The sequence below is a fragment of the Heterodontus francisci genome, chromosome 19 (assembly GCF_036365525.1).
Source record: "Heterodontus francisci isolate sHetFra1 chromosome 19, sHetFra1.hap1, whole genome shotgun sequence".
In the NCBI taxonomy this organism is placed as follows: domain Eukaryota; kingdom Metazoa; phylum Chordata; class Chondrichthyes; order Heterodontiformes; family Heterodontidae; genus Heterodontus; species Heterodontus francisci.
Genome location: NC_090389.1, coordinates 29,660,578 through 29,732,666, shown reverse-complemented (window position 1 = coordinate 29,732,666; position 72,089 = coordinate 29,660,578). Strand labels below are relative to the sequence as shown.

The 72,089-nt window shown below is 41.9% G+C and overlaps 1 protein-coding gene across 1 annotated transcript; it reads right to left on the bottom strand.

The window, feature by feature from the left end:
• Window positions 1–14,217: 14,217 nt before the first annotated feature.
• LOC137380333 (protein NEDD1-like) lies at window positions 14,218–60,933 on the bottom strand. The gene is made up of 7 exons (XM_068052264.1): window positions 60,798–60,933; window positions 54,315–54,409; window positions 45,478–45,594; window positions 38,907–39,047; window positions 27,672–27,901; window positions 23,119–23,228; window positions 14,218–14,378 (listed from the first exon to the last, which is right to left on the bottom strand). Exons 1-7 carry the CDS (start codon window positions 60,931–60,933, stop codon window positions 14,218–14,220), a joined length of 990 nt encoding a protein of 329 aa, XP_067908365.1.
• Window positions 60,934–72,089: the final 11,156 nt, after the last annotated feature.

Here is a 72,089-nt window from a genome sequence, read left to right as displayed (position 1 = left end):
GCTAGAAGCCAGCCGAATCACCAAATGCTCTTTTTTTCTATGGACTTTAACTCAACCAATCTACTTTTCCCCACTCTATAAACTAATTGTGTGTAAGTAAACGTTTTGCATGCGTGTGTGCGCTAAAGTTGGCACGTTGTTTATTGTTTTCATTAGTTTGGTTTCGGTACAATAATGTTAACGTCTTTCCTCATCAAACTCAAGAAAGCCTGTCCAATTACTTATTTGTTATGATCATAACTAGAACCAAACACTTACTGAATTGGCCAGTACATCCACTTTAAGAAAGTATTCAATCTGTTGTGGTTAAACAAGAGGAGGGGAAACAGCGAAGCCCTTCAACCCCTCCTCACTTGACTAACAAATGTTTAAATATTTGCCATTATATATAGATTAGAGATTGCAAGGAAGACTGAATAGAAATCTAACTTAATGAATAAAAAGATTTTTCCATCACAATACATTTTTTAAAAATCCTTCATTAAAAAGTGTGCACAGAAGTAAGAGATCAAACAGTGATATCTGTAACTTTCTTTCTCGGAAGAAAATGCGTGTACCCTCATTATTTTAAGAAAAAAAAAATTAAAACTGAAACAGCTGCCAAAAACTGACTAGTCATATTACAATGCAATATTAGCAGGTGTTGTTGCTCACTGATTGTTTAAACCTCAGTACAGGGCACTGATCTCTCGGGTGATTAGCAGAGTATCTGCGTTCGTAGCTTGCCAAGTGTTTCATCATTTTCATTTGCTCTGCTCTCCTTCAATCACAAACAGTACACTAATCCTCTGGCACCAATTTATTCACCAAACCTTGTTTTGCTTTCATGAACACTTCCTTCAATACCATTAACATTCTAAATGTGTAAGAATGAGCGTATCAGAAGACCTCTGCAGCTATCACCTGATTAATTTTGTGCTGGCAGTTTCTCTTTAGCCACATATGTTCTTTCACAATTTGAGATTAGGAGCGAGTGCTTGAAAAATCTGTGTTTCAATCTCATGATGACTGATCCAATTCATTAAACTTGTAGATCACAAAGGCCAGCAAACATCATGGAAGCCAGGAAAGTATTATGATCATATATGTACATGTCACAGAGGGACAAACAAAAACAAGTGAGGCATTCAGAGCTCTTAAGAAGTGCATACAAAGAGGCATAGATCCAAAAGGTGACCAGAAACAAGGGAGAAGCATCGGAGAAGAAAAACCAGTACTGGGCAAGATGGTTGAAAATTTTAGAAAATGAAAAATAGTCCAGTTTTGTGTTTACTTTTCCACAATAGTTTTAAGTTAAGTTGTGCATTTTATTTATTTACTTTCAAGGGTAGCAGTTAACAGATTTCTGCTTAACGCACTTGGAATTTTTTTTCCCCCCCAGGGCTGTGATGGGGGGGAAAAAAAAAAGAGGTGGTGAAATATGCCAGATGCTGTTGGGTATTGTCAAGAGGTTACTTTTCTTTGAATGTGAAATTTGTGCCTATGGAAAAACTTTGGAATTTATAGATGTCAAATATTTTCCCACTCAGTGTACCTGCTAAACACACAACATTTAATTGGATACAAGATCAACATGTTATACTTGCTATATATTTTCCTCAGTTTGTCAATTTTACCAAAAATAAACGCACAGGATAGATACAAGGATCCATACTATTTCAGATCATAGGAATCACATCATTATATATTTTCATAATTTACTTGCAGATATGCTGGGTACTTTTAACAACGGCTTATATTTATTGAGTACCTATAACATAATAAAATGTCCCAAGGTGCTTAACAGAGGCATGATAAAACAAAGTGTCATATAGGGAGATATTAAGTCAGATGACCAAAACCTTGCTCAAAGAGGTAGGTACTAAGGAGTGTCATAAAGGACAAGAGAGGAAGAGAAGCGGAGACGTGTAGGGAGAAAATTCTGGAGTTTAGGGCCTAGGTAACTGAAGCCACGGGCACCAATGGTGGGGCGATTAAAATCAGGGATGCACAAGATGCCAGAATTAGAGGAGCGCAGATACCTAGGAGGGTTGTGGGGCTGGAGGAGACTACAGAGATAAGGAGGGACAAGGACAGGGAGAGATTTGTAAACAAGGCTGAGAATTTTAAAATCAAGACTTGGTTTGACCAGGAGCCAATGTTGGTCAGTGAGCACAGGGGTGATATGGGAACAGGACTTGATGGGAATTAAGACACAGACAGCAGAGTTTTGGATGACCTCTAGTTTACAGAGGATAGAATGTGAAAGACCAGCCAGAAGAATGTTGGCGTAATCAAGTCTAGATGTAACGAACGTATGAAGAAGGTTTTCAGAAGCAGATCAGAAGAGACAGGGTAAAGTCATGTGACAGGACAGAGGTGGAAATAGGTGGTTTTGGTGATGGCGTGAACAACTTAAAATAGGTTTTTGGAACTGCTTGTTGGGAGAGATTTCTGTTGACTTTGAAAAGGACAGAATAGACATTGTATGGACATTGATGTGCGAGAAGAAAATGGAGTTAAGACTACCTTTAACTTCAATCTTTGTCATTAAATAATTGGTTGGACATCTCAGGTTTGTGATGTACACTAAAATACACTGCACTACATGTGGTATCTCAAATGGCTGAAAAATAAGCTGTGTTTCTCAAAAGCCAACTGGATGCACAGGATGTTGAAATCATCATTTAAAGCAGAGACAGGGTGTTACTGCCAATCAACATGGTACACAAGACTGCTCCTGCCAGTGTCTGTTGTAATTTTGATTGACAGTTCAATAGACAAAGGCGAGTAGCTCTCACTAGTTCACAGCAGTTCCACCACTCGTGTAGGATTCAGCGAGAAGTTATGTAAAAAAGCACCTCAAACAAGATTCGAGTTATTTGTGTTCAATAATCAAAAATAGTTTTAAAATAAAGATAGCTTTTTTTTAAAAAAAATATAGAAGTTTATTGATTTATCCTTGCTTACTTTTTCAAAATACATAATATTTAGCCTGATGCATTTGCCTGTCCACATGGCATTTTATACCACTTGAGAGAGATTTGGAGCACACAGTAGGTAGGTCATATTACTTTTAATCCATGCCCAGACAGTAGAACGGTTCATTGGTTGTTTGTCATACTATTTCATTTCACATACAAGTAAAAAACAATCAGCTCAGAGGAACAGGCTTAACTATGGATGCTATCTTTTACATTGAACACAATTATTGGGAAGAATTTTGAATATTTACAATACTAAATACTCAAGACTACTTTTTCGCTAAAGTAAGCAAACCAAAGAACACATCCGACTGTTCTCTAGAAATGTAAATGTGTTGGCTTGCATTCTCCAAGTAGATAACCCAGTGACTGATGAGTGATTTTTCACAATTACATTGTTAGAATACAATTTTAATTCCATCTTTATACATTGCAAGTACATTGATTATTATGCACCAGTATCAGTATAGTCAGTGCTAAGTGAAATGGAAATAAGTGCAACTTACCAATCGTTTCCTGTTTTGAATTACAATTGTGTAGATTCTGCACTTGGTCACATTTCTCTGCTGTTAAACAGGTACCTTCATAGAACTAAAAAAAAAAATTTTCTTTAAACTTAGTTAGAAAGGACATAAAATGCCTCTACTTCCCCAAGACATATTAAGCAAGGCTCCATAAAACTGCAATGGTGGGAGATTTCAAATGGTTAATGAATCATTAACAAGGAGGCATAAATTTAGGAATAGACTGAAAAGCATTATGTGAAAGTTAGATTTCTGCTCATGCCAAAGTTTATTAGAATGTAGAATACATTGCTGCACTGTAGTCAGGTCAATTACAGCATTTGAGAATAAAAGTTGAAAAGGAAAAATATTAAATGATACAGGGACAGTGCAGGAAACACGAGATTAGAGAGTCAGTAACATTTCTATGATTCTTTAAATCACCAACTATTGATGCATGTCCGTTCCATTTTTTTTTTTCAAAAGATTGATTTTGGAATGTGGGTAATACTGATGACCTCATTTATTGCCCATCTGCAAAGGTGGTGATAACCCTGTGCCTTGAACCACTACTTCCTTTGAGGTGACGATGCTCCCATAATGGTGTTAGCTAGCGAATTCCAGGATATTGGCTCAGCAAACATGAACAAACAGCATATGTGTCCAGTCAGGATAATGTGCAACTTGGAGGGAAACTCAAAGTGATAGCGTTGCCATAACATTGTTACTTTTGTCCTTCTTGGTGACAGGAAGGGAAATGCTGTTAGTTCATGGCTTCCTCAGTTTATTGTAACACCATCTATACAAGCCAAAGAACCAAACATCTCTCTCATCCAACTCATCAATTGCTATTTTCAAACCAAGAATTTATTAATTTTGCCATTGTTTACAATGTAAATAAAATTCAGCACCACTGACTTCTCTTCATAAGTAAACAATCTAAAACTCAGTTTTTGGTGCCTCATCCGAATCTTAAAATTTGACAACCATAACTAGACATAATAGACCAGATGGGGTTTCAGTCGTGTTTACAGTCCTCATGTTCTGCTAGTATTACAGTTCCCCTCTAAGCAAGCAAGCATAGTAGTTTTGCTTTTATGCTCAGAAATTTTCCTTCTTCAGATTTATGACAAGTATAGAGATGGCTTAACATACCAGAACATTTTATCTTATTAAAATCTTGATTTCCAGCAAGCTGAAAATGAGATTCGGAAACATTTACCCCCTAGGCTATTAAACTGTAAAAGGGAGTGGACAACATTTTGAAGACAGCAAGGATTAAATCAGTGGAATAAGCCCACATAGCAAACAAATCAGGCCAGTGGGAACGAACCTTCCAATGCATGGCATTATGGAATTGGGTGGGGAGGGAAACACCTACTTGGGCGGACAACAAAATCGTACTTTGCTCTTCAAATCAGCCAAGACAACAGTTTCTAGTTATATAGCGGCTCAACATAGTACAGAACATATATAGCATATTTAACATAGTAAAGTGTCCAAAGGAGTTTCTAAACAAACAAAATGCGACATGCAGCCACACAAGGAGATATTATGACAGGTAACCAAAAGGCTTGTTTCAAAACAATGTGAGAGGGGCAGAAAGGTTTATAGAATCCGAAGAGTATAGCACAGAAGGAGGCCATTCAGCCCACAGATTATATTGAATTTTTCAAAGATTGCTCCAGTTAGTCCCACTCCCCTATTTCCCCATATCCCTGTAATTTTTTCTCCTTCAAGTATTTATCCAACTCCATTTTAAAAGCGACCATTGAATCTGTTTCCACCCCATCAGGCAGCACATTTCAAATCCTAATCAGTTATTACATTAACAAAATTCATGTCACCATTGGTGCTTTTGCCAATCATCTTAAATCTGTGCTTTTTGGTGATCACCACTTCAGCCACTAGCAAATTTCTCCTTATTTACTTGATCTAAACCAGGGTTGTCTAACATTTTCGGGCGGAGGGCTGCATTACGATTTTTGCTCGGCCCATGGGCCGGTGAGCAAATTTCAAAAGATAAAGGTATTAAAAATGTTTCTTACTAATAAAAACAACAAATGGGCATTTTTGTGAAGCTTTAAATGAGAACTCTAATTTACTGACTTACTTTCTTGTCACTATATTGAAAACTGATTCAGTGACATACCTGGCATTGTTTTTGCTTGCAAAAGTATTCAATCTCTGCCCGCACACTTGATGTAGTGATGGAGAGTATTCTGGATAGATGTCCACCTGTCAGGAGAGACCTTGATCTCTCTCTCTCTCCTCCCTCTTTCCGTGCTGTGTGTGTGTGTGTGTGTGTGTGTGTGTGTGTGTGTGTGTGTCATTCTCCCTTCCAGCTCCCCGCTAGGACTAGGGGACACAGATTGCAAGTTTTGTGCAGGGGAATATGAAGAAGGACTTTTTTATGTAGCGGGTGGTAATGACCTGGAACTCACTGTCCACAAGGGTGATGGTAGTGGAGACAAAAAAATGACTTCAAGAGGAAGCTGGATGGCTACCTGAGAGAAACAGACTTACAGGGCTACGGGGATCGAGCCAGGGAGTGGGACTGACTGCACAGCTTTGCAGAGAGCTGGCATGGACTAGATGGGCTGAATGGCCTCCTTCTGTGCTAAGTAAATGACTATGACTCTCTCTCTCCCCTCTGTATGTCCCTCTCTTTCCTTTCTTTCTCTGTCCCTCTCTCCCCACCTCCGTGTCTTCCGTGTGCCCTGCTCCATGATCCCCACTCCCTGTTCAGTGTTCCCCGCAGCAACCATTCCCACAACTGGATACTTACCATGCCTGTATTATTTAAGTCAGGGCAAGTGGAGGCGGGAACCTGCCTAGTGTGCAGGATACAGGACATTTACGGAATCGTGCGAAAGCAACAGGGATGGCTCATCCCAGGGCACCTGTGCCGCATTCTGTCAATCAGTGCTAATGCTGCCTGGGCAGCCCCCGTCAGTCACAAGGAATGACCAATCACAGAGAGGGTCCCCTCGTCAGTCAGACACAGGTCCCGCCTACACCCACCGCCTGACATCCATGGGAGTTGCAATCAGAGCTGAGCCACAGGCAGTTTGGAAGGCCAGATGGAAACCATCGGTGGGCCGGATTCTGGACAGTGGGCCATATGTTGGACAATCCTGATCTAAACCCCTCATGATTTTAAATACCTCCATCAAACCTTCTCTCAGCCTTTTCTGCTGTAAGAAGAACCATCCATCCCAGCTTATCCACATAACTGTAATCCTTCATCCCTGGAACCATTCTAGTAAAACTCCTCTGTGCCCTTTCAAAGCCGTCATGTGCTTCCTAAAGTGTAGTGCCCAGAATTCGACACAATCCTCCAGCTGGGGCTGAACTAATGTTTTACAAAGGTTTAGCATAATTTCCTGGCTTCTGTATTCTATTCTTCTATAAGGCCCAGGATCCCATAAGCTTTAATACCTGTTTTGCTAATCTGTCCTGCCACCTTCAAAGATGCGTGCACAAACATCCCCCAGTCTCTCTGTTCTTACGCTACTTTAAAATTGTCCTGAGCCTGTATTGTCTCTCCTCATTATTCCCCCCAAAATGCATCACCTCACACTGTCATGCGTTTAGGGAGGGAATTACAGAGCTTTGGACCTAAGCAGCTGAAGGCACATCTGTCAATGGTGCAGCAATTAAATTGGGGTTTCCAGAAGAGCAGCTCTCTATTATCACACTTCAGCAGAAAACACTTAAGTGTTTTGGTCAGTATTCCACAATACTGACCCTCACCACATCAAAAGATCTACCATATTTAGTAAATTCTGTAATGTAGTTACCATTACTATTGACTTAATTTATGCAAAGTTTAACCCTCCTACAACAGTTAGATTCCTGCAGGTTACTAAGTTAATTTCCACCCCAACTTCTGCCTGCCCCCCGCATTCTAGTAGGGATTAATACTTTGCAAATAAAAATCACAACACTGTAGTTGCTTCAAAACCCAAATCAGTGGTTTCAGCAGTTCTGATTCTCCATCACAGATGAATATCCATCTTACCAACTGTGGCGTTTTGGTTACATGTTCCACAGCTAACATTGCAAGGTTAGCTAGCTTCTTAACATAAGATGCACTTTTGGTCTGGGGAGAGCAATTTGAGGCACAGTAGATAGGAGTCAAGCTGAATTCATCATTGGTTGAAATATCTGTATGGCTCATATCTGAACAGAAAAATTAAAAATGGTGAAACAAAAGTATATCTTTACAGCAACCCAGCAACAAAAAACTGTTACTGGAAAGTTCCAAAACAGTTTGACAAAAGCTTATTTATACTCAAGTCACCCATATAAGCAACCAATTTTGTCAGCTAAAATGTCCCATTCTATGCTATATATGGGGTGGTTGCCCAATGACTTCTGCATGCGTATTTTTTTTTATAAATTGGATTTGCTCTCAACCTTAAGCTGTTCGCCAACCATATAGGTCAGTATGTTCATAAGAATTGCAAAACATTGGCAACCTGCAGCTTATGGTCAATACATAATGTACTACATTAATCAGTTGTCCTGCTCACTTAAATAAAAAAATTGCCCAAGTGCGATTCTCTCACTAATGATACCTTCAGGTGATGGAACTCTTCAACTGACTGCCACCTAGATGGAACATAGCTGCAGAGTTTGCAGGTAGAACAGTAGTGTCATTGAGGTCCTAAAAATTATGGACCAACTAAGAGGGTACAATGTGGGCTGGTTGTAAGCGTGACCAATTCTTGGAAGTTTAATTCAGCCTTTTCATTAAGCCGGTTTTGCTTGTCTCTGCACATTTTCCAAGTACGGGGATATAAAAATGGACTGGGACAGTTCTTGGTCCATGTGGTAATTTATAGTAATGCATCTCAATCTCAAGATTTCTAAACCCTTGCCACGACCAGTGGCAATCCAATGTTGTGTAGCAAAAGTTAAAACAGAAAATGCTGGAAATACTCAGAAGGTCTGGCAGCATCTGCAGAGAGAGAAACAGAGCAAACATTTCTGGTCGATGACCTTTCATCAGTACTGGGCAAACTTAGAGATGCAATAGGTTTTAAACAAGTTAAAAAGTGGGGAGGGGAGGGAAAAGAATAAAAGGTAAAGTCTGTGATAGGGTGGAAAACAGGAGAGATTAAATGACAAAAGGGTTGATGGTGGTGCAAGGCCAATGGGACAAATTAACAAAAGGTGTGTCCAGAGGAGTTGTAAATGACAGAATCATAAACAGCTGTTGTCCATAAGCAAAATCCCCACAGACTTTCCCTTTTATTTTTTTCCCCACCCTCCCCCATTTGACTTGTTTAAAACCTATTTATATCTCTAACTTTTCCCAGTTCTGATGAAAGGTCATCAACCTGAAACATTGACTGTTTCTCTCTCTCTCTCTCTCTCCACAGATGCTGCCAGAGCTGAATATTTTCAGCATTTTCAGTTTTTATTTCAGATTTCTAGTATCCACAGTATTTTGCTCATGTAGCAAGTGACTGAAATAAGCATATTCCATTCTTTTGAGCACCTGATTCAATTCTGGGTCTTACCCCTACATGCCCACAGACTAGTGCAAGTATCTTTAAATTTTATTCTCATCATGATTCTGGCTTGCTGTTCCACCCCTCCCATTAAATTTTAGAAACACAGTCTGTAACCTAGCAATTATAATTGGTGACACAAGCAAATGAACACTTAACCTGTTCATGCAACAGTCCTCAGCCTTCTGTCTTAACACAATTGTTAACCTGTTTACTTTAAAATATTTGAACATTCAAGCTATAATAGCAAACAGAGGAATGTTATATGAACCTGTAAAGCATTTCTCCTTTGAAAATCAGCAACAGTAAACTTTAGAATAAAAGCAAAATACTGCGGATGCTGGAAATCTGAAATAAAAACAGAAAGTGCCTCATGTGGTAACCATTTAAAAATACTGGTGTGTGTGAAGTAAGATTAGGGTAAAATGTGAATCCCTCTGATTTGAAGTGATGCATCCAGCGCAAAGCAAACATCACTGTAGATGTTGAGATCACATTTTGGACAGGTAGGTCTTAATGAACCTGTGACCAACTCAGCTGGTACTGGCAAATTAAGAAACTAATGATGTAGATCACAAAATAATACTAGCAATTCATGGCAACTATTGCTTACCTGATCTGATGGGTGAAAAGATTTCCCCAAAGCTGTTTCTTGCAAGAAATATTACGTTTCTAATTTGTGGAGAAGGTTTGCTTGGATTGACACTGCAAACCTGCAAAGACGCTGAAAATGAAATGCCAACAATAGATTCACAATTTCTTTCAATACATTACAAAACGTAAATCAATACAAATGTAGAGGTCATGAAGGCAAGCTGAAAACTAACTAGTTGGTCCCAGAAAGGGACTGGAATGGAGGTTGTGGTGAGTGGGTGGAGCAGGGGGCAGTAAGAAAGAAGAGACAATATTTGGGGAGAAAAAATATTAAAGATTTAATCCAATTGTTGATCATCAAGGATGAAATGGTCAAATGTTAATGCTCATTAAGAATAGTTATTAATAATTGCCTCCTCATTCTTTGAATGTTCAGTCAACAAACGTAAAAACAGAATACCACCACCCCACTTGGAATGATATCTGGTATGTTAAGTGAGAGCCCAGATCCAACACTCTGCTGCACAAAAAGGGGTCACCCTCGACTGTACCATTGTTTCCTCATTTGGAGGCACCCACAATGAGTATTCAAGCAACACAGAGACCAAACAGCTTCAAATTATCAAATTTATCAAAATAAACAAGGCAAGCTTTATATGTGGAGGCTCAACATCTTTCAAAGAATAAGAACAAAACTACGCTAAAAAGGAGCACTCAATCATCTGTTTAACCCTCACAAATAAACAAAACACATATCCAAGCAGAACAACCAGCAGTTGGAGTGATATTCATTTTCAGGCCAGTTTGTGGAATATAAAAGCATAAGACAATAATGAAAGAATTCACACTAGCTCAGGTCACTTCCTTGCAGTTGGTTTCAACAAATAACCATATGATAGCACAAGGATTCGTTTCTGCATGAATTGAATGTCCTGTCCTCCTGGAGAGGAAAAGATACACCATTTTATAGCAATCTTTAATGAACCAATATATTTTAGTAGTCTTTAGGAAAGCATGTCAAATATAATTGGTAGAAAAATTTAGCTTTTTCATTGTCCTTCTCCCACCCCCACACCATCCCAGGACAAACCCATCTTTGCTGCTATTACACCGCTTATTGTGAGCTTAGCCACAGAGGCATTTCGAGCAGGGAGTGGATAATCTGCCTGCTCTGTTACTTGAAATGTCATCAACTTAACTGGAGAGTTGGGTCGGAAGGAAAGAAATCATGCTGTGAAACAAATAATTCCTGACCCAAATTTTACTGCACTTACATGAGTCGCTGGGGAAGGTACTGACATCCTTGTTACTGGTATCAGTTATCACAGATACACTGGAGTCTCCTCCCTTCATATTGCTCCAAGCAGTGGGCCAAGCAGCCTGTGGGGGAAAAAATATGGTTTTATGGAAAATTTACATTGAGAATTAAAAGATTTCTGCAAACTTAGTGCTTTGCATTATCCAGTACATACATCAAACAGCTTAAAAGAACACTATCAAAAAAAATCTAATACCGCAGATACGGTCATGGAATGCTGTGTACTTTCGAAGCACATTATAACAATCAGCAATAACCAACATCCCATAACTGCCTGCCACTCAAGGGCAAGGAGCAAACCTTTTGGATTTGGTTTGATCCGTTAGTAAAATGCAAATATGTCAAACAAGGGGTAGAATGGTAGCTGCCAAGTTGTGAGAAGGGGTGGGGAGTTTGGGTGCAAGCAAGGCATTAAATCCCTGAAAATTGCTGCCGTGTCAGAAACTCGACTCACTTCTAGGTTTTACCCAGGCATGTGAGAAACCCCTGTGAAGGTATCGCGTCTGTAATTTCAATATGTAAATAGCCAATTAATTGTGCCTTTTACCCAGCATTCTGTTGCAACAGTCAGTGCATGGGTTTCCTGAGCTGTGGGGAACTCACCAGGGTCAACAGGGCAAGAGTACAGCAGAGACTCATTGATCAATGAATCTTATGGTTGGTAAACCTTTAAAAGAGAAACTGCACAGCTGCTTCCCTGCCTATGTGAAGGGCTTGTTCTCAGAGCACCTTTTCACTGTTTTACAGGCAATTTCTAATTTTTTGGCAGTCATTTCTCTACCTTGAACTTTGCTTACTTGGATCTGTACTTCCTGCTATCAGCCTTCACTACAGCATGGGACCAGATTATACAGCTCTGGCATGGACCTCTGATGAAAAACAAGAGGACCAGTAGCAGCAACAGTGCCAGTAGTAATAGCAACAGCAGCAGTTGCCTTTTCTGCAGCCACATGGCATTCCACAGGGCAGAGGGGATGGACACAGAGTTCCAGCTTGAAGGGCATGCTACCCCAGCATAGGGTATAAAGATAAAGGATCAGCTTCGACATGACAGAGCGACGGTTTCCCAAAGGGCTCAGACTTTACAAAAAGTCACTGCTAACATCTGCAGCCTCCTGGAACAAGACCTCCTTCCAGGAGGGCCAGGTGAGCACACATTGCCAGTGGCCATCAAGGTCACCACAGCCCTGAATTTCTTTGCCTTTGACTCCTTCCAGTGATCTGCTGGCAACATCTGCAGGATTTCACAACCTGATGCCCACAAGTGTATCACTCAGGTGACCGATGTCTTGTTTGCCAAGGCCGCCACTTATGTCCACTTTGACATTGATGAGGTCAGTCAGACACAGAGGTATTTCTCATTTGCTGCAGTGGCTGAATTCTCAGGTACATGGAGTCATAGACTGCACATATGGTAATCAAGGTGTCCTCAAATCATCCAGGAGTATTTACCAACCAGAAGGGATACCATTTCATCAATGTTCATCTGGTATGTGAACATTGGAAGGTTTTCATGCATGTTTGAGCAAGATATCCTGGAAGCTGCCATGATGCCTTCACTCTGCACTACTCACATCTCGCACAGGTTTTCGTACCTCCACAGAGTGAAAGGGTGGCTCCTTGGAGACAAGAGCTACTCTCTGAGGACCTGGTTGATGAGTCCTACCACTGAGGGAAGGTACAACAGGAGCCACATGACCAAAAGGGCAATCACTGAGCAAGCCATCAGGTTGCTGAAAATGCAATTCAGGTGCCTGGGCAGATCTGGGGGCATCTACAGTATGCACCACCAAGGGTGTCCAGAAAGATAGTCGTCTGCTGTGCCTTGTACAACATTGCTCTGCAGAGGGAACTGGAGCTGCAGTAGGAGGAACATGCTGACCACTCCATCCTCAGACGAGAATGAGGAACAGCCGGATATGTCCAGGGTACTTGTGGCTGCTCACCTAGTCAGAGAAGCTGGCATCAAACTCATCCAGGAACAATTCAGATAATCTAAGTGAGTGAAGCCATGTGGCACACCAATGTTAAACCCACTGGCACACCGACCAACCACCCTCCCCCCACCCCCCAACAACACATCATTCCTAGCCAAAAATCTCTCCTGTACATTCACAACCTTCCACTCGTTATACCATTCTCTTGAAGGAGAATGTCCATTTGGAATTCAGGAGGAAACAATGGAAGTGGCAGGACAATGGAGAGTTCAAATAAAGTGATTGATTCATTGAAATGTTCATATCTATAACAATGTTGACTTTGTTATAACACCCAAGTGAATTCCCTTGTGCAACTAAGAAGTCTACTTCAACTTTCTATGACTCCTGCATGGTGCATCCTGTTATGGCTTCAATGGAGCTAGAGGCAGGCTGCTCATTCCCCGACTTTGATAGATGAGATTCCCACGGCAGACATCCTCTGGGCTTTGTAGCCCATGAATCCTTGCCAAAGACTGCCTCATGTGCAGGTTCAATCATTGGAGCACGAAGAAGCATGTGGGGCTCTGTCAGGGGTGGATCAAGAGGGGGGGGGGGGGGGGGGGGAAGCAAGGGATGAGAAGTGCCTTGAGCAGAGTCTCCACTTCCATGTACCCTTTCTCCATCTTCCTTCTCATGGCCCACCCACAGCTCCCAAGAGCAACCAAGGTGATACTTTGCTCCATCCTCTTTAAAGTGACTGACAGAGTGCGGGGTATTGGTCAGGGCCAGCATGCACTCTGCTGCTTGCCGAATCCGATTCTCCATGCAGGTGAACATCAGTGCAAATGCCTGAGATATCATGGCACTCATGGTAGGGATGGACTCCTCCAAACTCTCTCCAAGGGTATGCAGTGCCTCTAGAAATGCTGACAGTACAACACACATTTTATGTTGCTGCTCCAGAAGCGTCTTTTTGTGGGCGACCCCTGAAGGCTCAACATTTGCACCCAGATGAGCAGAGCTGGAGTGGGTTTCACCTCTGACAGACTCTCCACTTCTTTTCCTGTCCCCAGTACCTGCTCACATGTGATGTGTGCATTACCACATGACAACCTAGTCATCGCTACTGGAGTTCCCACCAAGGTGTGTATTTCTGTGCTGGTGGAGGTTGTGCATGCATTGCGTGTCTGAGACCTGCTCGGAGGATTCCTCAGCCTCCTCCGACTCCAGCATCTGTGTCATCCTTGAAGGACAGAAGATGGAAGACATGAATTAGAACTGACATGGGAAAAGGATTTAAACTCAACACTGGGCAGGTGTTTACATTTCAGTTAGTGATAACAACAATTCAACATGATTGTTATATGCTAGGTGGCAGCATCCTATCTAATTCTGTCACTAGGTATTTGCGAGATCCCTAAGCTCTTGTTCATCAATACCCATCAACTCTGGCACCCTGTCTATCTTCAAGGCCTTCCCCTCCTTAGCAGTTAGGTGGCTATGACTTGTGGACCACTCCCAGTTCTCTGCTTCTTCCTGGAGTTCTGTGCTCTCTTCTCCTGCAAGGACAGAAAGCAAAAAGAGTAGCTGTAAGAAATGAAATGTTTAGAGAGAATGGAGGGATAATATTTGTGAAAGGTGACTGTGAGGGATGGGTGTGAAGTCACAATAAGACGGGGAGGAGTGTGAATGTTGGCTGTTCCGATGGGAATGTGAGGCGGTGCCTCGAGAGAGAGAGGGGAATGAGTGGAGCTGCAAGTTGTTTTGGTCTGAGTGGTACTCTGCAGGAGCATGCTGCAGAAGTCAGAGAATGGGGATTGACACCTGAAAGTGGAATGTCAGTCACCTTTCCTGTCCTTATGGAGACAATTGAACCACTTGCAGCACTGAATCCAGGTTCTTCTAGGTACCACACTCATGCTGCCATGACTTCCAGCTGTGCCTGCTTGTTTTGCAAGGCTGGCCTCTTCCTCTTGTCCACTGGAAACAGCACTTCTTTGTGAGTCCTCACAGCCTCCAGCAAAGAGTCAGAACAAGTGGGGGTGGGGCAGGCAGTCTTCCCATGTCTCGCTTCCATCATTTTCCTTCCTGAAGCCTTAAGAAACAATGTAAGAAGCAGTCAGTCTTCTGTCCCCTGCCGGGGTCCCTTTAAATAGAAATCCTGCCATTGACAGGTGCAGATCATCACCACGCCTGCACACTTGTGATTGGTCAGGAAACCGGGAGGTGGGATGCTAATGCTGTGGCTGAGTTGAACAGCAATGGCAAAAGTTGCTGCTGCAACACTTGTGTTCCTATCCTGTTGCTGGGCCCCCCAATGCGAGGGGTTGGTTCCATAAAAATTCTGCTTAAGAACATCTTTAAAATAAGATATGGACCATGAAATTGGGCTCCATAGTGCCACTAGTGTCAGTGCTATGGAAGCATCTAATTCAAAAAAAATGACAGCTGGTACGCTACGGACCACTTCCAGCATAGCCTGTGCGGTATACCCTGACTGAGAGGGGGCATGCCATGCGTGTGCGGAAACATGCAGATTGGGCAGTCTCTTGATGTCAAAAAGCCTCCACGTTGATTTGGCACACAGGCTGGAATCTTATGCTCTTTCCTGCCCCCCCATGAGCAGCACAAGATGTTGGTGGAATGATAGGTAGATGTCATGTGAAGATGATCTTGACCACCCGTGTGGAGGTGACTGAAACTTTTCCAACGTTGCAGCCAAATGCTAGGGGGTCAGACTCAGCATGGATCTCCTTGACCACCTGCTCCCATTCCCTTCTCAAGGAGTGCACTTTGAGGGTCTTGTGGCCTCCTACAGGAACATGGTGTCTTTCCTCCTTTCCATCTCCATCACAAATGCCTCCAGCACTGCATCAGAAATTTGGGAGCCCTCTCCCTTGCCTGTTGCTCCACTTGCTGTGGTTTTCCTTCCAGCCAAGCACACCTGAAACAGTGTTCAGCAACTACTGCTCCACGAGTGCAGCTCCCGTTTAACAGGGACAGGGTACCTTTAAGAGATTCAGGCTAGCTGTGTGTTGCACAAGCCATGCATACTGCTGAGTCCCCTGTTGAGCATGCAGTCAGTCAGAAGCGCATTCTGAAACTATTTAAATAAGGAGGCAACACAAGGTTTGTGTGCTGCCTGTCTCAATGAGACGGAGCACGGGGTAATCACACATGCTCTGTGTCCAAAAATGGGCGGTATCCTATTTTTCCCCCTTATCTTCCACAAATGGCAATTTCTGCTAGATCAATTAATTTTAAACCTGATATTGATAGCTTTTGTCAGCCAAATGTATAAAGGGATATGGAGCAAAGGTGTGTATATATAGTGTTAGGCTGCAAATCAGCCATGATCTTGTTAAATGGCCTCAAGGGTCTAAATGGCCTATTCCTGTTCCAGACAAAAAAGTAGATTGTAATTCATATTAACCATCCATTCTAAAGGTATTTTTGAAAGTGATTCAACAGAACTATTGGGTATTATTAGTTATCAAAATTGTCTCCTGTTCTAAGTTGCCCAATCATGTTCTATCAAACTGGAAACATTGATTTGTCACAATCAATGTACTGGACAAAATCTATACTGCCAAAAATAAATTTAGAAATGTCAGAAAGAGGTTACACTCTTTTCTGAGAAATATTCCCAAGGAAAAGATGTTCGCACCAGTTGGAGAATTACGTTAAATAAGCCACAATGGAACAAATACTGGGGATCTGTAATAAACTAGATACCTTAAAAAAGCTGAACACAGAAGATATGCTTACAACACTCCCTAATCATGATGTTTCCAGATATAGTGTGCAGGAATGAGCATTCAAAAAAGTAATTTGCATTTATATAGCAGTCAGAATCTCAGTATGTGCCAAATCACGACAGAAAATTACACTTTTGAAGTGTAGTCAATGTTATAATGTAGGCAAATACAGCAGCCAATTTGCTCACAGTAAAGTTAACCAATGATCTGGCCAGTTATTTCATGTGATTCAAGGGGATAAATAGAGTGGTCGAAGATGTCAGACCACAAGGACCAAGTCTCCCTCTCCTCTCCCCCACCCTGTGCTCCACAGAACAATTATTTTCTGGATGATGTCTGGCCAAAGCAACAGCAAAAGAAGCATAAGGAGACAATGGCCTGTGCACGCACATAGTTCAAGTTACCCCTCACTGCGATACAGGTATTAGCTTATGCCTCGACTTCGTCCACATCTCAGATTGAGCATTCAATAGCTCTTAATGATAGCTGAATTTGGCAGTTTCATTATTTTGTGCAGAAACCACTTTCTATCTAAACACAAGGCAGAAGAGATATATCGATCAAACCAATTCCTCACTTGGCAGAAATCAGGAGCAGAATTTAATCCCCATTCTATTTTCTATACTAGTAAGGATTAAAGATCTACAAAGTGTTCCATAACACAGCAGGGGCTTGCACTATTCTAAATGGTAACTCAAGGCATTGAGCTCAAGGGATTTTTGTGGCATTATCTTCTGATGTAGTGCAGTACCTTTCGGTGTGGAAGAAGAATGCCAAGGCCAATTCTGAAGGTCAAATAATCAATCTCAGTATAACTAGTCTGTTTTCACACTGAAAGATGAGCACATTATCTCCTTCTATCCTTATTTATGATATTCACTAAAAGATAGTGACAAGTAGAAAAATGCTCTCTTTCAATATAAACAAGAAACAGATGCAATTCAAAAAGGATCCTCTGAACAGTTCACCATTTTCACAATTTTATGCCTGAAAGTGGCAATATATAGCAAGTTCCACAGATGAAAATTTAGACTAAAACAAGTTTATATTAAAATAACCTGCCTTGAGTACACCAAGGGTTAAGTGATTAATCAGACCACATACCCATGCAACTACTTCCCCCTCAAAAGGATTTTAACATTTAGAACACCAAAACTGAATCATGTCAGATATATTTTCAAGCTCGTTACTTCTCACGAAGCAAACATTTCATGCCTTGAAGTTTTTTTTTCTTTTCGATGATGGATGTTCAGAGAGTGGAATGTTCTCATCCTCACCAAGTTTAGATAACACTGTAAATATCATCAGAAGCTACAGTCCAATGCAAGGAGGCTCAGCTGCACTTTTCTGAACTCCATTACTCTGTCTGACAATTCGAAACAGCGGCTTTTACTCAAGATTTGTTTGCAGCAATTAGTTTCTCCAGGGACCCTCTTGATTTGAGTACTGAACATAACACATTGTAGATGTTTGTTCTTTTCTCCCATGGCTAGTACACAATACATTTCAAAGGCCAACAAGAAATAGCTGACATCATCAAGGTATTCATGTAGCACTGCACTTCCAGTGACAGACATGCTTGTCAGAAACATTAGGTTTCCTTTGCAACAGCAATGCGGAAACCAGTCTGACTTTTTGACAGAAATGAAAACTTCAACACAGTCCAAGGTTGATAAATTTTCATTACTGGCTTATGCTATGTTACCAGATTTCAGTGGGGTTAGCAGCAGTTGCAATTAGGGGAAAAAAAGCCAGAATCCTTGTTCAAATGGCATCCAGTGACCCCTGCTGAAAGGTGCACATGGGATCACTCATTGCTGAGATTGTCTCCCCCATGCACCATGATAAACCACTCTGCAAACACTCAATGTGCACACCTTCAAAAAACTCAGGTGAGGTACTGGAGGATACTCAACAGCCATAATGAGAAACCACTTTCAGGAGGTCAAGATAGAAAGCAAGCAGGGTTGTATACATGCCACACGTAGGCAATTTGCAATACCCACTGGAAAAACCACACCTCTAACTCCACTTTAAGGCAACAGTACTTGATAAAAGCACAGGGGCAAATGAAGGAACTCTACTACTAACCTAAAATAAAAGCAAAATACTGCGGATGCTGGAAATCTGAAATAAAAACAAGAAATGCTGGAACCACTCAGCAGGTCTGGCAGCATCTGTGAAAAGAGAAGCAGAGTTAACATTTCGGGTCAGTGACCCTTCTTCGGTACTGACCTACTGACTCTACTACTAACCTACCCTGATCTGATATATGCCTTAAAGCACTGTCGCTTCAGATTACCTGAGCACTAATGGACGGTGTCTGAGAACAATCATGATTTTTGACAGATTCCTCATCAAATTCCATTCCTGTGCCAAGGACAACTTACAGTTCAACTATCACCTAACACAAACATCCACTGCCCAACTGAACAAGTCAACATTCTTCTTCTTGTGCCCAGCAACAGCAATTGTGCTGATTTTTGCAAAGTAAAGCAAACAACAGTGCTGCTGTCTTCTACATTGTGTGCACACGAGGCACATAATTTAACCACAAGTCACACAAACAGACGAACAGAATAGGACAATCACAAATTCATTCTTACTCTGGGTTCATCACCAGCACAGCTAATAAGCTAAATTCAGACAGTAAAAGGAGATGGGGAGCACCCAAGTTCCTCATATACTTCTTATGAAGTTTGGGAAGTAGCCTCAAAATAGCAATGCCATGAGGAAAGTTTTATGTATGCAAAATTATTTGCAAGGGAAACAAAAACATCCATCATACAAGTTCCCAGATCCCTGGGCACATTTTCATCCATTAAAGTCAAAATTTGATGCGTTTCTCTACTTGATCAGGCCTCAAGTCAAACCAATAAGCAAAATAAAGGATCAATTTTTTTTCATAACGACACTAAGTAAGATTAATGTTTTATATTGCTTAGGCAGGTCTTCTGGTCACTAAAGTCGGATTTAATTATGATGTTAAGACTCTTGATTGGCAGGCAAACAAGTAGTGAAACAAGCTTCACGTATCAACAGTTATTCCGCCAATCAGTTTTAACATTTTGCGTGAAGAATACATAAACACAGTAAGCCATGAACACACCAGCTGATTCACTGCATTGTCAGCTTATAGACAAGACGGCATTGGGTTCAGAGCCAATGATTTGATAGGCGATTTATCATTCAAATAATGGATTAAGAACTGCAAAGGAGCCACAAGACAGCCATCACTACAACTTCTTCACTGCAGGATCAATATAATGAACTCTTAAGAGAAAATAAAGGCATGAATGTCTAGCATTCTAAGTCCTCATTATAATATTCCCTTTGAGAGTTATCAGACCATGCAAAAATGAAAAGCTCATTATAATGAAGTATTTGAGTTGCAGATTATAAATTTACATTGTGCACTGTAATATTAATCCTATACTTTCTGAAAATAACATAGTACTTGCTTTTGCTTGTTGTCACTATTGAATCTATAGGAATCATGCAGCATGTGTCTAAATTCCATAATCCCACCCTCAGCATACACTGCAGAATATAGCCACCCACATTAGCTAAAATATAATTCAGATGGTGGATTTTAAACATAAATAGAAACTAAGGGGACTGGAACAGGTGGTAAGGCGGGAAAATATGGTCTGAAATTTAAAAAAACAGAAAATGCTGAAAATACTTAGCAGGTCTGGCAACATCTGTGAAGAGAGCAACACAGTTAATGCTCCAGGTCTATGACCCTTCATGACAACTGACATCAAGGATGAGGATTTTAAAATCAAGGTATTGTTTAACCAGGAGCCAGTGTAGGTCAGACAGCACAGGAGTGATGGATTAGGTCATGGACAGCAGAGTTTTGAATGGCCTGAAGTTTACTCAGAGTAGAATGTGGGAGGCTGGCCAGGCGTGCATTGGAATTGTCAAATCTAGAAGTAACAAAGCATGGATGAGGGTTTCAGCAGCAAATGAGCGAGCCATGAATGGGTTGGGCAACGTTACAGAGATGGAAATAGGTAGTTTAGCGATGGCACAGATATATGGTTGGTAGCTCATTTCAGCGTCAAATATGATACCAAGGTTGCAAACAGTCAGACAACAGCTTTGGCCTTCCCAATATTTAATTGGAGTAAATTGCTACTCACCCAGTGCTGAATGTCAGCCAAGAGTTGACAATTTAGTTGATGGGTCGAGCGCGTTGGTGGTGGTTAGGTAGAGCTGGATGTTATCAGCATCCATGTAGAAAATGATGCTGTCATTGAGGGGCAGCATGTAGATGAGGAATAGAAGAGGGCTAAGGACAACTCCTTACGGGACACCAAAGATAACAGTGCAGGAGTGGGAAGAGAAGCTATTGCAGGTGATTCTCTACTTATGATTAGATAGATGAAAATGGAACCAGGTGAACTGGGTGCAGTCCCAACCAGCTGCATGACAGTGGAGAGGCATTAGAGGAGGATGCTGTGGTCAACTGTGTCAAACCATTATAGTTATGGCTGAAATCAGCACCTGAGCACAGAACAGGATTGCAATTGTGGCCATAAGTTGGTACACTACAAGGTATATTTGACTGCTGAGTTCCTATTGTATTTTATCTATATGGATTTTTCTTGTCTTTTTGAAGTCAATTCTATCCAGTGCCATTGTTGTATCTCATATGGCATGAATAATAAAAGGACGGATAAGGGAAAGATATCAGAAAAAAGAATTCAATAGCTCTGCCGCAAGTCAGGAATGAGAGATTACTTAACTGTTGTGCGCCTTTTTCGTTATACCTACTGAGCGTAGCTTAGATCAAATGGAAACTGTGTGCTGATTAAGGCACGAAAATGTTGCAATGACGCTATAGACAGGAGCTAAATAAATTGAAATTTCTCCCCAAAGTGAACCTCTCAAAGTCTGTAGAAGAAGTTTGACGTGAGGAGCAAACAATCTTTAGCTTGCGAAAACCTAAGTGACATAACGGTGTAAATTCTACAGCTTTACAATATGACAGTATTCTGTATTGTCTGTCCGTAACATTATGATGACAAGTTCCATCTCTTTGCTACCATGACAATGAAACTACTCCTATGGTATATAAAAGATGCAGCTGAAGAAAAATGGAACTGACCTGAAGCTTCCCTCTGACTGCCTGAAGTTTAATACACCGTACAGCACTGCTGTGAGCCTTTGAAGATTTTACTGGAAATTCCATGTATCGGAGGTCATACAGGCTGACCTTTCCCTGAGAGCATCCAATCACCAGAGTGGTCCCATCTGGCAGGAGCTCAACAGCAGTTAGCGGAGAGTCTGCTCGAATTCTGTGCAATATGCTAGAAAAATAATAAATTCAATAAGGGGGGTTGGGGTGGTGGGGGAAGCTCGTAAAAATCCTGACATGACAACTTAAAGGCTGAAATCAATCAAAAATATAGATCTGCATAAGGACAATTGATTTGTCAGTTTTTTGGTGTTTAAATTTTCTGAATCTCAAGGTAGCTAAAATTCTCCAAGATGATCACTCACAAACATCACTATCACTGGTATCAATAAAGCGAATGTCTACAGACTTACATAGTCGAGAAGGATGGCCAGATGGGTGGGATATGCAGCAGTTTAAATGTAAAACAACATATTTTGGAATAGGAAAAATAAATACACCTTAATGGAGTACAATAGCACACAGACCTTGGTATACAAAAACAAAGGTCAAAAGGCACCAATAGAGAAGGCCACAATAAAAGGTTTTGAATCTAGAGGCATAATTAAAAATATCATGATATTAAATTTACATACGACATCAGTTAGACTGTAGTTGGACAATCATGGAGTTTTGAACACCCCATTACAGAAAGAATACAAAAGCAATGGAAACTGCTCTGTTTAGATTCATTAACATATCAGGAATGAAAGACTACAGCAATTTAAGACTTGTAGTTCACGCTTATTTTACCAGAGCTGAGGTGATTTGATAGAGGCCTTCAAGATTAATGAAACTGTACAAAGCACACAAATATAAAGGATAATTACAAAAAGAATTGAAGTGGAGAACAGAAAATAATCAGAATGCAGAATTCTCTGCCACAAAATATTGAAGTAGATTCCAAAAATTGATTAAAAGGGAATAAGATAGTTGCTTGAAAAACAGGAATACTAAAATATGAGAAGCAAGCGGGAGAATGAGGTAGAGAAAAATAATTGCGTCGCTACAAAAGCAAACTATTGCAGAGGCTGGAAATCTGAAATTAAAACAGAAAATGCTGAAAATACTCAGGAGGTCAGGCAGCACCTGTGGAGAAAAAATGGAGTTAACACTTCAGGTCAATGACTTTTCATCAAAACTGGAAAAAGTTGGAATTGTAACAGGTTTTAAGCATGTCCAGAGGCAGGGAAAGGGTGGAATGATCCTGTCGGTTTTTTTTTTCTCCGGGAAATATGTGGTATGCCTTTAATACAGCAAAGGAGCTGTACTGCTTTAAGAACCAGCAAGCCTTAAGAGTTAGAGAAAGTGCATTTTGGTTGCCATTAGATACAAGCATACGGAGAGGGAACCAACCAGCTTCAAAGAATGCATCCAGGTTACCCGGCAACTGCCATTCAGGGACCAAGGAGCGGATATACAATGTTGTAATTATTTTTTCAACTGGCTTTTTAGTTGAAGACAGTCTGTTGACAGGACACAGACAGGGAGCTGGTGTTAGCACCTGAAAGAACAGCTCTCAGCCATTTAAACTGAAGGAAGAGAATTTAGTCTGTTTATTTATTATCTCTTAAAATTCCCCCCAAAAAATGTCAAGCCAAAACAGAGATCTCTGATAATTTAAACTGAAGGAAGGGAAGTTAGACTATGACAATCTTTTATCCTTCAAAAACTCTAAAGTCGGATTGATTCTATTGAAAGTGCAAGTTGTTAATTGTTGAAATTCGCTGGACAAGGAAAACATCACTTACTGCTGGTATTAGACTGCGGACTGCTCTACTGTGGAAGAACCTTTCTCCCCCATCGGACTGCTGTGAGGACTTCAAGCAACATTGGACTGTAAATTTGCAAGGACTCTAATTTTTACTATTTTAAATGTTGTTTATATCTTCATTGTGTTTAAGAATTTAGTTTTTCTGATTAAACAGTTAATTTGCTGATTTAAAGACACCTGGGGTTTGGTTAGGCTCATTTGGAGGTTAATAGATGGTACAATTTGGCTGGGTCTTTAATTTGGAAAGTTTAAAATGATATGTTAGGCCATCTGTGGAGGGATGGGATTGAATTAACAGTGCATTTTTCCCACCACAATTGGAATTGTATATTTTGATTAGGAGCATTGATTGGAGTGGTTGGTTGTAACAGTGGGGGGGGGGGGGGGAAAAAGAGAACAAAAAGGGAAAGGCTGCGATAGAGTGGAAGGCAGAAGAGGTTAAATGGCAAAAGGGATGATGCTACAAAGGCAAATGGCCATGGTAAAGTAAAGAAACAAAAGATGGGTTTAGGAGGAGGTGTAAATGGCTATAGCAGAATCATTACCAATAACTGCTGTCCAAAAAAAATGGGGGCAGTGATTATGATCTGAAATTGCTAAACTCATTGTTGAGCCCGGGAAGCTATAAAGTGCCTAATCAAAAGATGAGGTGCTGTTCCTCAAGCTACCATTAAGCTTCATTGGACCAGAGTTTTCTTTTATTTGTTCATGGGATGCTAGCATTGCTGGCAAGGCCAGCATTTATTGTCCATCCCCAACTGCCCTTGAGAAGGTGGTGGTGAGTGCCTTCTTGAGCTGCTGCAATCCATGTGTTTGAGGTCAAGAATAGAGAGGTTAAAGTGGGAGTGTGGCGGAAAAGTAAAATGACAGATGACCAAAAGCTCAATGAAGTTCCACAAAGTGATCACCCAATCTATCTTTGGTCTCCCCAATAGAGAGGATACACATTGTGAGCAGCGAATACATTATACTAAATTGAAAAGGAGTACAAGAAAATTATTTCACCTGGAAGCGAAGTTGATGAAATTTTCCAGTTCGTGGTAAAAGCAGGAAATATCATGGATACAGTCATCAATGCACCAGAAAAAAGGAGACCAGAGTGGGACTGCAACATTGAATATCCTACAAAAAGGTAGGCATAACTCAGACCCACATGGAATCCCATAGCAACACCTTTTATTTGGAGAAAATGAGTTGCGTCAAAGGAGTTATTGTTCAATTCAAGAACAAGTTAAGCCAGGTGGCAGGTGGGAAGTGGTTGGGGCTCCATTCAAAGAAGAAAGGGAGAGCACTCAGGGTGCCCTGTTGGGGATGGAGGTTATAGTGGGATAGGATGTCCGCAGTGAGCAGGAGACAGGGATAGGAAACTGGAAACTGTTTTAAAATGGCAGAGGCCACCGGAGGAGTTGCAGATGTACATGGGAAGAAAGGGGAGAAGAAATAGAGTTGAGATAGGAAGAACAAGCTCAAACAATAGGTCTACCAGGGCAGTCCTGTTTGTGGATCCCGGGGACGAGGTAGATATAAGCTGCATGTGTTTGGGGGACTATAAAGGTTATAAGCTGTGGAGGAAAGATCTCCAAAGATGAGCTCTGTGATAGTTTCCCAGACTGAGGCTTAATGTTCGATGGTGAGGTTATGGTAGTGGGGGAGGTAGGAGGAGGTGCCAGAGAGTTGGCATTTAGCCTCCGCCAAGTACAAGTTGGTTCTCCAAACCACAAAAGTTAAACCCTTGTCAGCAGGTTTAATGACAATGTTTGGTGTGGACCCGAGAGAAAAGAGTGCTGCAAGTTCAGAGGGAGGTAGGTCAGAGTGAATGAGCAGAGTAGAAAAATTGAGATGGCTGATGTTATGCCAACAGTTAAATGACAAGATCTAGAGAGGGCAAATAGACCAGAGAGAGGGATCCAGATGGGACGCAAATTCTGAAGACAGGGTCCACGATGCAAAGGAAAGATGCCAAGTTCGCAATTCTTTGAGGCGAGCATAAAATTGAATGCAGTCGAGGCCTTTGCTGAGGTCTGATTGTTCAGGATCAGAGAGGAGGTGGTCAGAGGGGGATAGTGGAAAGGAGGATCCAGAGGGGCTTTGGTATCCAAGGGTTATGAAGCTTGCAATCCTTGCTATCTGAAAAGGAAGTAATTTTTTTTTGTTAAAGCTTCAAATCAAATGGAATTATGGGCCAGGAGAGCTTTAAGATAGTGAGTCAGCGTTACCGAAGAGAGGTTGTGTGTGCGCATTTGGTAGTGCATAGCATGGAGCGTAGATCTCAGGAAGCAAGAACAGTGGTTCAAGGGACACTGAATATTTCAGAGATATCTGTAATTATGGATGGACCTGAAATATGAAGGGTGGAATTTAAGTTGGAATCCACATGAAATAAGTTGAAGCCGGAGGGGAAAAAAAAGGATCTTTTTTTTGGTTATTATGCTTATTTTCCCTCATTTAGTTTTTGAATTACAAAAGGCTAAATATTGCCATAGATCTTTGCAGTCCTCCTACAAAATAAAATGGGGAGTATAAAGAGGAATAAAAAACATCTTTTCCTACAACCTCACTCCTGGCTCTGCCATTCCAAAAAGCAGCAAATTTGTTTTTTTGCACAGCACATTTCCAAACTGAGGAATGATATTATCTGACCATGAGGCACAGTGCTGGAGTATCTATTTCTGTTACACACGGTCAACTGATTCTGCCAAGAACCAGCCAAGAAAAAAAAAGAGATGTAACGTCAGGCACCAGGACACCCAAATTTGTAGAATATCTGTGCATTTAACATTGCTAAATAATTTTCTTGTGACACGTACTAAATGAATGAGGCAGGCATTATCTGTCATTGTCTAGCACACCTAATTATATTCCCACATCTAGGTGAGAGAGGAGAGAGAAATAAAGGGAAAGAGCACCTCTGACTGTGCTCTGCTGTCTTAAAAAAACACACACACACACAGGTCTCCACAGACTCAGTTTGCAAGCTTAGGTGTCAACCAGAGCAACACTGGAGGCTAATTTTGGTCTACAGACATGTACTACCAGATTGAGATAATCCAAGATGTCGGAAGCTCAACAGCACAACACAACCTGCCACCCATTTCATCTTTTCTGCAGTCTCCTCTGTGCAATAAAAGGTCCAATGTGAAATGAGCTTGAAGGAATGAAGACAGATTGACCTCTGCAGACATCATTTGGTAAATTTTATTTAGACGAATCTCTGGCCTAAATTTATGTATATAATCGCACCAGTGAAATACATGATGGGCATCTGTAAAAACAATAACTGGAGTCCCTGGCATATGCAACACCTTACACATGCTGTGCCCTGTTAGACATCAAGCAAAACTTATGCTGACTCACAGCACAAAGAAAAGATCTTACTAACCTGAGGTGTCACAAGGCACAGCATGAGCTAGTGCTGTAACAATGCACCACTAGAAGTGGAGATCTCACACAGGCTTTGGCCAGTTCCTGATTTATTTAGGATCCAGAACACAATACTACTTTAATATGTGTTCATTTAGCAACCTAACTGTCAAGCCACTGAAGAATGGCAAACAAAGCCACATTCGCGCAGCAGGGTCAAGACAGCTGTTATAGTTTATGCAGTTGCATATTAAAGAAATCACACATGCTAGATGCTAGTTTAAAGAACTGACAAGGCCCATTAAGACTACCAGGGTGAATAACATTTTCTTCGAGCCACACTACTGAGCATTTTCATTTAAATCCAAGACAATTAGGAGATTAAGCAATAAGTGCTAATATTCTAGGAATGGACAAGATGTATTACCGAACTCTGACAGTAATAACAAATTGGATTAACTTAAGTAGATATGGAGCCTTCAACTGAGGTTGCTAACCAACTGGTGCTAATGAACGATGGAGCGCTGACCAGAAATTACTTAACATAAATAGAATAAGATCTATTCTCAGTCAGTCATTCACCCAAGGAGGACGTTTCAGTTTCAACTCAACTTCATCTCAGTTGAGTTCTCTTAGGTTGCTGGATTCAGCAACTGATGCTCAGATCATCGTATTACTGTTGAAACAAAATAACTTTTAAAAGAATGTCAAGTTAATGGCTTGGTTTTGTAATTAGAGGCATCTATGGATTTACTGCTGGAAATTTAATACTTACGATTTACTCCGAATATCAAAAGTTGATATTTGCTTATCAAGACCAACTGTGATGAATAACGGTTCAATCACTGGTGAGAAACAAAGTGCTGTTGCAGGGGCTTTGTGGACACAGTCAAAGCTATGTTGCCGCTGAAGGGAGTTCAGGTCCCACAATGTAACAGTGCCATCATCTCCAGCACTTCCCAATAGAGACCGTTGGAAGACAGAGATCTGCAGGTCACGGAGGGGCTGAAATTAAATCACAGAGCAGTTTATAAATGAATATCAATTTCACCATTTCTGTATGATGAGAATATATCTAGATCAATCATAATTTACCCACTCAGCCTCACCAGAGAACCAATTAACTGACAGGTGACTGGGACATATTCCAAAGGATGCTTCATCCCCTCCAGTCTTAATTATCAAATGGCATGGATTTCAGTATCTTCTAATCGATTTATCACCTCAAAAATAAACGATTTCACAACCTGCATTGGAGTTTCAAGAAATCGGTTTCCATGCCAACCGTTCATCCGTGCAGAGTGTGCACGGCATGTCGATAGCATTTTATTTCATCTGTGCAGCATGAGAAACATTAAACAAAATAAAGTTTTAAAATATGTATTTTTTCTATCACCTGGAATTTCTACTGTTGCTCTTCTGATCTGCTATAACTGCAGCAAAAGTTTGGTGGAAATCGCAGAGAAACAGCTTTTGCTGACATTTCTCAGCATTGCTGCTAAAGTTCCACTGAACTTAGGGGTTCTTCTGAATTGTGCAACATAATTTTCTTTTGTAATTTCAATATTTGCCCCCGACCTTTACTTGGAAAAGGGTAATTTTTTCCCAAAAGCCTGTGTCTTTTCCCATGCTTTCTCATAAAACGACTTGCATTTATATAGCAGCTTTCATGATCTCAGGACATCCCAAAGTGCTTTACAGCCAATACAGTAATTTTTGAAGTGTAGTCACTGCTCTAACATAGGAAACATGGCAGCCAATTTACACACAGCAAGCTCCCACAAACAGCATGTGATATTGACTAGATAATCTGTTTTACTGATGCTGGATACCAGGGATAACTCTCTTGCTCTTCGAGATAATGACACAGGATCTTTTATATCCAGCTGAAGAGTGCAGACAGGACCGGAGTTTAACATCTCATCCAACAGTGAAACACTCCCTCAGTACTACACTGGACTGTCAGCCTAGACTTTTGTCCTCAAGTCTCTGGAGTGGAACTTGAACCTACAATGTTCTGGCTCTGAAGAGTGCGATACCCACTGAACCATAGCTGAAACTAACATGACGTGACAGTGCACGATGAGTACACAGACGAGAAAACAGGGTTCAAATGAAATCAAACTACAGATAATGGTTTCCATCTGAATTTTGTGCGTGATTTTCAACATAATCACTATTACTACATCTCAGCATATCTTTTTTTTTGGCTTTCTGGCTTCGCCACTCTCCTGAAAACAACTCATGCTAGTTACGATTCAACAATTCAGTGGCTCACGATCAACTCACTAAAGAGGCCACTTTTCATCTGAGAGACTGGACAACAAGACCTCAAATTTATGTTGCCACCACTGTGATCAGTGGCAGCTGTAAACAATAAGGCAGCCTGCACACGCGGGCTTTACTCCGCAGAGACGCCATGATATTAAGCGCAATGGCTCATTTACATGGCTAGGGCGGACTGCTGATGGGGAGGGGGCGGGCGATCAGTCCCCAGCAACTGCATTAGGTGCCACTGCGCAGGCATCAAAGCCATTTTTAAAGGGTTTCCAGCCCTACAGTAGAATTTAAATTCTAAAAGGACATTTGTTGGAAAAGATAAAATTTACTGATCTAGAACCTCTCCCTCCACCCCCTCAACAACCGTACATTTAATTCCTTGCCCTCTTCCCCCCCACCCCCCCCCCCACAGAATACTTACCTTGTGTACCTGACCTCCCCCACCCCCCCAACCCTCAAAGTTTATAAACTTTTACCTTCAACCTCTCCCCACCATCTCCTCCACTAATCATATTAGTCTGACCCCCTCTGCCCCCCCCCCACCCCTGTGCTAAAATACTTACCTGCTCCCCCCTCCCCACCAGTGTCCCGCATTAGATCCCCAAATGGAGATACGAAGGCGCAGGAGCGCCAGCCACCGGCACCAATATCAGAAGGGCGTGGACAGCGGGAGTGGATCGGATATTTATTCAGTCATTAACATTTATTTAAATATTCAGATTTGCCTTCCACCATCGAGCTGTAGAGGGGGCCGCCAAGAGGCCTCACCGCCACCGGCAATATGGGGCTGGGCCTTCCAGACATCAGACCCGTGGTGGGCCTCTACCCGAGGCATTTTCCTGCACGCCCCCCCCCCCCCACAACTCCCGACGTCTGGGGATCTGTAAAATTTGCCACGTGTCAGCAGGGTATTCAACTGGTAGAGTGAGGGGTTTTTAGACTCGGGGTTGGGGGGGGGGGGGGGGGGTGCGCAGTGTGCACACAAGAGTTGACTATTGAAGCAGGAAAACAGCTAGATCTCTGGTGAATTTGTTCCCAAACTAGCCTGGGACAAGAATCTTGTAAAAAAATTGGTTTGTCATATTAGAGGCAGTTGATTATTGGCATTAAATTGTAAATGGGAGATGCAACCTCACAACAGCAGGCATCGAACATGCATCATTACAGATAAATAATCTGCAATCCCAACAAAAGGTTGAACTTAATACACTGAAAAACTGCCTCAAATGAGAAAAGGTTATTTGCAATTTCTTTTTGAATCTTCAAACCTGTTTATTAGTAATTATTGTTATGAGAGTAAAATATGCTTTAAGGACCTATAGCTGAATTATGGTCATTAATTCATCTGGAAGCTTGAAGAGATGCTGAACTTTGTGGGTTTTTTTTTTTAAAAGAGGTCACCAAAAGACTTTCTGGACTTGGCTTGTAAACAAGCCCTTACTGGAAGGCACCTGTTTTCAGATAAAATACCAACAGGAAGCTTGTTGTGTTGACATAAGGAGGATGTTTGCAGGGAGGTGGCAGATCAAGATTTATAGTGGTCAGGAGGCTTGCCTCTTGTGACATTGTTTTGGTTTCGCTTTGGACAGCGAGTTGGAAGGTAAATTGCTTGGAAGACAGTTAGTTTTTGCCTGCCAAAGAAACCCAGCTCATCTCTTTCTCTTGGAAAGAAACCCTGCATATCCAGTGCAGCAGTCTCCTCTTTTCTCCTGTATTCTAAGAAACCCTGTGTATCCATTGTGTGGGAACTGAAACCCCTGTTACCTCATTTCTGCTCTAAGGCCTATTTGAAACTTATGCTGCTGCATTTCTTGGAGAGCCTACCAAACTGATCTTCAACATTGCCTGGAAAGAACTGTTCTAGGAACTTCCCAGTGACAGCTGTCTATATGCATTTGGGACGCCAAACTAAAACAAAGGACATCTTTCCATATCTTCTTTCTTCAAGAATTAGCAAGTACTTAACCTGTGTTTTTTTGTCTTTTTTTTGTAATAGAGTTCTAAAATATTTTTCCAGTTAACTGGTGTATATCAGAGTGTGAGGAGCTATGGTAGAAAGGGAACTTTAATATTTCAATCTGTGTGTTTATGTTTTACTTCAATACAGGTTAAGACCTGTTTTATAATAAACTGATAACTTAGTTGTTTATTAAAGAAACCCAATTGGTGGGTTTTATTCTGGGATAAAAATAGAGTCTATGATTGACCGTATCAGTAAGTGGGAAAAAATTTAAATATACGTTGTGACCCATGGAGAAGTGGAACAGTGCACTCCTCCCGCCTTGGTCATAACATACAACTGGGGGCTCATCTGGGATAAACTCAACGCCAATGACAGACAATTGTAAGCGAGGTAATAATAATTGAAAAAGGAAAAATAAAAAGAATCAAGTTTCTTGAATAAGAGAGTAAAGTCTACACCAACAGAATGTCTTGAACAGTTGCTGTGACTTTTCTGGGGAAGGAGGATGTATCCCTGAGTGATTTGAAGAACTTAACCAAAGTTAAGCTAATAGCATTGGCAGCAAAATTGGGGCGAGAGTTAAAACCAAGAGCTAAGAAAGCTGACATAACTGAAGTAATAGCACATCATTTGCAGCTGGAAGAAAGCAAACCAGAGGGTAGTGCAGTTGAATTCGCTAAAATTCAGTTACTGATGAAGCAGCTCGAGCTTGAACAGAAAGAGGAGGAAAACGAATTGAAAAAACAAACTTGAAAAAGAATTGACAATGTTGAGAGAGCGCGCGAGAGGCTCTCTTCTTCCAAGTTCAGTTGCAATCTGCAGTCTCTGTCTTCAAACTGTCCCGTGAGCACAGCTCAAAACTCCAAGTCGGCCAGCAGGTTAATCATATGACTAACCCCTTATTTGGGAACATTTGCTCCTGTGGTTTGAGGATGTCAAAGCTCTCAGTGGTGGTGCTGGTGGCAGTGGTGTAGTGCTGTCTCTTACACCGACAAGATGTGGATCACCATTGCCCAGACCAATCTCTGTTAACTGAATCAGTGTCTTTTCATAGGCGACTGTCTCTTAGAATGCAAATTATTTTCAGCCACTGCTGATCTCTTTAAACAAGTCATCTCTCCACTCCAGCACCAGTTTAAAACTAATGTTCATGTGACAAAATTAATATGCCTCATTCTTAGCAGGTGGGGGTCTTCATAACACCTCCCCATCCAGCAGAAAGAAATGCGATTTTTATAAGAGCCTTTCATTAAAAGGGACAAGAGAGATGAGTCGGTGCAGGAAAAAACATGCATCTCTCATTCATTCAGGAATCCTAAAAATTGTTACAGCCTGTCTTTTCTTGGTAGCAGTGCTGATTTAAACTGCTCTTTTTGGCATCCTAATAAATATGTGGTTTTTTGGGGAAGTTTTGCAGTTTGCACATTTCCCAGACTGCCTAGGGTGTCTTTGTTCCTGTTGAGGTCTGCAGAGGGAGGGTTAGATTTAATTAGCCCCAAGGTTGGAGTTCATGGGTAGCGGCAATGGGCAGTTCCACTCTGAACTCTCTTTCAGTGCTTTGATGAGTCATGCAAGGGCTTTTCACCTTAGGAGATGGTTGGTTCCCCTTTTTCCTGACTGTGGGGTGGGGGGAGAATTCTTTGCTCAACCTTCCTTTGTCCTCTGGGACACTCCCGCTTGCAAGTATTTGCCCAGATTCTACTGCACTCACCTGCGGCACTATGACTAGGTGATGCATCATCCTTAGTTTCTCTGTCCTCGAGGACTTTCTTTGTCTCTGCAGGTTCTTGTAAATGCTATTACCAACTCTGGTGGGGTGCTTCTAGTGTCTGCATTTACATAGGAAGATGTGGGGTCTCATTTTTAAAACATTTCGGGGTTGGCTCTCCAGACAGTATTGGTTTTCATCTAGGATTCCTCCCAGACTTCCGTTAACCTGCCCTCTGTCTCTTTTTCCCCTTTCCTTTCTAACCAGCCTTGTGCCTGTCTGGCCCCTTTAGTTTTCGGCAGGGGTCCCTTACAGTTCACCAGCCCTCTGCTGGAGGGCCCTCCAAACACCGATACAGGACTTAAGGGTGCAGATTTCACTGTAGGTTGGGGTTTCCCCTCAACCTAGCACATGTGGCAACTCCTACAGTACTCCACCACATCTTTGTGGAGTTTTGACCAAACTGCTGTCTTATGCGAGCTTTGGTTTTTCGTATACCAACATGTACAGCCACTGTAGTCTCTTGGGACATTGTTAATATCTCTCTCCAGTACCACTGCGGCACCACTAACTGGTGAACCACTATCCACTGCTTGCTCTCAGGCCTTACAGGAGAACGCCACATCCTCATCAGTACCTCATTCTTTAAAAAGTAGCAATCAGGGACCCTCTCCGCCTAAATTTCAGACTGGGCAGCCTCTAACTCTCATTATGGGTCAGCTCACTGAGCCTCAGCTAGGGAAGATCATTTAATTCATTCCCCGGGTCTTCTAACTTTCCAAAGAAAGTTTCAAACAGACTGACCTCATGGTCATCTGCCTGCAGTGCTAATTCAGTCACCTCTTGGGGAGCTGGTTTGATCATAGCCTGATTCACTACACATTCAGGGAAACTGCAGGGGACTGTCTCCTGCCACGGCCCTGTCTCTCTGTCACTACTGGGGAAGCTACCACCTTCGTCCCCGCCAGATCATTACCTAGGAGCAGGTCAACCCTGTCCACAAGCAAACTAGGGACAATCCCTACAGTCACCGGTCCCGAAACTAGATCGCACACCAAGTGCACCTGGTGTACAGGTGCAGGCATACATTGCCCTCCAATACCATTCACCACCATTCTGGAGTTTCATGCACTCTCTGGGGGAAAGGTCAGGCCTTTTCCCAGTAAAAGGGATCTAGTGTCCCGTGTCCCTGAGGATTACTATGGACTTGCTTGCCCCATTCGAAGGGTATGGGTTTACTCTCCCTTCAGACACAAAACCCTGATAGCCTTCAGGAATCCTATTAAATCTTCCTGCACTTGCAGCGGTAGGCTTCCTGGGTCTCAATCTTACTGCATTTAAAGCAATAGCTTGTTCTGCTGTGCTTTCCATCAGGTTCCTTTCTCCTTCACTGAGTGGGTGTGCCCTGATTAACCCTCCAGGGTTTTCCCTTTAGTTTCCAGCAGTCAGCCCTTAGATGTCCTGCTTTATTACAATGGAAGCTCACAGGTCTCCGGGTCTCACTCCTACTTACAGCACCTTTCATTTTGACTGGAGGAGGGTCCTGTGTCTCCTGCTTTTCTTTCCCTCCCAGGACTGCATGGGCTTCTATCGCCTTCCCACCCTTTGTCCTTTTTGGATTTGTGGGGGCGACTAGGAAAGATTTTCACCTGGGGACCTGACTTATAAATGAGAGCAAATTCATTAACCAGCACTGTGGCTTGCTGGACTCTATAAACCATCTGTTCCCCTACAAGTGTCTTTATGGAGAGTGGGAGTGTGCTTTTAAATTCCTCGAACAAAATTACCTCTCTGAATCTCATAGCTGAGCTGCACTTTAAGAGCCCTCGGCCACTGGTCAAAAGCCAGCTGCTTATTTCTCTCAAATTCCAGATAAGCTCGATCAGCTTGCTTCTTGAGAGTTCTAAACTTTTGGCAATAGGCTTCCAGTACTAACTCATATGCCCCGAAGATAGCATTTTTTCGTCAGCTCATAATAGGATGAACTCTCATCTGGCAACATGGAATAAACCTCATGGGCTTTTCCGGTTAGCTTGCTTTGTAGCAGCAGAGTCCATGTGTCAGCTGGCCACTTTAACTGCCTTGCTAGGTTTTCAAAAGATACAAAAAAAGGCTTCCACGTCTCCCTCATTTAATTCTGGGATCAATTGGGAAAGTTTTAACAATTCTGTACCCAGCCCTGAATTACACTCCTCCATATTAGCCTTTGCTTTCACTGGGGTGACTGTCACCCACCTAGTTAACTCAAGGTGCCTCAGCTCTCTCTCTTCGCATTCCTTCTGGAAGGTTCTCTCTGTCTCTCTTTCTCTTCCTTAAATTCAAGTTTCCTCTGTTCCAATTGTATCTTTGCTAGCAATACCCGGTTGGAGTCTACCTCGAACCCTGTTTCTGCTTCTTCAGATTCAAGGGAAAAATGGTTGGCCACTAGTCTTAGGAGTTCAGAATTTCTAGCCTTGGCATGGACAGTGATCCCACACTTCTCAGCCATTGTTCTCAACTCTTCCATCGACAGTGTTTTTTTACTTATCCCAAGTGATTTCACCCTGGCTTGGTGAGTTACTGACTTCAGTCGCAGACTTGTTAATATTGTAGCACAGACAACCACAAGAAAACCGGTAATGAAATCTTTTCTCTTTTTTGATTGGGATCAACTTGGCTTTCAACTTCCTCATTGGTCTGTGGGTCAAATGCAGGACGCTAGCCCCAAAATTTGTTACGACCAGGTGAGAAAGGGGTCTAAGGTTTCCCTCAGCCTTTGCCTGGTTTAACCATAACTGAGTTTAATTTTAAAAACAAGGTGTTTTCAGCTCCCCCTCAGTGAATCCTTGTTCACTGCTTACCAATTGTAAGGAAAATAAATCAGACAATTCAAAGCTCCAAGTTGGCCAGCAGGTTAGTCATGTGACTAACCCCTTATCTGGGAACAACCACTCCTGTGGTTTGTGGATTTCAAAGCTCTCGGTGGGGATGGGGGAGGTGGGGGGAGGGTGTAGTGCTGTCTCTTACACCAAGATGTGGATCACCATTGCCAAGACCAATCTCTTAATTGAATCAGTGAGCAGTTCCCATTGTCTTTTCCAAGGCGACTGACTTAGAATGCAATTTTTTTTCAGCCATTGCTGATCTCTTTAAACAAGTCATCTCTCCACTTCAGCAACAGTTTAAAATTAATGCTCGTGTGACAAAAATAATATGCCTCATTCTTGGCAGGTGGAGTTCTTCATGACACTAGGGTACACAAAAATCAATGCAGAAAAAGGGGTCCTGACCGAGAGTACAGCAGATCAGGCTGTCGCTCTGACAGCAGATGTAAGACCAAATACAAAAACCACTGAGTGCAGGAGTTGTGAATAAGATACCTGAGAATTATAGGGAATTCTTGTCGAAAGGAAAAGTAACTCCTTATCCCTCAAGTAAGGCAGGCAAACCTGTCATCATACGTTGGGATACAGGAGCCACCGAAACTATTTTGCTGGGGAAAGGCATAACATTTCCACCAGAGAGTGCACTGAATGCTAAGATTTTAGTGAATTGTAGTGGCGGGGTGTATATACCCGTACCTTTGTATCGGGTGCACCTAGAGAGTGAACTAATGTCAGGAATGATACTGTAGTTGTCCATAGTGTGCCAGTAGACAGAATTGATCTACTGCTGGGGAATGATGGGGCCAGAGCGAAAGTAGTAGCTTCTCCAGTAGTCACAGAAAAACCAAGTGAAGTTAAAGAAACAGAAAAGTTGCAGGAAAAGGTTTCAGGAATTTTTTCTTCAGATGTAGTAACCCAATCAATGGCTAAACAAGTTCCATTGTGGGAGGTAAAACTGGCACCAGATAGTCAAAATATCTGAACCTTTCTTTGGGGGGATTTGGATAATCTGAAGGAAATGTTTAATAAAGCTTCCCTGATCACAGCTCAGCAAGCTGATGCAGAATTAAATAAAGTGGCACAATCAGCTCCAACAGAAGCTGAGGCCAAAGAAGTTCCAGAAGGCCATTATACTAAAAATGGGATTCTGATGAGGAAGTGGAGACCTCCTCACAGACCTGTGGACGAAGAATGGAAGGTAGTTTATCAGATAGTTATACGCCATAGTATTGCCGGGACCTATTAAGGGCAGCACATGAAATTCCTGTAGTGGGACATGTGGGGATCCGGAAGACCAAATCACGTATAAGTCAACCTTTTTACTGGCCAGGTCTTTCCAAGGACGTGGTACAGTTTTGTAAAACCTGCCATAGGTGTCAGATAATGGGGAAACTGCAATGTGTCATAAAACTGACAGCTCTAAAGCCCATACCAGCTATTGGAGAACCATTTAGTAGGGTGTTGGTAGACTGTGTAGGATCTTTAACAAAACCAAAAGTGCAACACCAATATATACTCACCATCAGGGATATGGTTACTCGGTTCCCAGTGGCCATTCCCCGAGAACAATTTCTGCTAAGGCAGTGGTAGAGAAGTTAACCCAATTCTTCACTAAATATGGATTACTGATTGAGATTCAGTCAGATCAAGGTTCCAATTTTGTGTCTAAAATTTTTCAGGAAGTTATGGGTAATTTGGGTATAACAGTTAAAGTCTTCAGCATACCACACACAGACACAAGGGGCTTTAGAAAGGTACCATCAGACCCTCAAAACGATGATCAGGGCATACTGTCGTGAATATCCCCACGATTGGGATAAAGGGCTAGAATTTCTTTTGTTTGTCAACAGGGATTCACCTAATGAGTCTACAGGTTTTAGTCCTTTTGAATTAGTTTATGGATATGAGAAAAGAGGTCCTCTAAAACGAATTAAAGGAAGGTTTTTAGAACAGCGGGATGAATCTTCTGTGCTAGATTATGTAACCGCATTCCGGGAACGGCTCACGAGAGCTTGCAAAGTGGCTCAAGAACATCTTAAAGCCTCCCAAAAAACTATGAAGAAATAGGAAGACAAGCATGCAAAGACCCAAACATTTCTACCAGGGGATGAAGTGTTAGTATTACTACCTTTACAGGGGGAACTATTGAAAGCACAGTACAGTGGTCCGTATAAGGTAAATTATTTGACTGACACCCTAGATCGCCAGTAAAAGAATTGGCTGTGGCATATCAATATATTGAAACAATATGATCACCGGGAGGAGGATAAGGAAGTCCAGGTATGTCAGGTCATAGGGACAGTGAATGATGAAAGGGATAATGAGGATGAGGCAGAAGGAGGCCTAGACAATTCTCAAATTGAACTTCCTGCTATCCTGTTAGCTAATACTGAATTGTTAGGGATATAGGACACTATGCTTTCCTATTTAGATGCAGAATGACAAGACCACCTAATAAGGCTACTCACAGCATTTAAGAGAGCCTGTAGGAATAAGCCAGGATGTACAACCTTAGCCACACATGATGTGGATGTAGGGGAATCCTTTCCTATAAAACAGCATCCTTATCACTTAAGTCCAGAGAAACAGGTCCAGGTAAAAGCAGAAATTCAATCCATGCTAGAAAACCACCTAATTGAACCCAATAAAAGCAGTTGGAGTTCATCAGTGCCTAAGACAGATGGTTCAACCGGACTTTGCATTGACTACAGAAAAGTTAATGAAGTAACAAAGGCAGACTCCTACCCAATATCTCACTTGGAAAACTGTATTGCAATGTTACAAATCTTACAAAATAGATTTGTTAAAGGGATACTGGCAAGTTCCTTTAACACGCCGAGCTAAAGAAATATTGGTCTTTGTCACACCGGATGGTCTTTTCCAGTGCTGAGTGATGTCATTCATTCCAAGTCATTCATTCAATGCTTGAGTTTGATATTGGAGTGAAGTGCATCATTAAACCTGCAGACCATGCTTTGGATCCAGGTACCTAGGCTACCTGGCAAGACCAACAGATGTAGACTGTAAAAGGGAAATTTTCTTCTTTGGAAAAAAATTACAGTATAAAAAGTTGCCTAAAAAGTGTGGAAACTATTTTGTGAACTAGAATAGTTAGCAAGTGCCAACATAAAAAACTAAAATCACAAACATTCCAAGTGTCAGAGCTCCTTCGTGTGGTCATTGCAGGCACTGTACCTGTTGACTGCAACAGCAAAATGTGGTGGGATCTTCATCAGTATGCATGCTGTGTAGAATAATCTCACCACTCAGAGACCCTGAGAGAATGCACTGGTCATCCCAATCACTGGTTAGACAAGTCACTATGTCCTTGTGACCCTGCACAGAAAAAGATAAAACAGATAAAACATCCTGCTACTTTCTGATGATGTCTGGCATTGTTGCACTATCAGATGAAACAAAAAACCCTCAACACAGAAACATGTTGCTAGCAGTATGGAGAGTTCTGAATAAATGTGCACACAACCTAAAGTTCAATGGTTAAAACACAAAAAGTTAATCACCACCAGACATTAAGCACACTCACTCAAATTCAGGTTCAGAAACTCTTCCCAGTCAAAAACTTTTAGGCAATTTTAAAGGTTGACACAGAAAGATGTGGAGTAGGAGGACACAGCTTTGTATTCAGTCAGTATAGATCATTTAAACTCCTACACTGACCCATTAAAGCTATAGCAATATTCCCCAATGTGTCAGATAAGACAACCTTCCCTTCAACACAAGGTCCAAAATGGGGATGTTAGATAATGATTGCACAGTGTTCAGTATCATTTACAACTCCTCAGATACTGAAGCAGTCCATAGACAACATTCAGGCTTGGGCTGATAAGTGGCAAGTAGCATTCGTACCTCTCATGTGCCAGGCAATGATCAATACCAACAGAAGGGAATCTAACCATCTCTCCCTGATATTCAACAGCATTACCATCCCTGAAATTCTCCACCATCAACATCCTGAGGGGTTACCATTGTCATGCAGGCCCCCACCTGCCTAAAATGAGGCATATTAATTTCACCACATGGACATTAAATTTCAAATTGTTGCTGAGAAGAGAAGGCCTGTTACAAGGACTGCTTGGCTGGAAAAAAAGACATTTGCATATTAACAGACAATGCTTGGAAAGGACAAAAAGGACCATTCCTTGACATACAATACACAGAGCTAAGACATGGTCAGACCAGTTTAGTCAGAAGACTAAACATGCCTGGCAACCTGTTTTCTGAATTGTGCAGTTTGAACTGAAAGCCTGCAGAAAGCAGAATGCTCCTGGACTGAAGCAGACATCCTCTCTGCCTGCTCCGATCTCTCTCTCTCGGAACTCCAAAACCCACTGAAGACAGATGAACCCCAAGAGAGAAAAGTCTCCTACAGCAAACAAGGTTCAAGAAGAATAGTGGGCCCCAACGAAAAGCAAGATCTACCTACAATCAAGGGCTCTACAGCAAGCTCGAAGCACAGTAACAAACACCATCTTCAGATATTGTCTCAAATTTTTCCACCTTATTATTTTTTCTGTTTTCTTTCTGTCCCTATCTGCATGTATCGCGGATGCATGCTAGCGTGGGGCACGGCATGCATCCGTAGCGTTAAACTCTAATTCAGATAATAAATTTCAACTTTTCTTCTTTAAACTTAAGAAAGCCTGTTTGTGCTGGCTTTTTTGTCTTATAATTGGAAAGCGGTGACAAGGATTCACCAAGGAGGAGCTAAAAACAGTGCATTTAATATTTAAACCCTGTTACAGTAAGACCAGGTGAAGGTTAAAAGGGAATCCTAGACCTCTTTCTCACCTGGTTGTAACACCATAGAGCAGAAACTGAACTGGACCAACCATATAAATACTGTGGCTACAAAAGTGGTCTGAGGCTGGGAATTCTGCGGTGAGTAACTCATCTCCTAACTCCTCAAAAGCCTATCCACCATCTACAAGGTACCAAATCCGGAGTGTAATGGAATACGCTCTACTTGCCTGGATGAGTGCAGCTCCAACAACACTCAAGAAGCTTGGTCGGCACTCCATTCATCACATTAAACATTCACTCCCCCCACCGATACACAGTGGCAGCAGTTCACCATCTACAAGATGCACTGCAGCAACTCGCCAAAGCTCCTTTAACAGCACCTGCCAAATCTGTGACCTCTGCCATCTAGAAGGACAAGGGCAGCAGGTATATAGAAACACCACCACCTGCAAGTTCCCCATCTAAACCACACACCATTCTCAAGTGGAACTATATCGTCATAACTTCATTGTCGCTGGGTCAAATTCCTGGAACTTACGCCCTAACAGTGCGGGTGTACCTATACTACATGGATTGTAGCAATTCAAGGTGGCTCATCATCGCCCTCTCAAGGTCAAGTAAGGACAGACAATAAATGCTGGACTTCAAGGTTTTAAAAAAGCTTTCAATTTCTATCCCAGCTCTTCTGAATGCTCTGCTCGAATAGGTTGTCAAACCTCATATTGTTAAGGGCAAACATGTGTCCTGAATACCAGAGACATTTAAGGCACACAACAAATCACATGAAGAACAGGAGATGGTGTTGCACTAATAATAAGGGATGGGATCAGTACATTAGGAAAGGAGGATCTCAGATCAGAAGAAGAAAATGTGCAATTTGTTTGGACGGAGCTAAGAAACAGCAAACATTGGTAGGAGTTCTTTACTGGCCACCAAACACTAATGAGAGTGTGGTGCATGGTTTTAATCAGGACATTAGAGAAGCATGTAGCATGGGTAATACAGTAATTATGGGTGATTTCAATCTGCACACAGACTGGGTAAACCTAATGAGCACTAATGCTTTGGAGGATGGGTTTCTGGAGAGTGTTAGGGATGGTTTTTTCGAGCAGTATGTTCAGGAACCTACGAGAGAACAGGCTAATTAGATCTAGTATTATGTAAAGAGAAAGGGCTAATTAATAATCGTAAAAGAACCTTTAGGGATGAGTGACCATAATATGATAGAATTTTACATTATGTTTGAAAGCGAGGTAGTTCAATCTGAAGTCAGTGTTAAATGGATGAGGTAATCGATAAAGAAAGGGAGAACAGAATATGAATGTAAACTAGCAAAAAACATAAAAGCTTCTACAGTTACATAAAAAGGAAACGTTTGGCTAAGACTAATGTGGGTCCATTACAGGCAGGAGAATAGATAAGTGACAGAGAAGCTAAATGATTACTTTGTGTCTGTCTTCACTGAGGAAGATACAAAAAATCTCCTAGAATTAGAGATCCAAGGGATTAGGGAGAATGAGTATTTGAAGGAAATTAGTATTAATAAGAAGGTTTTATTGGAGAAATTAATGGGGTCGAAGGCTGATAAGTCCCCAGAACCTGATATTCTACATTCCAGAGTGTTGAACGAGGTAGCTATGGAGATAACGGATGCATTGATGATCATCTTCCAAACTTCTGGAGATTCTGGAACGGTTCCTGCAGATTGGAAGGTAGCAAATGTCACCCCATTATTTAAGGGAGGGAAAGAGAAAACAGGGAACTACAGATCTGTTAGCATTACATCAGTAGTAGGGAAAATGTTAGAAAATATTCTAAAGGAGGTGATAAATGGGCACTTGGATAATAATGATCTGATTGGGAATAGTCAATATGGATTTATGAATGGGAAATCATGTTTGACTAACCTGTTGGAGTTTTTTTGAGGAGGCTACTGACAGAATTGATAAAGTGGAATTGGTGGACATAGTATACTTGGATTTTCAGAAGGCTCTTGATAAAGTCCCCCACAGGTGGTTGGTTAGCAAAATTAAAGCACATGGGATAGGAGGTAATATGCTGGCATGGATTAAGGATTGGTTAACAGGCAGAAAGCAGAGAGTAGAAATAAACGAGTCATTCTCGCATTGGCAGGCTGTGACTAGTGGGGTACCACAAGGATCAGTACTTGGGCCCCAGCTGTTCACAATATATAATCAATAGTTTGGATGTGGGGACCAAATGTAATATTTCCAAGTTTGCAAATGATAAAAAAAAAACGAGGTGGGAGTGTCTGGTGTAAGGAAGATGCAAAGCAGCTTCAACGGGATTTGGACAGACTTAGGTGAGTGAGCAAGAATGTGGCAGATAGAACATAATGTGGAAAATGTGAGGTTATCCACTTTGGTAAGAGGAATAGGCGTGCAGAGTATATCTTAAATGGTAAGCGATTAGAAAGTAGAGAGTAGAATCAGGAGCAAGTGGCTGGAGAGTGGGGGGGGGGGGGGGGGGGGAAGAAGAGCTGGAAGCAAATCAAACGAGGTGAGGGGAGAGGACGAGAGGTGGGGTAGGGAAGCAGTGGCGAGGTCTGGAGCAAGCGGCTGAGGGAGGGGGGCAAAATGGCGAGGCTATAGCGAGTGTGAATTGGGAGAATGGGAGATTGCGGTGGAGGGGGGTGGGCAGAAATTTCCTCCATAATCTTCAGTGCATATGTTGACTTTACCGACCATAGAAAGTTGCTTTACATTCCAAATTTCAATGGCAGTATCATACCAGAATTGTGTCTTGTTTTTCTGTGACGAATTAAGCAGTGCCATCTTTAATCCAAGCAGCTGCCTGAACATCACAGATTGATGTTTCAGTGGAGGAGGCTGCATTTGCACATGTGCTAGTAGTGGGCCATCTAGTGGTTGCGTTGTTAGCAAACGCAGCCATCTTTTATATATACGTGAGCAGACAAGCAAGACCTCAGTTTAACATCTCATCCAAAAAGATGCCATCGCAGTACTGTATGGAACTACTGGCTGAGAATATATGCAGAAGTTCATTGTGGGGCTTGAAATTTCAATCTTTCAACTAAGAGGAAAGCTGACGATTGAACTGTGTTACCATCCTTAAGTTTATTGACCAACAACTATTGAGACAGAAATTAAAGTAGCAGGCCACCTGCTACAAAAACAAATAAAAACAAGAAATGCTGGAAATACTCAGGTCTAGCAGCATCTGTGGAGAGATAAGCAGAGCTAACATTTCAGGTCAGTGACCCTTCATCAGAACTGGCAGAAGCTAGAAATGTAATAGGTTTTAAGCAACTAAAGCGGGGGTGGTCAAGAGACAACCAAAGATGTGTTGATAGGACAAAGTCACAGAGAATAACTGACCAGAAGGGCACGGAGCAAAGGCAAACGGTATGTTAATGGTGTGCTGAAAGACAAAGCGTTAGTACAGAGAGGGTGTTAATTGACAGAAAAATAGACCAGCCTGGCCCAAAGCACAAACATGAAAAAAAAGCAATGGGTCGTCACATGGTAAAAAAAAAAATGAAACACAATAAAAAAATAAAAAAATAGCTAAAAATAAAAAGGGGGCCCTGTCATGCTCTGAAATTATTGACCTCTATGTTCAGTCCGGCAGGCTGTAGTATGCCTAATCGGTAAATGAGATGATGTTCCTCGAGCTTGCATTGCTGTTCACTGGAACACTGCAGCAAGGCCAGAACAGAGATGTGGGGATGAGAGCAGGGGGGTGTGTTGAAATGGCCAGCAACCAGAAGCTCAGGGTTATGCTTTCGGACTAAGTGGAGGTGGTGCACAAAGCAGTCACCCAATCTGCGTTTGGTCTCTCCAGTGTAGAGGAGACCGCATTGTGAGCGGTGAATACAGTATACTAAATTGAAAGCAGTACAAGTAAATCGTTGCTTCTCCTGAAAGGAGTGTTTGGGGCCTTGGATAGTGAGGAGAGAGGAGGTAAATGGGCAGGTATTACACCTCCTGTGATTGCATGGGAAGGGGACTAGGTGTTGGCAGTAATGGAGGAGTGGACCAGGGTGTCGCGCAGGGAACGATCCCATCGGATTGCTGACAGGGGAGGGGAGGAGAAGATATGATATGGCTGGTAGTGGCATCACGCTGGATGTGGTGGAAATGACAGGACGATCCTTTGGATGCGGAGGCTGATGGGGTGGAAAGTGAGGACGAGGGGAACCCTGTCGTGGTTGTGGGAGGGAGGGGGAAGGGGTGAGGGTAGAAGTGTGGGAAATGGGACGGACATGGTTGAGGACCCTCTCAATCACAGTGGGGGGGGGAGAAATCAATGAAGGGTCATTGACCTGAAACATTGTTACCTCTTGCCCAACCCCACTTTATTTGCTTAAAACCCATTACATTTCTGGCTCTGCCAGCTCTGAAGGATCACTGATCTGAAATGTTAACTCTGCTTCTCTCATCACAGATGCTGCCAGACCTGCTGAGTATTTCCAGCATTTCTTGTTTTTATTTCAGATTTTCAGCATCTACAGTATTTTGCTTTTGTGTTACAAAAACGAGTTTTGTAGGTGCTCAGGACTGCCCAACTTAGGCAGCAAATCATTACTTTTTAAAAAGTAGACTTAGTTGGTTATTGACTAAATAGCTTCATAGGCTATTTACAGGGTTAGTGAACTTCTTTCTGGAATCAGGAGTGTATTTCCACATTTAGTGAACCTCATCTCTCACTTGCTCTATACTTGATCAAATCCTAACATAGCAATAGATGTCACCAGCTTCAACAACTTTTTCCTTAATCTGAAGAAAATTCCTTATATTGCATGCTAGAGAATGCCTTTTTTTATGATTTAAATAAATACACCATAATATCAATCCCAATAGATATTGCTTTTCCAAAGACTGGAAGTACTACAACACATTAAAAGGACCAGTATCAACCATAGGGTGGAGACTTCATCTGCTACACTCCGCTGCTTCAATAGATTACAAACCAAGATAAAAGGTGTCCCCAAAAATCCCAGCAAGTTACCCAGACGACATACCTTGTAAGATTTATGTAGTTTCTTGGTTTTCAAGTCCCACGTATTGACAGTGCAATCGGTTCCTCCACTCAGAATCAAATTCAATGTTGAACTCATCGAGACACATGTCTGTCCTCTCTTTACAGAATGGAATGCATACATTAAAAGTTAGAAGGAATGGTTAATATTTATAAAATATCAATAATTAGCATTCTTTGTATGTTTTAATAGAACAGGCAATTTAAAAGATGATTTTTAAAAAGGGGTCGAGGGGAAGGGGAAAATTGGCAGAAAAGGGTTAATGAGAAAATGGCACCAGGCAATCACAAAATACATTGAAGGAGGAATAAAAGAGTACGTAGATTGTTACGACCAGGTGAGAAAGGTGTCTAGGGGTCCCTCTCAGCCTTCACCTGGTCTTACCGTAACAGGGTTTAATTTTAAAAACACCATGTTTTTAGCTCCCCCTTGATGAATCCTTGTTCACCGCTTTCCAATTATAAGGCAAACAAACCTGCACAAACAGGCTTTCTTTAGTTTCAACTTTTTTTTAAACCTAACTTAAACTCTAATTCGGTTGACGCCTACTGTCACACATCGCACCCAGTCCAGGAGAAACAATCCGTTCAAACTCTCTGTGGCTAGTTCAAAAAAACCCTTGAATAGCCAGTTAGTCATGTAACCAGCTGGTCCAACCAGTCTTGGACCCTGTGGATTGCATCACCCCAGCAGGCCCTGGAATGCACTTCCCCAGTGATCAACATCCATTGTGGGTTTAATGAGTCAGGGAATGGTCCTTTGTCTACACAAACACAGCCTGTTAATATGCAAAGGTTTTTTCCAGTCACGGCTGATCTGTTCAACAAGCCATTTCCTCGCTCCAGCAACAACTCAAAATCATTGATCATATGACAAAACCAGTGTGCCTCATTCTTAGCAGGTGGGAGCCTGCATGACAGATAAAAGATTAAATACAAATGATTTAGGAAGAACATAGAATGATATGCTACAGGAGGTGGCTATTTGGTCCATCGTGCCTGCACTGGCTCTTTAAAAGAGCTATTCAATTAATCCCACACTCTGCTCTTCCCACATAGCCCTGTAAATGTTTTCTCTTCGAGAGCAGATGGATGGTTTTTTAAATTTTAAAAGCACATATAGTATGTATAGGCTGAAGAATGTATTACCAGACATAGCAATTGAAGCAGAGACAACATTTAGCAGATTAGATAGGTGACTGAAGGAAGGAGGAATAAAGGGAAGTGGGAGCAGAAGCTCATGGAATAAGGATGCCTGGTCATGGAGAAAAAACATCAACATGGACTGGTTGGGTGAAATATCTTATCTCCCCGTTGTGATTTTTACTTAATTCTATCGAGGCTCGCCAAGTTTGGTGACTATAGTCTGCCCAAGTACCTATTAAATATTACACCAGGTCATGTTTAGAAACCATGCTAAAGATTTCTGCGGTAGAACACAAGAAGATAGCACAAACATTTTTAAATACATTATCCAGTTCCCAAACATTAAGTATGGAATCTGAATCGGTTTCGGGGCACAAAGTTTGTAGGCTACCTTCCTAAAAGTAAAATAATAATTTTTTTTTAGCAATATTTGACAAATAGAGTTAACAGATAGGCAGAGAGCACCCAGAGGACAAGGTATCCATTGGCAGATGAAGGCATTTAAGGAAGTTGGTCTCATCATCACACCTATTCTTAGGGATTCACTGGAAACAGGAATAGTGACAGAAAATTGGACTAACATAAGGGCAATTTATTAAACACATATGTTATTGTGTTGGTAATGAAGATTACACTAGGAATGACAAACCAGCAAGCACATCCATTAGTAGTGAAACATTAGAGGATACTTTGAAGGATGGAATAATGAAGCACATGGACAGAATGGATTAAGAGGAAGTTCGCTTGGAGTTATGGGAGGGAGATCATGTATAACAGCAATGGGATTTCTTGCAGAGAATAACCAATTATGAAAAATGGGAATCCAGCATACATTTAGATTTTCGCAGAATTTCACAGTCAACTGGTCCCCAAGAATGGAAGGGTTAAAAAGGTGGGGGTAGATTCTAAATTTAACTAAATTTGGCTCAATGAAAAGCAATTAGCAGCAGTACAAGGAACTGCACAAGAATGGAAGATAACAAGTTGGTGGTACCTCAGCAATTGGTGCTAGGATCACTAATGCTGGCATTACATATAAAATGATTTGCAGTGGGAAAAAAAAACTCAAGAAAGTTTGTATTCACACAGCAGCTCACACTTACAGGACTTCCTGAAAAACTTTGCAATCAACGAGTTACTTTGAAAATAGTCATAAATGTAGGAAAGTCATTATGTAGGAAAACACAGCAGCCAAATTGCTTACAGCAAGATCCCACAACAGTAAAAGGCCAATTAATCTGCTTGTTTTGATAATTGAGGGAGGAATGTTGAACACCAAGAAAACTCCTTACTCAACTTCAACTAGCATCACAAGATCTTTTGTGTCTATCCAGACTGATGCACTCCTGGTTCAAACACCCAATTCAGAAGATGGCATGATAGTTCAGTGAAGTGCTGCATGATCAGCCTAGATTACACATTAAATTCCATATTGGGGATAAACTCTCAAGATTCCGACAGAGTGGAGAGTGCTACCAATGACAAAGTTGATACAGAGAGCAGAGGACATAATGCAGGAGTGGGATATGACATAATAGTGGATAGTTCACTGAAACTTTCAACAGTGTATGACAGCAGTAAAAAGGCAAACAATATTGGAATGTACAAGCAAAAAGATACAGCAAAAGTCCCAGGACAATAGTAAGAGCTTGCATTTATAAAAATTACATCTCAGAGCACTGGAAAGGGTTTCACTTATAATTAAAATCATTTTAAAGGGCAGTCACTGTTAAGAGAGCTGAGTCTTCAACAGGTTAGAGTTATTGAAGGTTGGAAGATAGGAGGGCATCAAAGAGTAACTGAGTTGAGGTAAGAAAGCACTTGGAAAACAGATTTGAAATCAATAGAAGTGAGATAAATGCCGAGGCTGCCACTGTGAACAGAAGAGAGACAAGGAGAACATAGATCCAGTGCCAGAAAACGTTCAACAACCTCATTTTCTGACAAGGCAAGTGTGACCCCCATCCCTCCGAACAAGTCTCAGAGCTTGCACCCTCCAGTAGCCACAACACCTGAGTCGTCTTGGGGTTCATGCTGCTCCTGAACATTGGAGGGGTGTGCGCTCAGGGCGATTAATGACCCCTCAGAATGGCTCACAGCCAGAGAGCTGCTGAGGACTGTACCTCTAAGACACGTAGATCACAATGGATAGGGGCAGATGACATTGGTCCCACAAGGACAGCAGTGCCGTTTTTCACTATCTTTTGTCCTTGCAGGAGAAATGCACGCCCACTGCGAGGGAGGGGGTCAAGATGGGAGAAGGTGTGTCCTTCCTCTATAAAATAACTTCCACAGAGCAAACAACTTTGGCGTTTAGCCAGGATAGTGGTTGGGGCGAAGGGGTTGAGGGGGGGGGGGGGGGGGGGGGGGCATTCGGGTCTGGCCAAACCAGAGCTCCTGATGCACCTTGAGAGGAAAGTGGTCTGGGGGAGTGCAGTGCACTCCACCCCATCTGATAGCATGTCACGTACTGAGTAACAGTGGGGGAGCCTCAGCACCGCAAACATTTTCTCACTCCTAAGCTAGCTCTCATCATCTCTTCTTGTGTCTCCAGGTACAGACATCCAAGCCAGGGCACCCTCGCTACCTCCACAAAATCACAGCTGCGCAAGGAAGCAGAAGCAGCACCATCATGCTTTATAAGAACACCATCCACCAGCACAGATACACTCACCTTGGTGGGTTCCAGAACATGTGTAGATATAGTGGCACAAGGCAATGATCACGGCACTAGTGTGCAGGGGAAAATCCAGACGCAGAGTGAGCTGTGGTCAGACCCTCGAAGGACGGAGGACAGACACAGCCCTGCTGGACACAGAGTGAGCGAGAGCGACCACTCAGAGTGGATGCAGGAACTGCACATTGGTATCCACAAGATACGCTGGGTAGCGTGAACCAGTCAATGGCACTGATGGCACAGAAATCCTTGGAGGGGATGCCAACATCATCCCAGCTGGTGTCCTCCGCCAGGTATCCACCGCACCCGACAAGAGCGGAGGATGTCATGGAGGGTGAGGGTGCCACCCCTCACAGGGCACCCTCATCAGCTTCCTTGGCTCCTCTGCCTGAGGGACCATCTGTGCAGCAGGGCCAAGTGACAGAGACTGCCCCTGCAATGATGCAGGTACCACAGCCTCTGGAGACATCCCCACATGTAGCTCAACAACGAGGACGACTGTCACATGTATCTCAGTCGCAAGCCAAGATGTGTGAGCAGGCTGCCTCACTTCCTCAGAGGCCACAAGAGTACCACTGTGTAGGAGTGGCTAAGAGCAGAGACCTCTGCATTGTGTGGAACACTAAACAGGTCTTCCTACTGTCTATGTGAACGGATTTCCTCTCTGTACATTTAATAATACATGTTAAGGCATACAATTAGGACTCCTTTTATTGCTGCCATGACATGTGGCATGAGGTGATAAAAGACATAATGGGATCCTCCACGGTGAGGGAAAAGCCTCTAGACAGATGTGCTTCCATCATTGGTGTTAAGTAATTAGAAGTTCCAAGCAGTGTCTTCCATCCATGTGCTAGCACAGATATCTCAGACTCCCTTCCATGCCCTGCCCCTGGGTCAGGTGGGCCCAGTTGAAACTTTCCTGAATCAGATCCCTGGCAGCTGCCAGGAAAGCAAGTGCACACACGGAGGAAACTCTTGTTGTGGTCACAGAACAGTTGAACATTGAGGGAGTGGAAGCTCTTCCGTTGATGAATTTGCCTGGCTGATCACTGGGTGCCTCAATGGTAATATGGGTGTAATCGATGATGCCCTGCAACTGGGGAGATCCAGCAATGGAGTGAAAATTCAGCCCAGTGACAATTCAGCCCAGTGACTTAGTCTTCTGCAGCGTTAAATTGTAGGATGTTTTGACTCTTGCACAGCTTGTGCATGGAGGCAATTATGAGATTGAGTGACACATTGGCAAGGTAAAGCTGCTGGTCCTCATACAGTTGAAACTTAAATTTGAAATCTGTAGTCACTATTCCCACATTGCAACAGTGACTACACTTCTAAAGTACTGCATTGGTTGCCAAGTGCTTTGCGATGACCTATGGTCATGAAAAAATGCCAAATAAATGCAAGTCTTTCTTTTTTTTAAACCTGAAACTGCCTGCAGCTATGTCACCTAGAATATAAATTAGGAAGAGGAGCATGTCGAGGCTAGATCCTTGGGGTCTCTGAGGTAATTGTGTAGGTGCAGGAAGAGAAGCTATTGCTGGAGACTTTCAGGATGCATTTGCATAGGTAAGATTGAAACTACAAAAAACAGGGCTGAACAACAGAACTGGACAATGAAGTATGGCGTGGTTGACTGTATTGAACATTGCAAAGAGATCAAGGCCAAAAACAAGGGATAACATTCTACAAATCGCATTTACATAGGACATCTGTCTTGACTTTAGCCAGGGCAGGCTCGCTGCTACGAACAGGATAAAGCCAAAATAAGCGGATCGAACAGCATGGGCAAGATAAACAAATTACTTCAAACCAAAGATGGCACGAATGTGGAAGATGGTGTGGGGAGATAGGGGATAGACTTTTTTTTTAAATTTACTCATTCATGGGATATGAGCATCACTGGTAAAATCAGCGTTTATTACCCATACCCAATTACCCTCGAGAAGGTGGTAGTGAGCCACTATCTTGAACCCCTGCAGTCCATGTGTAGGTACACCACAATGCTGTTAGGGAGGGAGTTCCAGGATTTTGGCCCAGTGATGAAGGAACGGCGATATATTTCCAAGTCAGAATGGTGTGTGGCTTAAAGGGGAACTTACAGGTGATGTTGTTCCCATGGACCTGCTGCCCTTGTCCTTTTAGGTGATAAAGGTCACGTCTTTGGAAGGTTATTGCAGAGCAATGTGTACCATCTACACGATACAGACACTATGCACTGGTGAGGGATAGGGTGGCGATCAAGCAGGCTGCTTTGTCCTGGATAGTGTTGAGCTTCTTGAGTGTTGCTGCAGCTGCACCCATCTAGCCTGGTGGAGTGTATTCCATCACACTCCTGACTTATGCTTTGTGGATGGTAGACAGGCTTTGGGAAGTTAGGAGGTGAAATCCAGAGAATTCCCAGCTTCTGACCTGATCTTGTAGCCATAATATTTATATGGCTGGTCAGTTCAGTTTCTGTTCAATGGTAACCCCCACCCCACCACCCCCCCCCCTCTCCCAGATGTTGACAGGAACATAGGAAATAGGAGTAGGCCATTCAGCCCCTTGAGCCTACTGCACCATTCAATAAATGTCACACTTTTGCACATTATATTCCATCTGCCATGTTCTTGCCCACTCACTTAGCCTGTCTAAATCCCCTTGAAGTCTCTTTGCATCCTTTTCACAACTGACACTCCCAGCTTTTTTTGTATCATCAGAAAACAAGGAAATATTACATTTGGTCCCCACATCCAAATTGATATAGATTATGAATAGCTGGGGCCCAAGCACTGATCCTTGTGGTACCTCACTAGTCACTGCCTGCCAACCTAAGAATGACCAGTTTATTCCTACTCTCTGCTTTCTGTCCATCAATCCATGCAAGTATATTACCCCCAATCTCATGTATTTTGTTTTCCAACCTCTTGTGTGGGACCTTATCAAAAGCCTTCTGAAAATCCAAATACACCACATCAACTGGTTCCCCTTTATCTATTCTGCTAGTTACATCCTCAAAAAGCTAACCAGTTTATCAAACACAATTTCCCTTTCATAAACCCACGTTGACTCTGCCCAATCCTACCATTACTTTATAAGTGTCCAGTTATCACATCTTTTATAATAAATAGATTCTAGCATTTTCCTACCACTGATGTCAGGCTAACAGGTCTGTAGCTCCCCGTTTTCTTCCCACACTCCTTTCATAAATAGTGGGGTTACATTTGCTAACTTCCAATTTTCAGGATAGTGGGGGATTAAGCAATGCCATTGAACATCAAGGGAAGATGATTCGATCCTCTTTTTTTGGTGAAGGTCATTTGTGTGGCACAAATGTTACTTGCCACTTATCAGCCCAAGCCTGAATATTGTCAAGCTTTTGCTGCACACATGCAGTGTCTGAGGAATTGCGAATGGTACTGAACACTGTGCAATCGTCAGCCGACATCCTCACTTCTGATCTCATCATGAAAGGAAGGTCATTGACGAAGCAGCTAAAGATGGTTGGAGCGAGGATACTACCCTGAGGAACTCCTGCAGTGATGTCCTAGGGCTGAGATGATTGACCTCCAACAACCACAACAATCATCCATTGTACTAGGTATAACTCCAACTTGTGTAGTGTTTCCTCCCCGATTCTCACTGACTACAATTTTGCAAGGGCTCCTTGATGCCACACTCAGCCAATGCTGCCTTGATATAAAGGGCAGTCACACTCACCTTACCTTATGAATTCAGCTCTTATCTCCATGTTTGGACCAAGATAGCAATGAGGTCTGGAGCCAAGTGACCCTGGTGGAACCCAAATTGAGCATTGGTGAGCAGGTTATTGTTGAGTAAGTGCTGCTCGATAGCACTGTTGATGACACCTTCCATTACTTTGCTGATGATTGAGAGCAGACTGATGAGGCAGTAACTGGCCAGATTGGATTTGTCCTGCTTTTTGTGGACAGGATTTACCTGGGCAATTTTCCACATTGCCAGGTAGATTCCAGTGTTGTAGCTTTACCAAAACAGCTTGTCTATGGCTGCAGCTAGTTCTGGAGCAGAAATCCTCTGTACCAAAGTTGGACTGTTCCATAGCCTTTGCTGTATTCAGTTGTTTATTGATTTCACATGGAGTGAATCAAATTGGCTGAAGACGGGAACCTCAGGAGGAGGCAAAGATGGATCATTCACTTGGCCCTTCTGGCAGAAGATGGCTGCAAATGCTTCAGCCTTTGAAATAGCAATTAGGAAGCAGGATATTTTTTGGTAAAGCAGCAAATTGAGTCACAAAAAATAATAGCGCACTTTTTAAGAAAATATTTAGGATGTATCAGTTGGAGCACGGTATTACCATCTTCCCACACTCCCCGCTCCCCCCATCTATCCTATTGATTATGTTGCTATAAAAGAAATTGCCATTTGTTGTTAAAATCTGTATCCTTCTTGGATCGATTTGAGGATATCACCATCTCAAGCTTCAGACTGTTGGCAGGCTCAGGGAAACTCCCCAGGTTGACTTTATTTTTGTTTTGAGCTAACTCATTCACTGAAAGACTGAAATTACAATAAAGTTACTCTGACATCAGAAATAGCTTAATTATAATACAAGCCTTATAAAAAAAAACACATTACAAGTTAAAAATGTTTCAGCCTTTCATCTGTTCATCCTATGCCCACTATTCCCTTGGGTCTATTTATCCATTAACTTAAAATTTTCTAAATAACGTACTCTATTCTATCTAACCTAACTACAACACCCCCTCCATGTTCTTACTTCTAATCAAGTCTTTTGCTTACCACTTCACCATCCCATTTTCGAAGCGGAAGAAAGTTTGCAAAGGCAATTGATTTTTTTTAAAACTCCAAAGGCCTCCTTTTCAACGAATCAACTGGTACTAGAGGGCAGTCACTATCTACTGAAGGAGACCAGTAAAATTGTTGAAAGGGGATTTTTTTTTTCTTTTTGCCTTCCTTTGAAAATTACCACATTAGTAAATAAGTATACGATGAAAGACTGTTCACTGTACCTGTTCTGCAAAACTCCAAAGATGTACCGGCTTCGTTTTACAGATAGACACAGAAATCCTATCTCCTCCGCTAGCAGCACTCACTAGGAACTGATGTCTTACTAGTTAAAGAATAACAGGTCACCAAAACAGCTCAATTATAGCATTGGGCTGCATTTGATTCAAGCATATATGCAGGAATATTAAATACAACTTTCTTCCTTTCAATCACGCGTTTTATGTTTTTTTGGTTGGAAGACGACAGGTATTCAAATTTGTTTCCATTTGGTATGATAGATCAGTTTTATAGTCTGGGCTTTCTTCCAACTCTTTTGCTCTGCACTTACATTAGAAGAGAATCTTCTATAAACTGAGTTTCCTATGAAAATTTGCACCTTAAAGGATTGTCGAGAAGAACACCCCGAGGGGCTAACAATTTCCCTCATATATGGCGTTTCACACACCAGGCCAAGAAGCCCACTATGTTCTCCTGTCTAACCAGAAATTCAGTTAATGATCAGATTTTTTTTTTTTAAAAACAAGCACGCAGTTTCACACAAGCTAATAGTACAATATTTGCACAATATATAAACGGTTTCAAAACAGTAGCTTGACAAAGTATCTGATGACTATGTGGGAAAATAGTCACACAAAACCCATGAGTACCTGATAATTGTGCTATAAATCAAAGAACTAGAAACTATAGAACAGACCATTCATTATATTGCTTAAGCTTACTTTGATGTAAAGGCAGACCCACTTCATATTCAGTTCGCTTTCGGGATATACTAGCATTGAAACCACATCCTCCTCAGTTCCCACATATGTACTAATGCTTTCAAACAATGCAAAACCTGAACTCCTCTTGCAACAGTGCTCCCTTGGTTTTGCTCATTGCATGTTTGAGTATGCAATGTCTTGGAACAGAAAAGTACAATGGAATGCATAATGAATTATACCACTGTTAAAATGCAGTCATGTTTAACTTGCCTTTAAGGCCACAAGATGTAATGGCACAATTAAAGGACCTATTCTCAAGTATATTATAGGTCAGACTGGCTTCTTTCTTTAAAAGAGACATCAGGCCTGATTTCAACTATGGGTTGGATTTTGTGCTGCAGGCAGGACTCCCAGTGCCAGGCTGTCCCTTTTTGTGCACCCTCCCACCCCCAGAGCGATCTTCCAATCTTTTTGAATCAAAAGTTTTATACATTGGACCAATCGGCAAAAGGAATCTGGAGAAGAGTTCATGCATTGGAGACAGTTTCTTAGAACAAAACGCCATTTAACCACCCAGGGAAGAGACTATTTCAGATCTTGTTTTGTGTAATTAGACAGGGTTAATTTTAATCTCACAATAAAGGATCTACTAGGAAAGTGATCACAATATAATAAATTTCACTGACGTACATAAGTCTGAAACCAGAGTATTAGACTTAAATAAAGCCAATCACACAGCAACTTGATTAAGGTTGATTGGGGAATTAGATTAAATGGTATTACAGTAGATCAGCAATGACAAACATTTGAAGAAATAATTCATAATTCTCAATATATATTCCATTCAGAAATAAAAACTCCACAGGACAAATTATCCATCCATGGTTAACTAAAGAGATTAAGGATAGTGTTAGATTAAGAGGTTTATAATATTGGGAAGAGTAGAAAGCCTGGGGAATGGGAATATTTTAGAAACCAAAGGATGAACAAAAAAATTGATAGAGGGATAAAGTAGAATATGACAGTAAACTAGCAACTTGTAAGAGCTTCTACTACGTAAAAAGGTGGAGAGTATCAAAAATAAACATGGCTCCCTTAAAGGTGGAAACAGCAGAAAATATAATGAGGAATAAGGAAAAGGTATAGATGCTAAACAAATATTTTGTGTCTGTCACAGTAGAAGTCAAAATAAAAGTGGGGAATTCATGGGTCTAACAAGAGTGAAGAACTTAAAGTAATCTATAAGAGTAAAGGAAAAGTATGAAGAAATTAATGAGTCTAAAAGCTGACAATTCCCCAGGTCCTGATGGCCTACATCCTAGGGTACTAAAAGAGGTGGCTGCAGAAATAGCGACTGCATAGGTTGTGATCTTCCAAAATTCCCTAGATCTGGAACTGTCCTAGTGGATTGGAAGGAAGCTAATGTAACACCGCTATTTAAAAAAGAGAAAAAACAGGGAACTACAGGCCTGTTAGCCTGACATCCGGCGCCAGGCAAATGCTGGATTCCATTATTGAGGAAGTGGTGGCAGGGCACTTTGTCAAATCATATTATGATTTTCTAAGTCAACATGGTTTTATGAAAGAGAAATTGTGTTTGGCACATTTATTAAAGTATTTAAGAATGCAACTAGCAGGGTAGATAAAGGGAACCAGTAGATGTAGCAGGTTTGGATTTTCAAAAGGCATTCGATAAGCTGCAACATGAAAGGTTGTTGCACAAGATAAGGGCTTATGGGGGTGGGCATAGTATATTAGCATGGATGGAGGATTGGTTAAAGGACAGAAAACAATGAGTAGGAATAAACAAGTCATTTTCAGGTTGGCAGGCAGTTACTAGTAGGGTGCCACAAGAATCAGTGCTGGGGCCTCAGGTATTTACAATCTACATTAATAACTCCGATGAAAAGACGGAGTCTAACGTATCAAAGTTTGCTGACAATACAAAGCTATGTGGGAAAGTAAACTGAGGAGGGTACAGTGTACAAAGGGATATAGATAGGTTAAGTGAGTGGGCAAGGTGACGAATGGCATATAATGTTGGAAAATGTGAGGTTTTTCACTTTAGTAGGAAGAATAGAGAAACAGATTTATAAAAGAAAAATGGTGAGAAACTGTTAAATGTTGGTGTTCAGAGGGATAGGAGTGTCCTTGTACAAGCAACAAAGTTAACATGCAGGTACAGCCAGCAATTAGGAAGGCAAACAGTAGGTTGGCCTTTATTGCCAGGGGATGGGAGTGCAACAATAAGGAAGTCATGCTGAAATTGTACAGGGCTTTAGTGAGATCACACCTGCCGTACTGTGTAATTTTGGTCTCCATACTGAAGATATACATGCTTTAGAAGGGGTGGAACAAATCTTCACTAGTTTGATGCTTGGGATGAGAAGGCAGTTCTATGGAGGACAAATTGAGTAAAATTAGCCTGTACCCTTTGGAGTTTAGAAGAGTGAGACTTTCTCATTGAAACATACAAGAAAGAGGTCCATTAAATCCAGCCCACTGAGTACAATGCTATATTTCCTGATTGCTGCACAGCTGAATCCAAGACAGTATGGTACAGCACATTTCAATGTAGAAGGCAACACCAGTACCACACCATGGCAAGAATTGGGTATTACACATTAATAAATCTACAACACAAGCCTGTTATCTTACTGCACTTTATTTCTGTAGTGCAAGCCCAAAGAATTACTGCAGTTTAAATAAAGAAATAGGCTCCTTTTACTATAGGAGTATAACAAAGATTACAGAGTTCTTATTTTAGGATTTAATCAAATGATGAAATAAAAACATAACTTGATCAAGGTTTAAAGCAACCTTATGCACAAATGATTCGGCAGCAATACGCACAACAGGATAATACCAGGCATGAGAAAATATAGTTATGAGGAGGGACTATTTCCATTGAAGCAGAGGAGTTAAGTGTAGATTTTAAAGAGGTACTTAAAGTGATGAAGAGCTGTGACAGGAAATAGCATTTTTCCTATTCATGCTATGGTGGGAAAGGCAGTGACAATGGGACATCAATTTAAAATGTTGATTGTGAAGAGGGAGCATGGGAATTTTTTTTAAGAAAGTTAAGAGCATGGAATGCTTTAACCTAGGTGATACCATCGAGGTGGGATGCAGTTAATTCAGTCTCATTACTCCACAGGTCACAGCATATTATTAAAGTTTCCCACCTATTGGAAATTAGCCAAATTAAACACTATTAACCCTCAGAATAAAACATGTCAAACTAGGTATCTTTAAACAACAACAAATTAACTATTTACTAATAAACTAAATCTTAAACAATACTGAGATAAATCTTTGTCTGAAAAGACTTTATAACTTCTTATTCCTCCTAACCCTCATACAGACACACAAACATTCAAAAACCAACAGTTAACCAGTTCTGAAATGACGGTTTAGATTCGAGCTGTTTCTGAGGAATAATAAAACAACTGGGTTGGAAGTCTTGGTGGGTTACGTTCCCGGTTCAGTGAGGTGTCCCAGAATCGAATAGTCTGATGCCACTGCAAGTCTCCAGGCAAGTTTGATGCACAGTCTGTAATGGATAGGCATTCGCGGCACTTCAGCTGCAGTAGGTGTCACACAGATCTTTCAACAAGTATAACAGATCTATTTAGATTTTGAAGTAGCAGTCTATCAGTAGAAACTTGACTGAGTTTCCAGAACTTCCAGAAACACAAAAGACAACAGAAAGTCACTCCCGAGGCAGAGACTGGAAGTAAAACAAAATTTGCTACCTCCAATAATACACAAATTCCTTTCCAGGGGTCTTCTTTAGGCAAAAGACAGCCTGTAGGCCAATGTAGTTTTTGCTGAGAGAGACAAATCCTTCCTTCCTTCAGGGATAGCACGCTTCGCTGGTCTACCAGATCAAACTGGTTCTAGACAGTCTTTACACAGTCAAACTGATACAATACAGCATGTGATCTCTCTCTCTTTGCTGTGGCTTAGGAAACAGGCTTGCAGCTTGCACACACTGTCTTCAGAGATTAAACCTCTTTCAGTCTTAAAGGCATACAGACCCCTTTAGTTTTTAAACAAACAAAACACTCCCATGACAATAGGAAGTAGTTGAGACAGAGACCATCTTGTGAAGCAGAAGATAATATACGGCTCAGAGGTTAACACAGGCATAATTTCAGGAAAGCAGATGGGCTCAATGGCCTCTGCTGTGCCGTGAACTTCTATGATTCGAATTCTATTTTACTGACAGTCAGCTGGTGCAATGTGGATACTGATTATATGAATGTAGATATATGTTTTTACATTACATGATACAGAACAGCTAACATAGCAGAATTTGTTTAAACGGTGTTCTCACAAATCCCATCTTTGCCCTCCAATGACCTGGATAACATCAGAGGGCATTATAAAGACAGACACATAATTATTAAATAGCTCATTGGATAATATGGAGATCAAAGTCTTGTTGGTTGGAACAGACAGGCTTTTAAAACAGTCTTTTGAGCACAGCAGGAGGAAGTGTAAGAGAAGGAAATTACTGCAGTATAAATAACAAAAGTAGGTCCTTTTTACTATACAGCATAACAGATTTGTATGACAGACGATGACTCGGGAAAAGCAAAGGATAGGGGATGGTAGAGCATGAAGTATGATCTAGGAGTCATAAAACATGTAATAAAGTTGAATCAAATAGAATAAAATTGAGGTACAAAGTTTCATTTAGTAGGAATGTGACTCCCTTCAAGAGCAGGTGGGATGAACAAGCTTGGATAAGCCATGCTTGTGATTTCACACTATAAATCCAAGACATGGAGCTCATAGGTACTGCTTTGTATGAAGTTTTAAAATTAATATTTTGAAGCAAAATACTAAATGAAGTTAATTGACAGAAATACTACTGTCTTCAGTTTATGAATCTTAAATGGATAAAGATGAATTAAGCCAACATTAACTGTGCAGATATTGCTAACTTACATAGTAAAACTAAGGGAATATCTATAAATGCTTCCACTGTATTACAATTTTAACTTAGTTGAAGTCATAGTCGCTTATCACCATCAAAATTTCTATCCTAGAAAACCTAGGTGAGATTAGAAAATTAATGGCAAAGCTTTCAAACTATCTTGCATATGTCATATCATCACACTGCTTTCAAAGATGGTGCTGAATATTGTGAGCTGCTCCTGGAGAATTGGGACACTACTTTTTTTCAAATGAAAAACAGTCCAAGACAAGATACTAACAGCTTTACTATACAGGAAAACAAGAAAGAGAAACACCTTTACAAAAAAGCAAGCAGTAAACCATTCTACTACTAACAAGGCTCTTCCAGGCCCAATTGAACAACGAGAAGTTCAGTTATGGCTTTGTATTTTCCCAGTATTTGGCTTGACCATTTTCTCTAAATTTGCTGTTTTGCACTGCAGGAAGATTCACATCTGTCTGATATATTTGCTTAGCTTCTCTTTCTGACAACGTCTGACTTTCTGCACGGGTAACATTTTTCTTTTCTCCCTCTGCTAAACATCCCTTCCTATGTTGAAGGGATTGGTTCATGCCAGGTATATGATTTCAAGAGTCAGCAGCCTCACCAATGCTCTTTCATGTGCGAGCTTAAGCTCTTGTTGTGTTTTACCAAATTCCTAAGAAGCTTAATAGAAATTGAAAATGAAGAATTGCAAAGATCATACATTTTATAGTTTTGATCTTAAGCTGTATTCTGAGTTCACTTCAGTGTAACAGTCCTGACATTCAGCTATTACTTATTGGCATAACATTGTTAGTACTTATGCAGAAGGATATTATTGGAACTCCAACAAAGGGAAGACACTTCATGCTCAGAGGCGTGAGGGTTAAAGCGTGCCTCTGGGTAGAACAGCAGTAAGTTCCAGATCTGGATACAATCTCCTGCTGATACCAGCTTCAGGGTTTCCTCCATGATCCTATAAAACACTATTTAAAAAAATCACCAATTCATTGAAGCAATCTTGATATCAAGCAATGTCCACAGTCAACCGATAGTGTATATACATTGAAAAATGTTTCAGGAAGAAGCTCTCTAATTCCAGCTGCAGCTCGCAATGATGTAGAAACTATGTCACTTACCTTGAGGGACGGTTCTTTCAGCACAGGATGCACATCTCAACTGTGCAGGTTTTATAAAGTTCCAATTTGCAATAGTCAATTACAGCTCTTGTTAAATTCCATTTTGGAGTACTGCATTCACATCTGGGCATCGCACCCCAGCAAGGATATACTGGACTTGGTGGGGGTGCAGTGCAGATTCATCAGAATGATACCACGACTGAAAGGGCTAAATTATGAAGACAGATTGCACTGACTTGTACTCCCTTGAGCATAGAAGATTAAGGGGTGGTCTAATTGAGGTGTTTAAGATGATTTAAAAGGAATTGATCAGATAGATAAATAAACTGTTTCCTTTGGTGGGAGATACCAAAACAACGGAACATAACCTTAACGTTAGAGCTAGGCCATTCAGGAGTAATGTCAGTAATCATTTCTTCCCATAAAGGGTACTGGAATTTTAGAACACTCTCACCCATTGAACAGTTAAGGCTTGGTCAATTGAAAATTTCAAAATTCAGATGAATAGATTTTTTGCATCAAGGGTTTCAGTCAATGTAGGTAAATGGAATTAAGATATAGATCAGCCATGATCTAACTGAATGGCAGAACAGGCTCAAGGGGATGAATAGCCTACTCCTCTTCCTATGAATGTTACCTTCCTGAATAGTCTGCATGAACCTTCTTCAGCGAATGAGAAAGAAAAAAAACACTCCTCCAGCCTAAATTGGGATCAGCATTTCAGCAACAAAACAAAATAGCCATTTTTGTCACATCAGAGATAAGGGGCCAAAATTGCTACCTTTCTGGTGCATATCATTTTATTTACCTTGCAGCTTTGACCTCGATTGCAGGACTACTTTAGGCAATGAAGTGAAATGGACCACCAAACTCTTTTTCTACCAGGTTACCCCTATGTTGTAATAATAGTCAACACTTCTTGCTCTCAATGAAATGCTATGGGAGATGCAGAATTGAGTTGTGTCCTCCCACAATTAGCAAAAAAACATCTGTATTCTTCAATTCATGACCTATTGTAGATTATCCATCTTACGAGTTCAAGAACTGACAGATATTCTCAGCAATAAGAGCCAGAATCTAACAGTATTACATTTCAGGCTCCAGGAACTCCACCAACTGATTTGTGAGGTCGCATTAAATCAGTAACGTCTACACCCATAGAAAAAAGCCATGCAATATTCAGACACTGACTTCAAAAACCAGTAAACAATGTTCAATATTGAGTTAATTTCTTTGGAATTATAGAGCATGGAACAAGAAAAATGTATTTCTTTCTATGTTGTGGTTGTACAATTAGTTTTACCATGGACTCTACCAAACCCTTTTAATCTCCCAAGGGAAGGTTTGATAAAGTATCCAAAAATCCGTCAAAAAACCATAGTACTTACATTATTCATTCTTTACTACTTGCCTTTCACATCATGTCACTTCCAAGGTATCAGCCATCATCTTCAAAATATTTTTTTGATTATCTTTACTTACCTTTGTAACTCAAATCAATCTCACTCTTAACCAAATTTTCATCCATCTTTTAAGGGCACAAGAAATAGGAGTAGCAGTAGCCCATTCAGTTCTTTAAGCCTCACAATCACTAGGATCATGGTTGATCTATCTCAGCTCCACCTTCCCAAACTATCCCCATATCCCTCAATTCCCTTAGAATCCAAAATTCTGTCAATGTCTTACAGGAATATAATTAACAACTCAGCATGCACAGCTCTCTGGTAGGGAATACCAAAGATCCATAATCCTTTGAGTGAAGAAATTTCCCATCTCAATCAAAAACAACTGACCCCACATTCTGAGACTGTAACCCTCCCCCACCCAGCATCTACCCTGTCAAGTCCCTTAAGAATTTTAAATCTTTCAACAGGATCACCTCTCATCCTTCTAAATTCCAGGGAATATAACTCTCCCCTCCCTGATGCCCCACAACGTCTACAACTTAGATTTTTGAATGGCATTAACACAGCACTAACTGTTTAGCTAGAAGTTCATTCAACATATCACTTTGTAAGGGAAAAATGGTATTTTAAATTTAAGACGGGTTAATTTCATTCTGGTTTGTAATTCTGTGCTTAATAGTCCGAATTCAATAACTTCTCATCCAACTATACCAGTGGAAAAAAAACAAAGTTAAACTTTAAAAACTTAAATTTTGCAAAGCAATCATACACAATGTACACAAAGTATTCTGAACTCTAAATCTGCCATTGCATCCATTATGGTTGTCATTTTCCCTGCATCACTTGATTCTCCCCACCACCAATTTCTTTCCCTCCCCAGGATGCCATTTTATTACTCTGGTTGTCAATCTTAATATTCATGCATTCTCTAAACATAAAAAACACAATGTGACAGATTCACTCGAAAACTTTGAAGTTTTCAAGCCTGTGTGTAGGGCCCCAAAGGTGACATTCTCTCCCTCTAGCCAAGATTTTAAATCCAGGTTAAAAAATCTAAACACCGGGGGAAGCAAAAGTATTAAAACTCTGAATGAAACAATTAAATTAAATTTTTAGAAAACTGACTCAAAAACAATCTTTCAGTCCACTCCACAAAAAAAAGTCAGAAAAATAGATTGAATTTTTAACCGGTCTTTTGGGAATAATTTACTAACATTTAACGAAACAGTTCTAAAAGTACTGAAACATCACAAAACAAACGTTCTTGTGCAAATTTCGAACAATTAAATGGGAACTTTGCGTTAAAATTTACCGACACGCGTAAAGGAGCGATTTTCCTCAGTTTACTTGACAGTTTCTTTCTTTCGCGCACACTTTACTCGATTGCAGCTCGAACGTTTCCAAAGTAGCACTCGGAAATTTTCTGCTGTTGGTTTGGAAGGGAAGTGGGTCAAAAATTCCGCTGGTAAGAACTATTCTTGAAAGAGGGGAGGCCGAACCGTCAATGCTTGAACCTCGGGCAGTGGCTCAGATGGACAATACTCACCACACCCATTACCACCTCAAGCCCAGACCTCTCATCCGCCTCTATCACATGAAACAATGGATGGCCAACCTTGCAGAAGCTCACACCCCCTTCAGTCATGAGATCAAAATGAAAAAGACAAAGTAAGAAAAAAAAGGGTCAAACTTTTATTTCCCGTTCAGTATACTTACCAGGTTGTTGATAAGGAGCTGGCCCCTTATTACTGTCAATAAAGGAAGCAAGATTCTTGAGTGACCTAGTTCAGTCAGGATTAATGGGGAAGGGGTAGGGTTGCCAACCCTTAAGAATTGCCCTGGAATCTCCAGGAATTGAAGGTTGATTTGCAGGACACTACTGCCAGGAGCCCAAGAGGAAAAATCATGGGTTGAAAAAAATGCTTTTCATTTTCTTCGAACACTTATTTATTCAGTTATGAAAATTACTTTGAGTGGCAAAGAAAGGCTGTTTGACATGGTGGATGGGGGGGGTTGTGATTAAAGGCAAGGAGTCATGTAATGGAACCTCGAGGGATATATCCAACCAGAGTTAGTATCCCTAGGATGAAGGTGCATTTATGGGTAATTCTGTGGGCATTCTGTTCTGCATGCAGTTCGTTTGGAAGAGGAGGCATGCTGTACAGATGTGTTTGCATGTTATGCTCCATCCAAAAACATTCTTATGCCACCACACATGTACAGCTCAAAGTTTTGTATCATGTCTGTAGACACCTGCCTGTGCAGGCTATGATCCCCAAAGGGTGCCATCACAGACTTCTGTACACCACTGCAACAAGACTTGCAAACCAATTTCAGCACCATGACAACTCTGTCAGGGGCTGTCAAGGCTTCAGCAGCATTGGACTCTGTGTGCAGGTTCCTGCCAACCAAGTGCAGAATATCACTGTCATGTCTCCCAGAGATAGTGAGAAATTATTTTCAAAATATTATTCACATGACATATTTGAAGATTTCCCACTACTGGTGTGCTGACTTGTTAATTTTCCTGCCTGAGTCAGATTTTTTCTTATGTTGCTGAATGTCTTCTATTTCCAGTCAGCACCCTTATCTTTGACTCTACAGTGATTGTTATACACATTTCCTGTTGTGTGCTCCTATACAAATTACCCTACATTTGTTCACATTTAAATCTATCTACATAATTAATATCATAATCTTAGCCTATCCATATAATTAGTCCAAGTGTAATCTATAACCAAACTCTATTACCAGCCTAAAAAGGTTCTTGTTCAATATTACTACAACATATTCAGAAATATTGTGAACAGCAGGGATCCCACAGCAGATTCCAGTAGAAAGCCATTGATTACTGTTCCCCCTCCCCCAGAGTATTTTCCACTTGCGCCTTCTGTTTCGAAACCAAATCTCAATATTCCTGAACAAATTGATAAGAATTCTATAAGCTTTAACTGTTCTCAATAGTCTTACTTTGTCAAACACCTTGTTGAAAATTAAAGTAAACTGCATCTACTGAATTACCCTCATCTACTAATGGATCCACAATGCATTTACACTGCCTGAACTGGAGTATTGTATTAAATTCTGAACACCAGACTTTCAGAAGCACATGAAGGCTTTGGAGAGGATACAGAAGAGATTTACTACAATGGTTCCAGGGATGAGGGATCAGAAGTTCTGATGAAGGGTCACTGACCTGAAACGTTAACTCTGCTTCTTTCTCCAGATGCTGCCAGATCTGCTGAGTATTTCCAGCATTTCTTGTTTGTGTTTCAGATTAAAAGTTAGTCTGGAAGGCAGAGCAAATATAGACCTGTTAAGGCACAAGAGAATAATGCAAGGTTGGATTGCATCTATTTTAATGCAAGGAGTCTTACTAGTAAGGCAGATGAATTGAGGGCGTTGAGTAACACATGGGAATATGATATTATTGCTAGTACAGAGACATGGTTTTAGATTTAGATTTTTTTTTAGATTTAGAGATACAGCACTGAAACAGGCCCTTCAGCCCACCGAGTCTGTGCTGACCATTAACCACCCATTTATACTAATCCTACACTAACCCCATATTCCTACCACATCCTCACCTGTCCCTATATTCCCCTACCACCTACCTATACTAGGGGCAATTTATAATGGCCAATTTACCTATCAACCTGCAAGTCTTGTGGGAGGAAACCGGAGCACCCGGAGGAAACTCACGCAGACACAGGGAGAACTTACAAACTCCACACAGGCAGTACCCAGAATTGAACCCGGGTCGCTGGAGCTGTGAGGCTGCGGTGCTACCCACTGCACCACTGTGAGGGAAGGGCAGGACTGGCAGCTCAATATTCCAGGGTATAGTATTTTCAGGCGGGGTGGGGGGGATGTGTAAAAGAGGAGGTGGCATTGCACTATTGATCAAGGAGTCAATTACTGCAGTAAGGAGGGATGATATCTTAGAAGGTTCCTCAAATGAGGCCATATGGGTAGAATTTAAAAACAAAAAGTGGGTAATCATTTGGCTGGGAGTGTACTACAGGCCTCCAAACAGTCAGGGAGAGATAGAGAAGCAGATATGTAGGCAAATCTCAGAGAGGTGTAAAAATAATAGGGTAATAATAGTAGGGGATTTCAACTTGCCCAATATTAGCTGGGATAGTCATGGTGCAAAAGACTTAAAGGGGGCAGAATTCTTAAAGTGTATACAGGAGAGCTTTTTGAGCCAGCATGTAGAAAGTCCTACAAGAGAAGGGGCGGTACTGGACCTGGTCCTAGGGAATGAAGCCGGATAAGTGCTGGAAGTGTCAGTGGGGGAGCATTTCGGGGATAGTGACCATAACTCTGTAAGATTTAAGGTAGTTATAGAAAAGGACAAAGATGGACCGGAAATAAAGGTACTGAAATGGGGGAAGGCCGATTTCAATATGATAAAACAGGATCTGGCCAAAGAGGACTGGGAGCAGCAACTTGTAGGAAAGTCTACATCAGACCAGTGGGAGTCATTCAAAAAGGAAATACTGAGAGTTCAGAGCCAACATGTTCCCGTAAGGGTGAAGGGTAGGACCAACAAGTCCAGGGAACCCTGGATGTCAAGGGATATAGAGGATTGGATAAGGAAAAAAAAGGAGGCTTATGACAGATTCAGAGGGCTGAAAACAGCGGAGCCCTAGAGGGGTATAGAAAGTGTAGGGGGGTACTTAAAAAAGTAATTAGGAGAACTAAGAGGGGACATGAAAAAACACTGGCGGGCAAGATAAAGGAAAATGCCAAGATGTTTTATAAGTATATTAAGGGCAAGAGGATAACCACGGAAAGAGTAGGGCCCATTAGGGACCAAAGTGGCAATCTGTGTGTGGAGCCGGAGAACATAGGTGAGGTTTTAAATGATTACTTTTCATCTGTGTTCACTATGGAGAAGGATGATGTAGGTGTAGGGATCGGGGGGGGGGGGGGGGATTGTGATATACTTGAACAAATTAGCATTGAAAGGGAGGAGGTATTAGCGGTTTTAGTGGGCTTAAAAGTAGATAAATCCCCAGGCCCAGATGAGATGTATTCCAGGCTGCTATGTGAGGAAAGGGAGGCGATTGTAGGGGCTATGTGGCCTTTCTGGCCACAGGAGAAATGCCAGAGGACTAGAGGACAGCGAATGTGGTACCATTATTCAAGAAGGATAGCAGGGATAAACCAGGTAATTATAGGCCAGTGAGTCTAACATCAGTAGTAGGGAAACTATTGGAAAAAATTCTGAGGGAAAGGATTAATCTCCACTTGGAAAGATAGGGATTAATCAAGGATAGTCAGTGTGGCTTTGTCAGGGGGAGATCATGTCTAACAAACTTGATTGAAGTTTCTGAGGAGGTGACTGGATGTGTAGCTGAGGGTAAAGCAATTGATGTAATCTACATGGACTTCAGTAAGGCTTTTGATAAGGTCCTGTATGGGAGCTTGGTTAAGAAGGTAAGAGCCCATGGGATCCAGGACAATTTGTCAAATTGGATCCAAAATTGGCTTAGTGGCAGGAGGAAGAGGGTGATGTTTGAGGGTTGTTTTTGCGATTGGAAGCCTGTGACCAGTGGGGTACCGCAGGGATTGGTGCTGCGACCCTTGCTGTTTGTAGTGTACATTAATGATTTAGATGTGAATATAGGAGGTATGATCAGTAAGTTCACAGATGACATGAAAATTGTTGGTGTCATAAATAGAGTGGAGGATAGCCTTAGATTACAGGACGATATAGATGGGCAGAGCAGTGGCAAATATAATTTAATCCTGAGAAGTGTTGCATTTTTTATTTAGAGATACAGCACTGAAACAGACTGTGTCAACCAACAACCACCCATTTATACTAAGTCTGCAGTAATCCCATATTCCCTACCACCTACACTAGGGGCAGTTTACAATGGCCAATTTACCTATCAACCTGCAAGTCTTTGGCTGTGGGAGGAAACTGGAGTACCCGGCGAAAACCCACGAGGTCACAGGGAGAACTTGCAAACTCCGCACAGACAGTACCCAGAATCAAACCAATGCCCCCGGTGAGGCATGCCCCTACTTACCTTCCTTCCTCGATCCATGGTGTCAGCTGGGCTGCAGTCCCAGCAGTGGCCACTGCTCCCGGTGGCGCTGCTGAGACTAAGAGCTGCCGGCCCGCTGATTGGCCGGCAGCTCACTGAGGCGGGACCTCCTTCCTCAAGTGGGTGGAAGTCCCACCTTGGGACAATTAAAGCCCGGGGACCAGTAAAATACGGGACAGATCCCCGGGCTAGGCGGAAGCGGGTTCTCCACCGACTTTCACATCCATCCACATTAAAATTCTGGCCAATATCCCCTTCTTTGGCTCAGTGTCAGTTTCTGTCTAATGACACTCCTGTGAAGTGCCTTGTAACTTTTTACTTGTTTATTGCAAGTTGTTAGAGTGAGATGCTCTTTTTTGAATATTGGAGCTACACTGAATATTGGAGTAGTACTCAGGAACTAATTCAATATTTATGGAACTCTGAGAAATATTGATTAAATCATCAAATATTTTCCTCAATTTTTTGAGAATTTCCATCTGGCCCAGGAATTTTTGAATATTTAACCCTTCTGGTTCCTTCTTAACACCTCTTTTACTAATTTCTATATGTATTATGAATTGTTTACTCCACATACAATGACTGGAATTTGTCTACAGTCCTCTTCAAAATGCATGTAAGGAATCCATTCACATATCTGCCTTCTGATAATCTGCAACAGTTTTACCAATTGACCCTTTAATGAATCTGCCTGTTCTTTGAACTTCCTTCTACTATTAACATAAATGTAAAATGTCTTTGGTTTCATCTCTATTGGTACCTTCTGAAAAGTATTTCTATTTCTCGCATTCTTTTCCCTTTTGTATAAATGCCAGACTGGCTGTTTTGATTCCTTGTATCTTTTAAAATATTGTTGCTTCTTTTGCATGTTTCTTCCAGCATCCTTATCAATTCACTATGGTGTAGGCCTTGCTATATATTTTAAGTAACATTTACTTTTTCCCCATCCTATATCACAGCCTTAAAGATACTGGGCCAGAATGTGCATAAAGAGTAACAGTGAGGCTGACAGCACTTCTATTGTTATGGATTAAATTGGGCAGCAATTTCTGGAGTCTGCATATACGCAGTTAAATGTGGAAATCTGGAAGTTCCTGTCCGATGTGCCATTTTCCTCCATAAGCTGCACTACACTGGTACCTCACAGATAGATTTGGCATTAAAATTCATATAAGGGCATGATGTTATCCAATAGTTACCCACTAATCAAACCAGAAAAGGTAGGGCTGTGGAATACAGGCTCAAGTGAATTTTTCATGATGTGATATGTCTGAATTACTGCCAAAGAACCACTCAGAAGTTTCATTCCATCAGATGTTAGTGTTGGGGATATTTTAAAAAACTGAGATAATTTTTTTTACTTTATATGTCTCTTTTCCCTCTCGCTCTTTCTTTCCCTCTTTATTTTTCTGTACACGATTTTACATTGTACTCAATATTGTAATTTATACCTCCTAGTTTTAGACCCTGCAGACTTGATTTTTAGGTCCCACCGGGGCCGGGATAGGAAGCGGGCGGAGCTAAAAATAGCCCTGCCAGATCGCATGCTAGTTCCCCGGCTCGATCCTGCCCCAGGCCATTCTTGCAGTGGTGGTATGGGGGGTGCGGGGAGGGGGTGTTTGGCAGGCCTACCTGCCCACATGCGACGGATAGCTGACACAGCTCATTAAGGGCCATTTAAAGCCAATTAAAGGAGGCCAACTGGGATTTTCCTGTCAGCCGCCAGTTTCCCACAGGTGCCGGGGACCAGTTTGAGTGCTGGGAGGCAGCCTCCCAGAGGCAGACCAGCAGTCAGCACTCCATGCAAATCTAGAGGCCCACCCTCCCTGCCCGGGTACTGCAGCAGTTGCAGGCCTCCCTGTAGAGCGGCTCCCCTCGTCCCACGCACAATGGTGGCCTGGCTGCAAAACTCATTTTTTAATTCAAATATAAAAAATTTGGGGAAAGGGTACCTTCATTTTGAAGTGCCCTCTCACTCACTTACCTGCTGCTCCTTTCAAACTGGAAGGCATCCGGCCCTCCAGCTTCAAGAGCTCACCCACTGTCCAAATTGGAAGCCTTTTGGTGAAGATCAAGTGCAGTATCTGTTCTCACCTGGCAGGGGAGAAACCATGATCAGTGGCTTTTGATCCTGGGTATGCTTTGAGTAAAATGGCTTTAACCAATCTTCGAGCTTCAGGCCAGGGAGTGCGCAACACCATTCGGGTGGTGGTGAAGGGCAAGGAAGGAGATGCACCGGTTGATCACACCTTCTTCATCAAGAAAATCCTCATCGATTGCTGTGGATTCCAAGCTACTGACATCTTCTGCCTGCAGGACTTCCCCAGCAGTGGATATTTCGACGTGACGTTTAAGAATGTGGCGGGATGCAACAAGTTTTCCTGAAGGTGTTCAAGAAGAAAGGGAACCTGGCACCGCTGTCCATCCTCGAAGCGGAGCCACTCTTCACGCTGTGACCGGGTGATGACAATTCACCTCTACAACTCCCATGTTCCTGTGGTGGATGTACTCACCTTTCTCGCCAGGTACGTCAAGGTGGCCGGCGGCAGCACTGATGTCAAGGACCCCTTTGGGATTTGGACCAGCAAGTGGCAGGTCAAGGTGACCTTGAAGGTCGATGCCAATGGAGCCATCATCCACCCTCCCTCCAGCTTCGCTATTGGGGGAAGTCGAGGCTTCTTGGTCTATGCTGAGCAGCCCGGAGTTTGTCGCACCTGTGGCAAATCTGGTCACGTGGCAGCTAACTGCAGCACGGTTGTCTGCAAGAACTGCAAGAAGGAAGGACATCAGACCAAGGACTGTAAGCAGAGTAAGTGTTACAACTTGTGCGGTGTGGCAGGCCACCTCTACAAAACCTGCCCCAAACGCTGCCTCAGTTATGCTCAGGCGGGAAGATCCAAGAAAAGGCTGGGAGAAGGAACGACGAAGGCATCTGGTGCTGGAAAGGAGAAAAGCAACCCTCTCCGCAGCGAGGAAAGTTTACCTGAGAAGGAGAAGAAAGGGGAGGCAGCTGAAACCAGCGACCCAGCACCTACCTTGCGCCCAGAAACCCCTCCTCCACAGACAGAATCAATGGAGGAGGAGGCAGCAGATGGACAAACAGGTCAGTGGCAAGTGATACAAAGGAAAACCAGAAAGAAAACACTTCCAAAAGCGGAACAGGCCACCACCCAACCCAGCAGCAAGAGGAGGCTACCTTCTGAGACAGACTACAGCAGCTCCTCTTCACTGGACAAGGAAGAGCCGGAACGACGGCACCTTCAAAAGAGGTGGAAGATAAAGATCCCCAGCCCCCAGGCACTAGAAGCTGTGATGGGCCCAGCACGCCCCAAACCCAAAGCGTCACACCTAGCGACATGGCTCGCGCATCCCAGCTCCGGGACACTGAGAGCAACGACACGTCTGGCACACCCCAGCTCCAGGAAGCCAGGAGCAGTGATGTTTTCGAGGAGGAACAGAGGGGAACAGCAGAGGACAGACAGCCCAATCCTTGCTGCCTACAAGAACCCCCCCCTTTGTCA

Excerpts from the sequence above, each read along its gene's own strand:
- LOC137380333 (XM_068052264.1), bottom strand. The coding sequence starts at position 60,933 with ATGGAGGAAACCCTGAAGCTGGTATCAGCAGGAGATTGTATCCAGATC. Across the intron at positions 39,048-45,477 it reads AACTACATAAATCTTACAAG|GGTCACAAGGACATAGTGAC; the intron begins GTATGTCGTCTG and ends TTTTCTGTGCAG. Across the intron at positions 27,902-38,906 it reads TTTGCTGTTGCAGTCAACAG|CCCCTCCGTGACCTGCAGAT; the intron begins GTACAGTGCCTG and ends ATTTAATTTCAG.